Source organism: Tenrec ecaudatus, chromosome 7, assembly GCF_050624435.1.
Source record: "Tenrec ecaudatus isolate mTenEca1 chromosome 7, mTenEca1.hap1, whole genome shotgun sequence".
Taxonomy (NCBI): Eukaryota; Metazoa; Chordata; class Mammalia; order Afrosoricida; family Tenrecidae; genus Tenrec; species Tenrec ecaudatus.
Genome location: NC_134536.1, coordinates 163,703,169 through 163,775,016, shown reverse-complemented (window position 1 = coordinate 163,775,016; position 71,848 = coordinate 163,703,169). Strand labels below are relative to the sequence as shown.

At 44.2% G+C, this 71,848-nt stretch overlaps 2 protein-coding genes across 2 annotated transcripts in view; one reads left to right on the top strand and one right to left on the bottom strand.

The window, feature by feature from the left end:
• Positions 1 to 14,816: 14,816 nt before the first annotated feature.
• Positions 14,817 to 21,674, top strand: LOC142452593 (HLA class II histocompatibility antigen, DO beta chain-like). Its single transcript, XM_075553843.1, has 4 exons — positions 14,817 to 14,907; positions 19,848 to 20,117; positions 20,548 to 20,829; positions 21,484 to 21,674. The coding sequence occupies exons 1-4, from the start codon at positions 14,817 to 14,819 to the stop codon at positions 21,672 to 21,674; spliced, it is 834 nt and encodes a 277-aa protein (XP_075409958.1).
• Positions 21,675 to 62,478: 40,804 nt separating this feature from the next.
• Positions 62,479 to 71,848, bottom strand: part of LOC142453051 (antigen peptide transporter 2-like) — a 15,410-nt gene continuing 6,040 nt past the window's right edge. The window contains exons 3-11 of the mRNA XM_075554177.1: positions 71,844 to 71,848; positions 71,385 to 71,590; positions 67,938 to 68,135; positions 67,653 to 67,781; positions 64,680 to 64,868; positions 64,357 to 64,530; positions 64,021 to 64,180; positions 63,522 to 63,658; positions 62,479 to 62,734 (exon numbers count right to left, since the gene is read on the bottom strand). The exon at positions 71,844 to 71,848 is cut by the window's right edge and continues 126 nt beyond it. Coding sequence (XP_075410292.1) covers positions 62,564 to 62,734; positions 63,522 to 63,658; positions 64,021 to 64,180; positions 64,357 to 64,530; positions 64,680 to 64,868; positions 67,653 to 67,781; positions 67,938 to 68,135; positions 71,385 to 71,590; positions 71,844 to 71,848 — 1,369 coding nt within the window. The 3' untranslated portion in view covers positions 62,479 to 62,563. The remainder of the gene's footprint in view (positions 62,735 to 63,521; positions 63,659 to 64,020; positions 64,181 to 64,356; positions 64,531 to 64,679; positions 64,869 to 67,652; positions 67,782 to 67,937; positions 68,136 to 71,384; positions 71,591 to 71,843) is intronic.

Here is a 71,848-nt window from a genome sequence, read left to right as displayed (position 1 = left end):
CAAGATGGAGGACTGTGAAATACTAGAGAGGCCACAGTAATCCCTCACGACACCACACACACGATTCAGCAGTATCACAAATATGCATGAGGTTGCCTGTCTGATCTGTTCTCCCATCCTACCGGGGCCTGATATTATTGAGGATGGAACACAGTTCTCCAGTGATCATTGTTAATACTTAATATGTTGATACAATGTATAGCATTTTAACACGTGTAGATCTATGCTGAGCCTTTTAATGGATTGTCACTTTTATTCCTTATCCACAACCCTATGAAATGGACTCATAATGACCTTATATAGGGTTTCTGAAGCCGTACATCTTAACTGGAGCACAGCGCCTCATCTTTCTCCTGGTGGGTTTGAAACAGTCCTGTGCTTACCTGACAGCGCCCCCTGTTGGCATCAACTATGAGCTTTCCCCACTTCATTGTTTTTATTCCTTGCTAGACTACAACCTTCTTGGTCCAGGGCCCATTTCAGAGCAGAAAAATCAAACATCTGTTGGACAAATGAATAAATCTCTCTGCTCCAATTCTCCCTCTGTACATACCAAGGACTGAAAATCCAAGGTTATACACAGCGCCACTTCTTGGGAGGGACTTAACCTTGGCAGGTTCTTGTTAGAGGAAAGAGAAACTTTCACATTCCCAGAAAGAGCAGGTACTTTCCAGAACTGCTGCTGCTCTGGATTTTTTCCCCATGCTTGGCAACTGTTGCTAGATGAGAAAAGGGAGTTTCCCTTGCAGATAAACAAGCCTTTCATTTAGCCCTGTTGCCACCCTGCTGCTCCATCCCATCCACCTCCCAAACTTCTCTGCGGGCGAAATGTGCATTGGCAGAGAGAGAAGAGATCCTCCTTCCTCTGTTTATAAAATGGGAATAGTAATTCTCATCCCTACCAACCTTATAGAGTTTGTAGCAGCCCTACCGGGGAGCCTCTGCGTAATTCAAATAGCATGCTTGATGGCTAACCAAAGGTTGAAGGTTTGTGTCTACCAAGAGGTATCTTAGAAGAAAGGCCTGGAAATCCATTTCCCCAAATCAACCGGTGGCAAGCCCCTGGCTCACAGTTCTCTGACACACGTGGGTCACCATGCGTGGGCATCTATTCCATGGCAACAGGTTTAGCTCTCATGGAAAATGACCTATGAAAATGCTTTGTTTGACAATAGACAGGCCTAGAGAGGAACAACAGCACTAGTGAGATGGGCCCAGCTTAGAGCAATCCACCCTTTGAGATCAAAAGAGCAGTATTCACCCAAGGGCAAAGTTCGGCAGTGTTAGGAAAGAAAGAAGAAGGGCAACAGGAAATAGGGAGGAAATGGGATAAGAGATGTTACCTTGAGGTCATTGCAGTGAAACAAAATGTATGTGAGTCATTGAATATACATCTGATGCTCCTTATAAACCTTCACCCAATCCACAATGCAAAGGTTTACCAATACAGACAAATGTTTTGCTCGGGTATCCTCCCTGGAGACTCACAATATGCAAAACTCAAAACCTAAGACACACACTACGCACCGTGTTACTTGACTTCCAGTTGAAGCTAGCTCCCGTGAGCCCTATGTCGGAGTTCTGGGGCTGTGCATCTTTACTGGAGCAGTGAGCCTCATCTTGCTCCCCAGCAGTGGCTGCTGGCTTTGAACCACCAACCTTGCCCAACATCCTCACCAGGGCTCTTCTATAAGGTAGCAGTCAAGTCTTATTGTACGCATAGGAAAACCAGCCGGAAACGACAGAGCTATTCGACAGTAGAGTGGGATCCAAAACTTGGACATTCTGATGGGGAATATAAGAAGATTTAACTGACCTTATAATCTTAAGATGTGCCAAAGATTTCTTGGCTCAGGAAACAGACACAGAAAAATGTGCTCTCACAGTCAAAGTATGTAACCCGTAGAGACAAACTCCTAAAAACGAGACTCTGCTTGTAACCACAGTTATCAAGGTAAGTAAAAATGCACATATGTCTATATATTGCTCCTGGGTTTCCAGTTTGTGCTACATAGTGTCCAGTGACAACTAGTGACACTCATCTATGTGTAGGAAAGAACTTTATATCAAGAAGTAATTGCACATCAAGAAGGCATCCTAGAGAGCAGGCCATGTCTGGCTTGGACCCAGCATCCTTTCCCGAGTGCTGTGGGAATCGATCTCAAGAGAGGGGTGCCGCCAAGATACCCAGCTTTTCAAAACTTCTCCCCAAGAGCTTCCAGCCCCTCCAGGAGCACTTTCAGGTTTAGTGTGTTTCCTTTTTGCTTGAGTTCTAGAGCAGGCCTTGCCAGGCCTAGCCCTTCCCTTTATGAAGGTCCTCCAGGATGTCCCAGTGGTGGACCCTCCCTCTCCAACTCCGCCCACAGTCACACCTGCCAGTACCACCCTAGCCACAGCCGGAGGCTTGTGATGCCTGGGGCCCACCCCGGGGTGGTTTTCTACCCCAGCCAGCAGTTTGCATGATGTTCTTGAACAGAAATCCAAGTTGAAGATGGAAAAATAAAAATAAAAAGCATCCTAGTCCAGGCCAATTCAAGTTCAATGTCTGATGCTCGTCCTTAAGTGCCTCTTCAGACGCACATAGCTGCAGGTTGATGAAGCAAACAAAGGAAGCAAGAAAACAACACCCCAGTGGGTGCATAGTCATGTACATCCATGTCAGTAGAAACATCACGGGCGCTGACAGACTCTGGAGGCAGACACAGAGTTCCAGCAAGGATGAAGGGGGAGGGTGAGAGCGAGAGCAAGAGCGAGAGCAAGAGTGAGAGCGAGAGCGAGAGAGAGCGCAAGAGTGAGAGCGAGAGCGAGAGAGAGCTCTAGTTGTTTCTCTTAGAAGGTCACACCCTCAGGAGGCATCATCAGGCTGTGACAGGATTGACAGGTTGGACTCCATGCATGCACTTTCATAAAAAACTCAGGTTGACATGAAACCGTCTAAGTACCACACATGGGTTCCTTTCAAACACATTGTGTCCAAACATTTCTCTGAGGTCAGTGGATGACTGCCGAAAGTTCTCTCCGAAATATGCCCGTCTTTGTTTAATTGCTCAAACCTGCCATCAGGTTGACTGCCACTCAGAGACCCCAGAGGACAGAGTAGAGCTGCCTCTCCGGGTGTTTGAGGCCTTAACTCTTTATGGGAGCAGCCAGCCTCATCCTTCTCTCCCTGAGACACTGGAAACTTCAAGGGAGGCGCCTTGTAATTACCAGCCCATCACGTGCTCAACTGAACCACAGGGCTCTTTCCTCTGTGAGAGTGGCTTCAGCAAAAGGTCCCATCAAAACAGTGGCTTCAAAGTTGTTGGGTTTTTTTGTGTGTGTGGTGGTGGGGATCATAAAGGAATGATTTCGATAGATGTATTGGAAGGATATTGAGTGACCAGGAGGGCTTAATGGGAAGACACTTCAAGAACATGGAAAATGACATTGGTGAGAACAAGTCCCCAGGGAGGAATTTTCCCCAGTAATGACCATGATTCTTCCACAGTGGCGAGATCTGACCGATGAGAATATTGTTCATTGGGAAACCTTATTCCATCCAACCGACAGCCTGGATCTTGCCCCTTCAGACTTCGTTTTGTCCCCTAAACTCAAAGAACATTGAAAGGAACACACGTTGGGTCCTCTGAGTATCTCAAAACGGCCATTTGATGTGTTGCCAATTGAAGAGCACAACATCTTCCAAAGAAGGGTTAGAGAAATGGAGAGACCACCTTCTGAAGTGAGTAGGCCTAAAGTGGAGCACAGTCCAACAGGCGACCCCTGTGAACACAGGAGAGTGGTTCTCAACCTGGGGGTTACGACCCTTTTGAGGGTCAAACGACTGTTTCACAGGGGTCACATAAGACCATTGGAAAACACATATTTCCAATGGTCTTAGGAACCGAGACACCGCTCCTCAATCTGTCTCCAAGAGGATCTGCCCACATGCTGATACGTCCACAAACAAATACAGGTGTATGTCACAGGGTTGCTGCCATAATGTACTTATGCAGACCAGCCACATGTGTGGAAAGCAGCTACTGTGCAGAAAGCAGCTGCTATGTTGAAAGCAGCTATTCTGTGAAAAGCAGCTATTGTGTGGAAAGCAGCAGTATTGGAGGTAAAAAGAAATTTCATGAATTACAATTACTGAGTAAATGTAAAATCATGTACTGTAAAATCATCTACTGCAAAAAAACCCAAAAAATCTGTACCATGGGAAATTACTCTGGATGCTGATGTGCCTTTTTATATTCAGCTGTGGTTGATATGAATACTGCTCCCTTGTGACAGTAACAGGTATGTAAAAACAGACAACACAGAGACTGGTAAATCATAGGGAACTTTAAAGAACTGTATTGACTGAAATATGACTGTGTTGTGTCTTCTTCTTCCATTTCCAACAACATATCTTTGTGAAACAGGGTTTGCGAGTCTGTTGGTTTTTCAGAAAGTCTAAATACAGAAGTAGACTTGTTGTGCAAGATGATCTTTGTTGTGCTCTTGCAAAGACTGCCCTGAGAATTTATGATCTGATGAGAAAGATCATAAATCTTTGCACTGATGCTGGCTTTTTATGCATACTGTCACAAAATGTAGCAATGTAGTTTACTGCTGTAAAGACTGTTACCCATGCTATACCACACTTCAAGACAAAAATTTCATTTATTTGTAATTAAAAATAAATATTTAACTATATATAATTATATATTGCTTTTGTGATCAATCACTATGGTTTAATTATGTTCAATTTATAACAATGAAAATACATCCTGCATATAAAAATATTTACATTATGATTCATAACTAGTAAAATTACAGTTATGAAGTAGCAACGATAATAATTTTATGGTTGGGGGTCACCACACCATGAGGAACTGTCTTAAAGGGTCAGGGCATTAGGAAAGTTGAGAGCTACTGGTCTAGAACAAGAGGCTCACATTTTAATATTTTTATGTAATAAATGTTTCAGTTATTTTGTAGCAATATTTTTTGACTTGCACTCATATCAGGAATTCTGAATTTCTCATCCGTCCCTTTCATTCAGCTTAATTCCTGGTCACCAATTGCATCTTCCTGCCCGGTATGTTCCCCTGCTCCTCAGTATGGTTAGAAGCTAACCCAGGCCTTTTTTCACTCTGCAAAGGAGGATGCCAAGGAAGGAGAGTTTAGGAGCCACTCATACTGGTAGTTTTCTTTAGCTCCTCGAACAACTCTCATCTTGCCTGTCCTGCCCAATGTGCATTTAAATCTTTTGTTCCCCAGTGTAGTGGAATAGCCACTGAGCGCCCACATTACATCAAGAGTAGAGTTATCAAAATTTTTTGGCAGGATTAAGCAAGAAATAAGAAAAAAAATCCTTTCCATCTTTTGGTGCTGAGAGATATTGTTTGTGTCTTGTGCTATCTGGTGGTCTTAGGAAACATTTGGGTTTGAAATGAAGTTATAGGAATCTTAAAAAACAATAAAAATCAAACTCACTGTCATTGAGGTGATGCTGCCACATAGTGACCTTGTAGAACAAGGTAAAACTACCCTGTGAGTTTCCAAGACTAACTTTCTTAAAAAATATAAGTCATTTTATTGGGGCTCTTACAGCTCTTATAAGAATCCATACATCAATTGTATCAAGCACATTTGTGCATACATTGCCATTATCATTTAATGGCAGGATGGTAAACAAAGGAGGGGGCAGGAGCTGCAACTGCAGGGGCTTAAGCCATCTCCATCCACGAATTTCTGAGGTAGGGTGGTGTCTTGATCGTTCTGCCTGATACTGTGGAGATGGCTCATTGTCCTGGAGCCATTTTGAAGCTAGCCTTCTCGGTCTGATAAGGGCAGGTCAGGCTGTTCCTACTGCCCCTGCACCGGTGCCTGATCCAACAGTAATCATAGTGACCTAGTAGTGCAGTTGTCAGAGACATAAAGTGGGTGACTTTAACAAACAGAAACTTATTTTTTTCTACGAGGTTGGAAGTCTGAATCCAGAGGACTTGTTTGGGGAGCATTTTTCTCTCTGTGGCTGGCTGAGGAAAGCCCTTTCCCTTTATTGCATCTGCTCCTTGATGTCTCGATGACGGTCATGTAACCTGGCATCTATCTTCCTGCCCTGTGCCTGTTGGGCTTGGATTGTATCTCAGAGGTGTTTGGTTTAAGACCCACCTTACCCTGGTATGACTTCATTACCACAATGAAGAAAACTCTACTCTCAAATTGGATTAAATCTATAAGTAGAGGAGATATGACTCAGCATCCCTCCTCAAAACAAGCCTTGAAAATCCCAATCCTTATGTGTATATAAACTTTTTATTGTGAATTAGATGAGGTTTTCAGAGCAGATCATTAGTTTTGCATTAAAAAAAACCTATTCTGGCGTTGTTTCAACTCATTCATTACAATCCACTCAATGTACCCTGACCCCATTTCTTCTCCCTGATTCCTGGCTCCAATGCTTCTTTTTATTTCCCGTAATCCTGTGAACTTTCACTTTGAATACATGTTGTCTTTTGCGGGTCATAAATGGTTGATTATTGTAACACAGGTGAGAGGTGGGAGACAGAGTCAGGGAAAGAACTCCTTGGAGGGAAGGGAGAGAAGAGAAAGGGATGGGGGCATCTTGAGCCCCTGGGCAGGCCCCTGGGCAGGCTCTGAGACCCAATGAGTTAGGTCAAGGAAATCCCACCTGGTAGTGAGGCAGTGGGACATATACAGGGCTTGAGTCAAGGATGTATGTACTGATAAGGGAAAAGAAGGCCTTCTGGGGCTGCAGTTGCTGGGTGTGGAGCAGGATGTGGTCTGTGAGTAAATCGTCCTGGAACACTGAGGGAAGGGGCTGTACAGACCCAGCCAGGAGAGAGAAGTTCCTTGGGATGCTGGAGGCAGGGACTGCACAGTCCAGCTCTGGGCCTTGAGAGGCTGGGGGAAGGGACTGCACAGTCCAGCAGGCTATCTTTCGGGAGAGCTGGGGGAAGCGGCTGCACGGTCGGGACCCGGCCTAAACAACAGGGATGAGATCAGTTCCAGACCTGCAAGGTGACTGGCTGCCATAGTCTTGGGGGTCCCACCAGACTCTATCCAACCAGTTAACCTGGGCTCTTTTATCATTTTGAGTATTGTTCCATATTTACTTACTACTTTATCAGGACCTTCTAATGTGATCCTTTTCAGAGAAATTGGTAATAGTAGCTGGGAATCAGTTGGCTCTTCTGGTCGCAGGGTTCTGAAGACAAATATTGGATGACTGGCAATTTCTCTTCCCCCATAAATTCAAATACCAAAGCCAACCAAAGCAAAAAAGACACCCCTAACAAACTTCACTGCCCTTGGGGCAATGCTGACTCATCATGAGTCGGTTGGTGGAGTAGGACTGCCCTTGTGCATTTCCCAGTCTGCAAATCGTTACGGGAGCAGGCAATCTCATCTTTGGCCCATAGTGCAGCTCGCAGGTTCAAATTGCTATCTTTGTGGTTAACAGATCAACACATAGCCCACTATGCCGCCAAGAAACCCCAAACTCACTGTCCTCGAGTCAATTCTGACTCGGAGGGACTCTAGGGAACATGGTAGTGTTAGAACGGGAGTCAAAGGAAAGTGGGTTTTCACGAACAGGTTTGTTTAGAGTTAACGACCTGCCCGGGGTTTTTAGATTGGAAGGAAAGTCAAGGGGGGCAGGGTGAGAGGAGATTGGAAGAGTGAAGAGAACAACCGAAAGTAAGCCAAGGAGAGCTAGAGAGAGGAAATGACAGAGGGAGGGATGTGTGGCCACATGAGAAGGTGAAGAAAGAGAGCGTGAACAAAGGATTCCCATATGAATAAACTTTTGTGACAGAAATAATCATATCTAAAAGGAGCCCGCGCTTCCCCCCATAGGCTGTGGCACCAGCAGAATGCTGAAGAGTGGGGGAAGGTTTTCTGTGAGACCGTCTTGAGGAGGCGAGGTGTCACCTAGGAACCGTGGAGGATGGAAAGGCTGGCTATGCCTGAGAACTGCAGCATGACTGCAGGACCCTTTAGGAAGAACTGCCCCTGTGGTGTTTCCAGACTATACGTTTTTAATATGGAAATAGAAAACCTGGTTTTTCTTCTTTGGTGTGGCTGGTGGTTTTAAACTTCCGAACTTATGGTTAGTGGCCAAACACGTAAACACTATTCTGCCAGGCCTCCTTAATTCAAATACAAGTCTCCCCTTTTAACCTATAGTCTCTAGACTCCCTCTTTTTTTGCCTTTCCTCATGGCCTTTCCTTTATTTGTGGGAGAAGCTGCAGAATTTTCATGGCATTGCCTACAGAACCCTTCCCCACAAAACACAAAAACAAAAAACCAAATCCCAAAGCCACCCAAAGCACCAATAAAAAACCCATCCACACAAAAACCAAAATGAAAAGTTCTAACAATATAAAGCCCATTGTCATTGAGTTAATTTGAACTCACAGTTGCTGGGGCAGGTACTGGTAGGAACAGCCTAACCTGTCCTTACCAGACCAAGACTGCTAACTTCATAGGGCTCCAGGACAATGAGCCATCTCCTCAGTATCAGGGGAAACCTCAGAATTTCATGGGTGGAGACAGCTTAAAGGCCCTGCAGCTGCAACATCTACCCCCTTCCCGCTTGTTTAGCCACCTGTAGCTTCTACCACCTCCCTGTCTTGTTTAACCTCCTCACCAGCTTAAAAATTGCTCTCCACCACAGAGAGGTGCGACTTTTCGGGTCCCTGCTGGGGGCCTGTGGAGCTCACTTGGAGTTCAGGGCTCTCATCTCTCTCTGCTCTCCTCCCACCTCCCGGGCAGCGAGACTTCACTGACTCTTTGTGGGAGGCCGCGAATCTTGCCCAGAAGTGCAGAATAAACTTCTCCTTTTCCTTCTCACTGGCCTGGCCTCAGTTTATCTCTGCGGCGAACCTAATAATAGTGGCCCCTGTATATCTTTATGGGAGCAGGTGACCTCCTTTTTTCTTCTCAGAGCCGTTGGTGGGTTTGAACTGTTGATTATGCCTCTTCTGTTTTCACATACCTTTACTGTTCCTGCAAATGTGGAGATCACTTCATTTCATAGCCTCAGATAGGATATTTTTTCCATTTCCAAACGAGATGAAAAATATGTTAAAAAAAGTGTTAAAAAAGTGTTAAAGAAGTGGGTAGAAGGAGGAAGTTAAAACTCATTGGTTTCAGCTCTCTTCCTTTTTTATTTTGTTTTACTTCTTCCAAATCATTTTATTAGGACCTCATCCAGACATCATACCATTACATAGTTCATTCACATCAGGCATTAATATACAATTATTACCAAAATAATAATTGAACTTGCTTCTTAAACTCCTTGCTATCAGCTCCCCCTTAATCCTCCCCCTCCTCCTGCCCCGGGATTCCTTATTATGGTTGTTGTCTCTATATTATAGGCTCATCTATCCTGAGTTTCCTATACTGGAAAGCCCATAACATAGATCCAAGGCATCTTCCCACAATGCCAAAAATACAACAGAGATAAAATATTAAAAACCAGATCAAGCCCTAAGTGTCTCAGAGGGGAAATCAAGTGACAAGGTTTTAACTGTCTGAGTCAGGCTTATCCTTTGAATCTACTATAGTCATCTCTACTACTCACTGTCTGATAACCAGGTTCTTCTCATCCCCCAATTGCAGTTAGACTTGGAAATCACAAGAGGCTTATTCCTTGTGTTGATCTGTTAGGTTTCTCAGGTGGGAAATACCCGGGTTCTTGCTTCACACGAGAAAGAATTCACGCCAAAGCCTGGTTTGTGATCCAAGTGAGTTTTTATAAAGGACAGAAGTCTCAGATTTACGGGCAACTCATGGGACTGCACACCAGCACGTGGTGGCCTGAGACCAGAGAGAGAGGCGGGGCATGGCCAAATGGAAAGCAGAGAAGGGCGGTGGTCTGGAGGTTCCAGCCTCTAGGGCCTTCAGCTGGTCGGCATGGTCAATGGTACTGGTTGACCCCATTGGCTGAATTAAGCCCACCTGGCCTAGTTTGGGCCCACCAGGTGTACCACTTACCTAATTAGGGCCTGAATTTGAAGCAAGTCTAGTTAGTCTTTAAGGCTTCCAACCTTCTGTGGTGGTGGCTTCTGGGCATGGAGAGGGACACCCTGGTCCCTGTCTCTAGTTACCTAACAGATCCTGCAAATGTATTTTGGACTTCCGCTGTCTATCATCTATATCATTTCGCACACAATTTAATAGGCTCTCGCTGCTTACGAGTTTCTTACTCAGCCCCGCACCTATTCCCCCCCCCCCAACATATATTCCACAGATATCTAGAGTCTACCACTTTCTTGTCTGTGGTCATGCTCCTAGTTCATGAATCTTCAAAGCTACTTGTGTGATGTGGGGACGGGGGACGGTCCCACGCTCTTGTTCTCTGTTTGTGAGATTAAATTAAGCCAGGCTAAAGAAACTCCAGTTCACAATTACCTGAAGTTATTTCTCATTTGTACAGAACGTACTGTAGGTCTGGGTGATCCTCTAGGGCAGCTGTCCTTCATAATAACTTAGATGATAAGAACTGCCGTTATCACGCTGTTTCATCAATGTAACACCAGATCCTCTTGGTGGCCTTGGTGGGGGAGAGAGGACCATTGCACACTGGTGTCCTGTTTCCCCGAAAGGAAGACATCCCCCCAAAATAAGACCAACTTACAGTTTTGCCTCTTGCTGAAATAGAAAGCACCCCCGAAAATAAGACCTCCCTGAAAATAAGGCCCCCAAAGCTACTGTAACTCTGGACTCTGGACTGTAGTGGGCGCCACCGCACAGCTCACTGTTGGCCGCAGTGCAGCCAGAGAAGACAGGAAGTGCGAGGTCTCTTTTAATAAAACAATAAACAATAAATGTGTACCATATTCTTGTTCATGGAAAAAAAAAGCCATCCCCTGAAAATAGACCTAGTGCATCTTTGGGAGCAAAATTCATATAAGACACTGTCTTATTTTTGGAGCAAGAGGGTAGTTAAATGCTTAGATGAGAAGCTTTTTGTTCACATTGGTCAGAATCAGGTCACATAGTCCCAGGGGACTAGGAAGTCTTGTTTTTAAGTGCCATTGAGGTGGCTTCTAATCATGGCAACTCTTTGTTCAACAGAATGAAACACTGCGCTTGCTCCTGCCCATCCTCACAGTCGCTGTTTGAGCCCATTGCTGCAGCCACAGTGTCAATCCATTCATCTTCTGGAGGGGCTTCCTCTTTTTGGCTGCCGTTCTACTTTACCAAGCATGATGTCCTTTCCCAAGGACAGGTCTCACCTTATAACACGTCCAAAGTACTGGCCGTCCTCACGGACATTGAGCTTCTCCATTATCACTTCACACAGATGTGTTGAATTTGATTTCTGTTTATTCCAATTGGAGAAGTTCATATATATAGTTACTGTTTATGCTGTTGAAAAAATGCATTTGCAATGAAGAAGTTGTCTTGCAAACTTGTATCATGCCAGCTCCAGCTTCGTTTCTATCACCAAGGGTGTATTTTCTAACTACTGTTCCTTTTTCCTTGCTTCCAACTTTTGCATTCCAATTGCTAATAATTGTTAATGCATGTTGATGGTATGCTTGATTAATTTCAGACAGAAGAAGTTGGTAGACTTCTTTGATTTCTTCATCACTAGCTTTAGTGATTGGTGTTAAATGTGGATAATAGTTGTATTGACTGGATTTCCTTGTATCTGTATTGGTATTATCCTATCCCAGGCAGCACTGTACTTCAATACCGAGCTGGAAGTGCCTGTCTGGGTGACGACTGCAATACCATGCCCCTTGAATTTGTCTTTCCTGGCCTAGTAGATCACAAGATTGTCTGATTCAAAATAGTTAAAACCAGTCCATTTCAGTTCCCCAATACGTTGGGGAATCTATCTTTATGTGTTTTATTTAATTTTGGATGACTTCCAATTTTTCTAGATTCATACATTGTGCATTCCATGTTGTATTTATTAATGCAATGGTTTCTTTTCATTTTGAGTCATGCTCCATCAGAAAATGAAATTCCCGACAGGTTTATTCAATCCACATCATTATAATTGACTCTACGTTGAGAGAGCAGTTCTCTCTCTTAAACAGTTTAATTGGTACTTCATCCACATGCCATACAGCTCCATAAATCAATCACATCAAGAAGGGCTGTACACTCATCATCAAAGTCAGTTCTGGAACACACTCTTCTTCCTTGTTATTCGTGCAATTATTTTTTAAACTGTGGCAAAAACATGCACAACAAAACACCCTCCATTTCACTCATAGTAACCATGGGTCAAGTTTGATTTATTTTTTTCAATAGTTAAAAAAATCATTTTATTGGGGGCTCACACAGCTCTTATCACAATCCATACAGACATCCATTGTGTGGAGCACATTTGTACATTCGTTGCCATCATCATTCTCAAAACATTTTCTTTCTGCTTGAGCCCCTGGTAACAGCTCTTCATTATAAAACAACGACCACATAATGTTCACATTTCAGACACTTCCAAAGTTAAATCACATTTAAAAAGAGTGGTATATGCGTCATCACAATCAGTTCTAATTCCCCTCCCACCCCCACGTTCATTGTTGAGAACAGCTCTCCCTTAGTCATGTTCTGAATGCCTTCCAACTTGAGGGGTGAATCTTTCCCCATGATATCTGCAATGTTCTGCCACTATTCTGCAATGTTCTGCAATGTTATGCCACAAGGTTTTCAGTGGCCAATTCCTTTGACATGGAAAACTTATTCCTCCTTCATAGTCTGGAAACTCTGATGAAACCTGTTCACCTTGGATACCCTGCTGTTATTGGAAATACCAGTGAGACAGCTTCCAGCATGACAGCAACACCCAAGCCAACGCAGTGTGATAAACCGACAGACAAGAAGTCTAGTCAGTGCTGAAGAAATGGAGGATGCTGGTGAATTCTGATGATGTCTTCCACATCGCGGCACCTTTTTCTTTATGTGGTGTGCTCTTCCAGGGGAGAGGAATTCTTTTTCTGATGGGTCAGATTCCAGATCTTGCATGCCACCTTAATTAACTAGGGGTAGGATTCAGGGTGTGTTCAAAGGTTATACAGTTAGAATATTTTCATCAAAGATTCTGTAGAAGAATACTGATGAAAAGTGCAGAATTTAAAATTTTCAGACACTCCAAAGTTTCCATACTTATGCCAGACATTCTCTCTTATTCTTTGGATTCTGTTTCATTCAGTATTTCTCCTTTCGCCTCTTTATTATCTTCAAAGTTTTCTGCCCACAGATGCCTCCCACTTAACATTTTCTCTATTTTGAATATATTTTTCCATTTTTGTTGCTTTTTGTCTCAAGTGAGAATCTCATTTTTCATTGCTTTTACTTCCTAAATTCTTAAAAGACTGTTTAAGAATTTAAACACCTCTGCCTTCATTTTCTCATTCCCAATATAGCCTTTACTTCTTTGAAATAAGGTGTCCACCTTTAACATGGCTATCTCATTGAAAATCATCAGTGTCCCACTAGTTACAAAACAGAACATTTTCTTATATTGTATACTCTCAAAGATTTTAGTAGCTGTGATAATTAGGTTTATTTTTTTGTGCCAACATGGCACCTATAGGAACATGTGGGCAAAGTTAAGCCTGTCAATCAGACCACAGCTCGATTAGAGGGCAACCTGATATAAATGGCTCTCTGGGCTCTCTGGAGGTAGGCCACTCTCCCTCTCTGTTTTTATCTTCCTGCTGGACAGCCACACTGAGAGCTGAGAACCCTGTGATGCAGCCACCCCCTTAGGATCTACAAGAGTTTGCAACGACCAGCCTATGATCTTCCTGCATTCTGCATTGTTGCATGTGGCTGCGTGAGCCTGAAGAGGGACTGAAGACTAGAATCGCACTTATGGACTAATTAATATTGGACTTATGGACTTGATCTGGACAGGGCTGGGCTGTTTGCTCGATATATAATTAGTTCTTTTTTCCCCCATTATTAATCCAGTTAATTCAGAGTGACGACATTGTACATTGCTATAGCTGTCTTAAGTATCAGCAATTAAATTCCTTTGAATTAAGATTGGGATAAAAAAATGACCAACTCTTTGTGAATATTGGTGTCTTTTCTTTTGAAGATGTGTATTTCATCCACTCAACAGAGATTGTCCATAAGTCTTACTTGATAAGCTCTCTCTTGGATTTGTTTCTCTAGTGAACCCGGCCTAACACAGTAACACTTTATTTTTTTATAACCTTACTCTATGTATGGTGCGCGTGTGTGTGTGTTTGTGTGTGTATGTGTGTGTATGTGTGTGTGTGTTAAACTCTCCCAGGTTACAGGGAGTTTCATTCTTCTGGTTAGTCTCTCTCTCTCCTACTTCTACTATTTCCTTTACCAACCCACATTAAGGCGTGTACACAGAACCATCCTTCTTAATCGCATACATTTCATTGGCAGTGCCATTCATGCCATAGGGAAGAGACCCTGTTGGTCAGAACAGGGCAGGAACAGTACTAAAGAGGATGGAAACAATACACAATAAAAACTGTCAGATTCTCCTAGGACCGCCCTCTTATGGAACGCATTTTAAATTTCTTCTCCCTCCAGTCAATTTTCCTTACACCTGAACTCTCGCCAGTGCCTCTGTAGGTAAACAGATCTTGAGTTATTTCATGACTCTCTGAAAGGACTCTACCCAGCACCTGGTGATGCAAAACACTGTCATCTTGATTGGTGCTGGACCTGAGCAGCTTCCAATGCTGAAGAGACTAGGAAGATATCTATATTCTTCTTAATGCATACATTTTGACCGAGTTGTGTGTGGGCAAGCTCCATTCTCAGGAGGTTAACCTGTTTTGACGGTTTTGTTTTTTTCTGTGACAGAATGGGCTCTGGGTGGGTTTCCCTGGTGGTGGCTCTATTAGTGATTCTGATCAGGCTGGATTCCTCTGTGACTCAAGGTAGAGACTCTCCAGGTAAGAACATAGCAATTTCTTTCTCCCTCCCTCTCTCCCTCCCTTTCCTCCCTTCAGCTTTCTTCTTCTTGCGCTCTCTCTCTCTCTCTCTCTCTCTCTCTCTCTCTCTCTCTCTCTCTCTCTCTCTCTCACTCTCTCTCTCTCTCTCTCTCTCTCACTTCTTTTTGGTTCATATATTTGGTTGGTGGGGGTGGGGACAGTCTGCCTTTCTCTGTAGTTCTGGGTCACAGACCGGACTGGAATGTCTGCTGGCTTCAAAGAGCAATGTTCTTTGACAGAAACCCACCCTCCTCTCGTCTTCTCTCATGCAATGGGCAGCTGAGACAGAAAGATTTCTGGGTCCAAGCCACAGATTCCAGGCGCAGGGAGGCAGGAAGAAGGGAAACAGTTTTTTTCTGCTCAGAACCCTCTACAGCGTCGTTCTCAGTCACCGAGGAGGATACCATCTGGAGTCAGTCTGAGAGGAGTTGCCCTTCTACAGTCAGGGGTTTTCTCTAATTGTTATTGTTTCTGGATGCATTCAGTTGGGGTACCCAACTGGGCACGAAAGAAATTGAACACAAAGGTTATTTCTTCTGGCATTTATTAAGTCTCTATGATATGGTCAGAATCCTACTAAGCAGCGTGGAGAAGTTGGCTACCTGATCCCTTTCCTCAGGTTACTGGTACGTGTTTTTTCCTCATTCTTTTTCCCGCTGAGAAGACAAGCTATACCAATAGGACGCATTCTTAGACCACGAACACCCATCTTTATCAGCAGAAAACAGGATGTGATGTGCTAACAGCAGAACCCACTTTGAATGTCAAAGTCTTAAAGTGACAAAAGAGGAACAGACCTAGTGGGAGATGAGAATTACAATTAGAGAATAGAAACCACTCTGAGCTTATAGTGTCCATTAAACAATACATTTGGGGAAAAAAACGTCACGAACGATGTCTAAACATTCGGAACTTTCCCCCCTTCTTCTCCTGATTGAGAATGTGAGAGGAAATAGAGGAGACTAGAAATGGCGAGGAGCTGGAAATTGTAGCTTCATCTGAAATTAGCTACTCGGAGAGCGATGAGTAGAGCGAACCCAGGAAGCATGCCCCTGACTTTGCCTCTGCTCAGTAATCTGTGCAGTTAGAAATGAAAGTCAATCACATCTCCAGATCAGTGGCAATTATCCTTCAAGTCTCAAGTGCCATTTCTTTCCAAAGCTCTTCACTGAATAACCTGCACTAGTAACTCAGCGTGAATGTACCTTCATGGTTTTTGTTGTTTTGAATTGAATAGGAACTGAATTAATCTTACCCGGTGAGCCTAGTGAGTTCACGGCACCTTCTAGTCACCGGTCTGAGTAAGGACGCTTCTATAAAGTCTCCATTCTCATTCTTTCCCCTGCCAGTGACATCCATTCGAATGAGTCTGGTATGCCAAGTTGGTAGTATTGTTTTTCTCTTTGCATATTAAAACTTTAATAAATGTCTTGCGCTTTAGATTATCTTCTGTGTCTCTTTGCACTTACGGCTATGCTTTTTGACATGGATATGTGGATGTTTGTGGCATTGGCAACTCGGAAAGCTTGATGCTCTTGGATGTAAAGTCAAACTCATTTTTATCCATGGGGTCAAGCAGGTTCAGGGAGGGGAAGTGTCATGTCTGGGTAAAATGACTTGACATAGCATTTGATATAGTCAAGTTGGTTCTAGCTCATCGAAACCCTGTGAACAAAAGAACAAAACACTGTCTGATCCTGCACCAGCCTCACAATTGTTCTTATATTTGAGCCCATTGCTGCAGCTGAGTAAGCACTAGAACTTAAACAAGTAACCCGTTTTTCTCTCTTAAGAAAAAGAGACTAGTTCTTCAAATCTAATACAAGTACTATTTCCTATAGATATAAAAGGGAGCCCCAGTGGCATAGTGGTTCCTTGTTGGGTTGCTAACTGTAAGGTCGACAGTTTGAAACCACCAGCTGCTCCAAGGGAGAAAGACGAGGCCTTCTACTCCCATAAAGAATTCCAGTCTCGGAAACGCACAGGGGAGGTTCTACCTTGTTCTTCACTATGAGCTGGTGGCCATGAGTTGCTTTCGCAGCGAGGGAGTGATAGAAATAAGAATCATCCTTATTCGTATGAAAAGTGAAAATTAGTAAAAATGCCTTGGAAAGCTGAGTAACTCTTGGAAACAGGAGCGAATTAGAAATGCGGCACCGTATATGGAATCCAGTACTTCGTTTAAACTAATCAGTATCAAGATCAGTAAGGTGATTTACAAGCAAAATCATAATGGGAGGTAGAATTGAATCTTTGTTTCTACCATTTTTAGTGATGGCGTCTGCTAGCAAAATCCTAGGAGGTTTAAAGTAACCTCATAGATCTGGTTCTTAGCATCATGCTATTGCGAGTACTGGAATGAAGCGTATGGAGGATCACAATGGTGATGCTAATAGTAATAATAGCAATCATAATGGAAGGTATTTCAGACTGGGGGTTGATGTTAGCTTTTTTTCAGGATCAGTAGAAGTAATGGTTAGAGCCAATGGGTAGGCTGAGGTATCTAAGTAAGAGACCCCACAGCAAAATTCTGGGAGAAAATTCAGTGAGTGGAAGGTAGCAGGGAAGTTTAATTTTTACACTTTCTTGCCCCTATTTTTTGTTTCTTTACCTCTTTCCCATCCCCTCCCCCTATTTTTTTTTTTTTGCAGAATGAATTTATCGAACGATTTTTCTTGAGTTATTTCTATGTGGGAATGCATCTTCTTGACTTTGTAACAAAGGGACTTAAAATACTAGCCTTCTGAAAGCTTGCCCGGGAGAACCCTAGCACGGTGTCTGGCCTAAATCACACCAACCTGACAGCCATGGGGTCAAGGCTGACTCACAGCGACAGCCTGTGGGTTTCTGAGACTGGAACTGTTTATGGAAGTAGGAAGCCCCAGTCTGTACTCCTGTGGAGCTGCTGTTGGTTTCGAACTGCTGGTCATGCAGATCCCAGCCCAACACATAACCACTCTACCACCAGTGCTAAGTGTCTGGCATAGTCAATAAATATTTGTTAGCTAAACAGATGAATGAACGCTTTTGTCTCCCGAGACTTTCTCTTTGGCTTGCCTCTTTAACGTGCCTCCTGGTTGGCTGTTCTGGTAGGATGGGCCTCGGCGTCTTTGCATCATGAATATCAGTTTGCTAAGAGGAATCAGGGTGGGATCTATGCGGAGAAGCACCTACTTTAGAAAATTTATATATTTATTAATTATCTTATTGGGAGCTTCTACAGCTAGTATAACAATCCATAATTTAGTTAGATTAAGCATAATCTTACAAGTGCTGCCACCATCAGTTTCAAAGCATTTTCTTTCTTCTTGAACTCTGTGATATCAGTTCCATTTCCTAATCTTACTCCCTGGGAAACTTTATTATTATATTTTATTATTATTATTTGCTGTATCTCACACCATCCAATGTATCCATTCACCTGTAATTCTGTTATTCGGTCCCCTCGAGTGGGGTTATACCGCCATCATTGCTATCAGCTCCCCCCCCCCCCACCTCTCCCTGTAACCCTCAGGAAATCATTACTCCTAGTACTGTTTCTGTAATATTATCTATCTTGGCTTTCATGCATCAAACATTATTAATTATACAAATAAACCTATGGAGGTCTAACAAGATTAATGAAGCAAAACAAAGACTGTTATAGTAAGGGTAGGAAATATTAAAGAAATACAGGATAGTTATGTGTTTCATCAGTGCTATATCACTCCCTGGATATACCATCCCTTCCATGTGGCCTTTCTGTGAGGGACTGTCCAATTATCTTACAGGTGGGTTTGGGGTCTACGCTTTGCCCACATCCCTTCACACCGATTTGGTTGCTTGTTTTTGAACTTCTGATACCTTTTCCCAGCAACACTTCATGATGACAGAGGCTGGTGTGCTTCTTTCATGTGGGCTTTGTTGCTTCCCTGCTAGATGATCGCTTATTTAACTTCAATCCTTTAAGACCCAAGACACTATATCTTTTGATAGCCAGGCACCATCAGTTTTCGTCACCTCATTTACTTATGCACCCATTTGTCTTCAGTGATTGTGTAGGGAAGTATCATACAGTGCCACATTATTAGAATAAACCATTCTTGTACTTAGGTAAGCTTTTAGCAGAGGCCCAAAGTCCATCTACTTCCTTGTTTTATTTACATATATATACACATACATAGACAAATATACCTATCTTTATATATTTACATATATATATTTAAACCTCTACATATATAATTTTTACTTTTTTCTTCTTTCCTCCTGCCCCACTACCATGCTTACCCATTGTTCACCTCTCAGTAATTCCTCTTGGGATGCTACACTCTCCTCACCATCAGTTTTAGAACCCTTGCTGTTCCCCTGTCTCTGTTGTTATTGACTCTCCATTCACCTCTCCATCCCAACCTCCTCCCCTCCCAACCCCCGCCCCCACCTCTTCCCCAACCATGGTTCCCTTCTCTCTTCGCTGTGGAATTGCTTATCCTACCTATCTTATATAGATAGACACCAAACAAACAAACAAACAAACAAACATGAATAGTTCCCAGCCTAACAGTGTTCCGACCCAGAGTCAATGTGTATCTCTTGGTTCAATAATGAGTAGGCCATTATAATTCATCAGACCAGTCCCCTTTTCTCTCAGGGTTCCATATCCCAGGACCTGCTAACCTACCAGCACTTAGACCCCTGTAGTGCTCAGCATTGGTGACTGAGAGGCTCACCTCCTACAATTCCCCACTGTTCTTCCTGCAGCCTGGGATGGAGCAGTCTATTGCCCCCCACCCCACTCCAAGACACCGTTAGACTTTCAAAAGACTGCCTCTCAAATCCTTGTGCTCTGGTCCCGTTTACTAGACATGAATGTTCTAAAGGTGAAGGCTGGTTCATGGTTCTTTTCTGTTCGGTTTTGTTTTCAGAAGATTTTGTGATCCAGGCAAAGGCTGACTGTTACTTCACCAACGGGACAGAGAAGGTGCATTTTGTTGTTAGATTCATCTTTAACCTGGAGGAGTATGCACATTTCGACAGTGACGTGGGGATGTTTGTGGCATTGACGGAGCTGGGGAAACCTGATGCGGAGCTATGGAACAACCGGACGGATATATTGGAGAGGAGCAGAGCCTCTGTGGACACACTCTGCAGACACAACTATAAACTGGGAGCTCCCTTCACAGTAGGGAGAAAAGGTGAGGGGGAAGATGGGATCTGGTGGGGCTCGAGGAAACCTCTCTGGTAAATCTGGTCATGATCCATCTTCCTCACTTAGGAAATTGCTTTAGGATAGAAGGCTATCAGTAGGATGATCAGTATGTAAGTTCCATTCTCAAAAGTGACCCATTCATTAATCTCCTAGGTCAAGTTACTGGGGGCTGGGTCCTAGACCTGTAAAGCCCTCAGGGATTTAAAGACTGTGTATTCTCATCGAAGAGAGAATTATGGAATGGTGTAAAGTCCTTCTTGGGCCATTGGCACATCCAATTCCTGAGTCTTGGGGCTGGGATTTCCCGACTCTTCCTGCTTTTACTGGTGTCTGGGATGGGATTAGGGACAGAGATTCATTTCTAAAGAAACTTAGTGGCTTCCCCTCACAATGTTTACCTTTCTTTCCCCTCCCAGTGACCCCAGAAGTGATGGTGTATCCAGAGAAGCCCCCGTCTCTGCAGCACCCCAACTTGCTGCTCTGCTCTGTGACAGATTTCTATCCAGGGGACATCGACATCAGGTGGTTTCGGAATGGGCAGGAAGAGAGAGCTGGAGTCGTGTCGACTGGCCTTATCCGAAATGGAGATTGGACTTTTCAGACTATGGTGATGCTGGAAATGACCCCTGAACTTGGAGATGTCTACACCTGCCTTGTTAACCACTCCAGCCTGCTGATCCCTGTTTCTGTGGAGTGGAGTGAGAGTCAGCTTCTTGTACTCTTTGGGCCTGACTCAGGATCAAATCGACTCCATTGGCGGGGGTGGGGGGCTCTGTCACCTCTGCACCTTTCTTGTTCACAACACCCTCTCCCCCTTGCTCCCAACCTGGGGTAGTGGCAGAGAGCTGGAGGCCCTGGGCTAGCGTGGAAGTAGGCATAACAGATGCTTATCCTGTACCTTTGAAAGGTGCAAAGCTTTGGCAAGTGTCCTTGGGGAAAAGGTGTGGTAGTCTTAGTATTTAGGGGCCATTCTTATAGATTATAAGGAGCCGTAACAGACAGAAGAACACTTCATGTGTGCACACCTGAGACTCATGGAGCCATTTCTAAGTCCATTCCTTCTCTATGTAGCATTGAACTTGGCACCCAGCGCAGGTTCTGGAGGAACCCTGGTGGGGCAGTGGTTAAGGGCTAGCCAGATGGCTGGTGGTTCTCTGTGGGAGGAAGATGCAGCAGCCTTGGGAACCGTACGGGGCCCTTCTTCTCCTTCCTTCAGGGTTGCTGTGGGTCAGAACCCAGGACATGGCAGTGGTTGGTTTGTTTCGAAGGCAGGAAGATGCATCAGAGAGTGGGAGGTTTTTTCCTCCCCTCCCCCCCCCCCCCCCCCTGACTTTAGAATCCGTTTCCTTTAGGAGCTCAATCTGAATATTCTTGGAGGAAAATCCTAAGCGGAGTTGGAGCCTTCCTGTTTGGGATCATCTTCCTTCTCTTGGGGATCTGCATTCACCTCAAGGCTCACAAAGGTAACCAGGCTCTGCGAAGTACCTGCTATGTGCCACCTGACTTCCCCTACCCCCGACCTGCTCTAATGCCCAAGGTCTAAGAAGGGTAACCACCCAGGTTTCACTCCAGCCAAAAATCCAACTCACTGCCATCAAGTGAGTTCCAATCCGCATTGACCTAGTCTTTTCAACGTCAGAGACATTGGAGGGTGCACATAGTTATGGAATTCAGATATTACAGACCATCCTTCATAATGATACTTCTTTGGTCCTAACTGGGTCACTTCTCTCTTTTTTTCCCTCCAGGACATGTGGAGACTCCGTCGCTTCATGATGAGGTAATGTATTTTATTTCTGGCCTGTGACTGGCAGATCCTCTTCTTGGTCTTTGGCCAAGCTGACATCAGTGTGATGATAAGATACAGGGTGACTTGGGCTCTGGTTTCATTGCCATCCATTCCACGCTGACTCGGAGACCTTACAGGATAGAGTCAAACTGCTCCTGTGAGTTTCAGAGACTTTCAGTCTTTGTGGAAGTAGAAAACCTCATCTTTCTTCTCTAGAGCATCCGGTGGCTTCAAACTGCTCATCTTGTGGTTAGCAGCCCAACGCTAACCCACCACACCGCCCAGGCTCCTGGGTCCCTGAAAAGGAAGGGTGGGTGCCTCATGAGACTTTTGTCATTTCTCCTGCAGGTCTCAAGAAGTTTTCTCCCACGCAGTCATGCCAACTGAAGTTTCTCCTGGGATCCTGATGTGGTGCGAAGTGGCGTAGGCATTAGACTAGGTAAAAGACTTTCATAGCGTCAGTGTTCTGGGGGTGAATAATTTTTACAATCCCTAAGGAAAGCCTGGACTGATTCTACAAATGACGCTTTCTGACATCACCCATCTCCCACTCTTCTGCCCTTCTTCCTACAACTTGCATATTTTATTAAGTTTTTGATTCCAAGGGAATTGTCAAGACCCCTCGCACTGTCCACTTTCCTTTCAGTCCCAAATGGTTTACTTTTTGGTGGCCCTATATATTGTAACCCCCCCCTCCCAAATGTTTTCCTTTTGCAATTGCAGCCCCCAGAGTTTTCAGAGGACAAATGCTCAGTTGTTTCTTTGTTTTCATTTTACACCTTTTAAAAAACTATCGAATAAAAGACATACAGATAACAGCATAAAGTATATATTTTAACGAGTCACTTAAGGCAAAACCCCTATCATTACCACTCAGGTCAAGGAATCAAACTTTGGTGACATCCCAGAAACATCTTATGTAAATCAAACCTCTCCCTCTCTCTCTTCCCCAAACTTAGGGTATGCTGAGTTTTGTAGTCGCCTCTTTCTTGTGTTTCTTTATCTGTGGACACTATAGCTTAGTTGTGCCAAGATGAATAAAAATTTTTTTTTCTTGTGGAGTGCATGAAGGTCTATAGAGTCTATAGAGCATAAAGTTTTCCACTAACAACCACACACATTTGTTTCATCTCATTGATCGCAATTCCCACAATTACATGTTTCCATTCCTATTTATTTCCTAACCCTTCTGAACTTTTTCCTTGGGTAATTGCATCCCGTTTGGTCTTAAATGGTTGGTTATTTTAAGGTGTGTATACCTCACTAGCGTTGCTACTACCCTTTTGGTTATTTATGATCATACCTCTTTGGTGTTATTGTTCCCTTTGTAATCTGTCTATTATTTGGTGGATAGTTGAGCCATGGAGGTGAGTTAATATCCAGACTTGAAGGGAATCACTGAAGGCCATGGCCTTGGAGTTTTACCAGTCTCAATCTGACTAGTAAGCTTAGTTTCTTTTATTTTGAGTTTTGTTCCACTTTTTTCTCCCACTTTATCCAGGCCCTTCTTATTGGCAAGTAATTTACATATCATATAATTCAATAGTTTAATAAATTCAATCATATCTTGTTGGCAAGTAATTTACATTTTCTTATTGGCAAGTAATTTACATATCATATAATTCAATAGTTTAATCATTCAATCATATGACGGGGAATTGTACAGTCACCTCACATCAATTTTAGAGTATCCCTTCTCCCCGATCGTTAAATCTCTGTATGATGATTCATGTAATCACAACCTGTTCTAGTGCTCCCACCGCCCCCCATCTTCATTAGTTACTTCCTAGGTCTCCTTTTCCCTCCCTGTTTCCCTCCTCCCCCTGTATTCCCTCTACCCCCTTGTATCCGTTATTATCCTTATGCATCCACTCCTCCTGTGCTTCACAGCTGGGAGACCCAGTGGAAAACAAAATCGCTCCATGGTGTTGACCACGGGATCACAGCCCAACCTACACCACCAGGGTTCCTGTCCAAGGCCTTTTAATAGGGCCCCCTTCAGAACAGCTGGTCGTGTAGATGGTCATCATTTAGTTTTTCTGGTCTCAGCACTGTGGATACTTGTCCTCTAGCCCATCGGACTAATTGTTTCCAGGTATCGTCAATCAATTTCCATTGTTCTCGTTCCTTCATATAGGCAGTGACCAATAGTTGTATCAGTGGTGGGATCCCACCGGTTTGCACTGGTTGGGCAGAACCAACCAGTTTTGTTGTTGTTGAGTTTGGCTGACTGGTTGTTAAAAACGGCACTTGTAACCAGGGTTCTCTCTAAGTTGGGCTGCTGGGCAGCTGCCCGGTGTGGAAATCACACGTTTACATTCCCGACTCTTTTGTAATGTTCACTGCGCAATCGTGCATGGTAAGCACCTGTAGGTATAAACATATCGTCCATCGGCATAAGAAATGAGACAGGACCATGTTTGTAATACTGATTTATTTCATAAAACTCATCACACTTTTGATGAAACCCTACATTTTTAGTCCCTCGTGTCTGTCACATCAGGAAGCAAACGTAGGACATCAATAGAAAGAAGTGCCAAACATCGGGAGGGCGACAGGCTGCCATTCACCTCGGCTTTGCACCACACCCCAAATTTCCAGGAGATACCAGAGTGAGAGATGCAAGTCCCAAAAGTGTTCCACGAGCTCAAAGCTGTTAGAACAATTGCTGTAAGTTCAGCCAAAGTGGCAAACGTTTTTTCAAAGAGGAACATAACACATTCAGAGAAGAGAAGCCACCTGTTGGTGTGATAGCAAACACAATACAGTGAAAGATGGTTAAGGACAAATCACACAGCCGATGGGGCTCCAATCAAGGTGAAGACTATTGCCATGAAGAAGCAATATGGAAATATCTTAAATAACAGCTTTATTGCTTTTGTCAGGTATTATTCAGTATTTTCTCATTAATATTTCAAAGCACTCTTGCAATCTAGTCTAGTTTTATGTACCTTTTTATTGTTCTTATTTAAGTATTAATGGTTATTGGTATTTGAAAAATACTTAAGACAGTCACTAGGGCAGTGAACCAGTTGCTAAATTATTTGAATCCCACTTTTGGTTGTACTGTAGATTGCCACTCACTCATGTTTTTTTTTTCTCCCAACATTATTATTGGCATATAATTCACATACAATCGCATTAAGAAGAGTTGCATAGTCATGACCACTGCCAGGTTAAAAATACTTTCTTCATTCATGACCCTAGACCTCAGCTCAGCTGCTACTTACCGAAGTAGGATAACTTTCACCTAAACTTGGCTTACTCTCGAGTCTTTCACCTGGCCTAGCCTCTCCCAATTTGCCACCCCTTTCCTGTTGGCATGAGTTCCCAGTCTTTCAGTAGGAGATCAAGTCTTGGGGAAGCTCAATATACATCTAGCCACCCATGGCACATTTTCAAGGTGGAGGGGTTTCAAGTGGGCACATTGGCAGAATCAGCAGCTCTAATTGGCAAAAGTGAGGTAGTTCAGTAGACTATACACTCCAAATGGTGGTTCTTCGAGATGACGCAACATCAGCAACAAAATATTCTTGTTGTGCAGTCCTGGAACTGCTGCCAATTAATCCCAGAGATTGCTCATGTACCTGGGAACATTCCTGAGTACAGGAATGATGTCCTTAAGATTAAATAGAAAAATATGAAAACTCAGAATATTTGTATTAAGATAAAAAAAAGCTAAAATGCACAAGATGCATCCTTTGCACATAGCTAATGAAGTTGGCATTCTGAAGAAAGTGGGACCCAAGATGTAGTAATCTATGGGAGCAAATGCATTGAACCACAGTGGCTCAGAATGGGGTGGTGAGGAATTTAGGAGCACCAGGTCTGCAGCAGACCTTCAACCAGCCCTTTGGCACACCATCGCAACCCGCTGTTTGCGACAGTGTCTAGCACCATTTTCCAAGGGTAGGTTATGGGCAGACAAGATCTGGAAAACCTCTGCCCTACCCCAAAGAGATCCCCTCCCACAGAATGTAGTAGATTTTGGTTGTGACCATCTTTAAGAAGAAAGTTCCCTATGCAGGCCGCTTTCAAAAACCAGGGATTCTGAGATGGGAGCCAAAGACAACGCTGGCAGATGCTGGGACTTTCTCCTAAAAGCCCTCAGTTGCATTTGGATTCAGTCTAGTTGGAGTTCCTTTGCTTCACATCTAACCCCCGGCCCCCATCAGAAGGGAAGAGACGGTGATGCTGTGGCAGCCTGAGATACAAGGCAATGCTACCTGCCGCCTACCCACCCTACCCCCTTTGCTCCACTCTGCTGATTAATGCCTGCTCCTTGAATTGCCTGATAGTGGAATGATAACTTTCACCCCCTGGGGCTCAGTTCTGGGCCTCTAGAGCAGGCCTGGGCTGTAAATCTCTTCTGGCTGAAAGTAGGCTGACTTCCCCATGAGCTGGGGGCCTGCAGGACCTTCAGTGGGCATGGGGCTACTTCCTGGCTGATGCTTTGGCGGAAGTGACACTTCTTAGGCTGGGTTATCCATTTGCATGTGTGAGTATGACAGTCTAGAGCTCCACAGTTGTATCACTTGTCTCCTGACTTGCACTAATACTCGTTCTTTGCTGTTGGTGCTCTCTCATTCCCAATATAGAACGCCCCGCCAAATCCCCTGACTTGCATTGCTTCCAGACCCTTAGCAGACTTCTTAAAGGGGAACTCCACTGCTCCCCCCTCCTTCGGGTTCCAGAAGTCTTCCACGTGCAGCTTGCTCTGGTGCACAAAGGCATCCAGTGAGGTGGGGGTGAGGGGAGGGGAGTGAGGTGTGTGTGTGTGAGTGCAACCCTGGCGGGTGTGGTTATGGACAGGAAGCCAGACGTTGAACCACTTCCTAGATGCAAGCACAGTGCCCCAGCTGCAGTTCCTCTACTGGGAGAGGCCCCCCCACGCCCTACGCCCCCCCCTCCTGTGTCGCGGCCATCTGCAAACTGCTACTTGGACCTGGAAGCCGTGTGCCTTGGCTGAGTCTGCAGGCCAGGTCCTTGCCCCTGAGAAGCCCAGAAGCAAAGCAGTGGCTTGGAGCAGAGCTGCTCCGTTTTCCCTGGCAGGATCGCATGATGTTCTCAGGGACTGGTGCCCAAAAGTGAGAGGGGGTCTGCCACCGGCTCTTGTAAGGCGCATCCTCCCAGGACAGATGCACTTGTTTTTTTGGGTGACCCAGGCAACTTCAATATTCTTTGCCGACATCCCAATTCAGATGCATCGCTCCTTCTTGGGTCCTTTCTATTCATCACCCAGCTTTCCTATGTCCACGAACTCATTGAAAATACCCTGGCTTAGAGCAAATGGTTTTTTAAAATGCTTTTAAGTGGTTGAGGAGTTTCCCTTTTATTCTTATTTGGTGAGTACTTTTATCAGGGATCGTTATTGGCTTCTGTCAAATGTGTTTTTTGGTGTCCATTGATGTGATCATATAGCTCTTTTCCTATTGTTATTTTTTAAAATTTGGCGGAATAGATTGATTTGTTTTCTAATGTTGAATTATCTTTTCATGCATACCAAACCCCAAAAACTCACTGGCATCAAGTTGATTTCAACTCATGGTAACTCCGTAGGGTAGGCTGGAGCTGCCGCTTTGGGTTTCGAGACTGTAAATCTTTACAGGAGGAGATAGCCTGACCTGTCCCCTGCACAGCAGCTGGTAGGTTCAAACCAGTGACCTATGGTCAATGGCTTAATCCACAACCCTGACATCACTACCGTATGAACCTCACTCGGTCATGATGTGTTATGTTTTTGCTATGTGTCGGCTTCTATTGGCTAGCATTTTGTTGGAAATGTTTGCGTCTATGTTCATGAGGGATATTGGTCTGTAATTTTCTTGTTTAGTGATGTCTTTGCCTAGTTTTTACATCAGGGTTCTGCTTCCTTCACAACCTGAATGTGGGAGTAGTTCATACTTTTCTACAGTCTGTAATAATTTGATTAGTATTGGTGTCAGCATTTCTCTGCTTGCTTGGTAGAATTTGCCAGTGAAACCATCTGAGCTTATATTTCTTTTTGTTGGGAGTTTTTCAATGACCTGATCAATTTCTTCTTTTGTATGAACCTGTTCACATGTTCTACTTCAGTCAGGGCTAGTTTAGGTAAGTTGTGAGTTTCAAGAAAATTTCCCATTTTGCACTATTCATGAGAGCAAGAAGATGGAAGTAGCCTAAATATCCCCCTGTGGAAGAACGGATAAATGCGTTTTGGTACATACACATAGTGGAACACACCACTAAGACTGAGGATGAAACTGTGAAACCCTTCATGGCGTGGATGGATTTGGAGGACATTACGTGGCATGAAGTTAGTCAATCACAGAAGGACGAATGCCCTTGAAGACCACAGTTAAAAAAGAAAAGATCAAAAGAAAGGTTCCATGTCTTGAACAAACAAAAGATTCACCACCATCAAGTTAATTCCAACTCACAGCTACCCTCAAGGACAGGGTAGAAGTCCCCCATGGATTTTCAGGACTGTCGCTGTCTACATCAGAAAGCCTCTTCTCTCCTTTGGAGCAGCTAGTAGCTTTGAACTGCCCAAGATCAGGCCAATAGCACTTAGGATCCAGGTAGAGGGTAGACTGGTGTTAACTTGGATGAAGAGGAACATAATAATTCTATAGGAGGGAGAAGGAACAAAAGTGGGGTGGGGGACAGGGCAAGCTATTGGGAGGTTGACTAAGTTGTTTATGTTGTTGAATAAAGAAATGATTATCTCAATTGTAAACCCCCACCCAATTCGTAATAAAAAGTTAAAAAACTTGTCCATTTCTTCTAGGTGTTCAAATTTGTTGACGTATGGTTCTTCATCGTATTCTGTTATTCTTCTTATTTGTATTGGTCCTGTTGTGAAGTCACCCATTTCATTAATTATTCATGTTATTTACATCTTTTACTTCTTTTCCCATGTTAGATTTCTATTGGTCCTCCATTTCTCCTCCAATAATTTTATTGATATAAAATTCATATATCATACACTTCCATAGTTAAGTTGCTTTTAAAAACAGTTGTATATCTATCATCACAATCAATTTTAGTGCACCCTTCTCCTTCCTGTATTCATTATTTGCTCCCCATTTCCCCTCAACCTCCCCTCCGATCCCAGTAAGCTATTTCATCAATTATTGCCTTTATGCATCTGCTACTTCTGTGTTTCATAAACTGGGAAACATACAGAAACAATAAAAAACAAGAAACAAAACAAAAAAAAGAAGAAAGAAAAGGCCTCCAGCAATATTAAAATAAGTCAGAGAAAAATCTTCTATTGTGGAACAAGTGAGAAATATTTAAGCCTAGAGCAAATTCAAGATCAGTGAAGAAGGAGGTCAACTGACCAGATATCATGTCATACTGTAGTTCCATCATCAAGTTTACAATAATCTCTGTCTGAGAGAAAGGCTGTTCTCATCCCTCAACTGTGGCCAGAGGGGGTCTGTCAGAGGTTTAATTTGAATATGTACTCTGCAGATGGATTTTGGGCTCCCACTGTCCTCCATAGCCTTCTACAAATTGGGTGTTCATAGGTTAAGTTCTGATACTGTCCCTTCATCCTATTTGGATTTTGTTATTTGTCATCTTTGAATCACCCAAGCTGGTGTGCTTCTTCCATGTGGACTTAGTTGACTCACTTAGATGGCTGCTTGTTTGAATACAACCCGTTAAGACCCTAGACATGATTCCAATTTATAGCCAGAGACTGTTAGTCTGGTAGGCTAGAGAAACAAATCCATAGAAACTCATATGCATATAAGAAAGAGGTTTATATACAAGAGGAATTGAACAATGATAAAACATCCCAACCCAGTCCAGTCCAATCTTATAAGTCCGAAATCAGCCCTTATGTCCAATACCAATCTATAAAGTCCTCTTCAGATTCACGAACCACATGCCATGATGCCGAATGCAGGATGATCACAGACCAGTGAGTAGAAAGTCTTTGGATCCAGTGGCATTGTAAACATCTCAGTGCTGGCAGGGGTATCTACGTGACTTCTCCAGCACCCAGGGCTGCATCAGAGTAGGTCCATGTGGCTTCTGCAGGTCAGGGCACTAGCATAGTTCCATGTGTCTTGTCAGCTGCCTTGTCTCCCAGTGAGTGAGCAGAGAGAGAGAAGTATCTTCCACCTCCAAGGAGGAAATATAGGATTTCCCAGAATTCTTAGGAGAAGGCCATGCCCACACAGAGACCTCATTGGCTATGATCTGATTGACAGACCAGATTCCACCCCTTTACTTGTAATCCTCTCAAATTGACACCAGATTATGCAACTCCCACCGGCACCATCTGCTTTCTTCAGCACACTTTGCTGCAGCACTCATATCTTCAGTGACCACTTCATGAAGGCAATGTCATCAAAACGAACTATTCTTGGATTGAGCCTAGAATTAAGTGGCAACCCAAGAATCCATCTGCTCATCCACAGGTTATGCATGACTTTGGTTTACTTTAGCAATGTTATTATCATTTTATGACAGCAAACAACCAATAAAAACACGAACAATTATTCCCCTAGAGGTTTAAATTTATTCAATTGCTAACATCAATAATTTATCAAACAGCATAGAATTCAAGATACCGTTGAGAAAATGAAATTACGCAAGTCTAGCTGCGAACCGCAGCTATGGATTGCCGCCCATGAGTTGTAGCTTTGGACATTTGATTCTTACATGATTGAGCTCTGTTTACATTGACCATGGGGTGGGTGCCAGGGGAGAATTTCCTGCAATATTTCTTATCAGGACAGATCCTTGCCTATCAGATAAATACAAGTCATATTAATGTACGCAGAGCATTGAGATAGTAAATATATGGTGGTTCTGGTTCCCTTTCACTGGGCTTGCTTTTGTTAGATCCTAACCAAGGTCCAACAATGGCCAATTTCACAGTCTTGGGGTGGCCCTTACTTGTTTCTTCTCTCATCGGGATATTTCAGTCTTAAGTTCAAGAGTTGTAGGTGGTTTTGAGATATGGCTCAGTATTTTTCAGTGGGGCTGCCATGTCACGTCCTTCTGGTGTGGCCTATGGGGATGTCATGTTCCACACAAGGCCAGAGATCAAGGTAGACCATGGGAAGGTTCACTGAGGATTGGGTAGAAACTATTTCAAAAGGGTTTAACCTGGAACATAGCTGGGTTTATTCTTCCCTTGAGTTCTCTATAATTATTGTAGGGCATTCCTTCCTGATCTGAGGCCACCTCTCCCCATTTACCCACCAACAGAAGTATAAATACTTCCTCTGAAGTCTAGATGTGCCCCTCCCTTGGTCTTAACTTGATGTTCCAGTAAGGTTCCCTTCTCATTCCTGTGGAGTGTCTGTTGATTTGTCAGAACCTTGTCTCAGTGTTGGGTGGCATCAAGTGGCTGGTTTTCTACCTTTTCTCCCTTCTTGAACGAGTAACCCAACCTGATGTGAAGTCTCCTCTTTGGAGGTGGTTCTTATGAAGGGCACTCAAGGGGGTGATGCATGGTTCATGGCTGGTAGGCAGGCTTCCCCCACTTTGTTTGGAAATGGGTCTCTAAGAGGTGTTTAATTGGTGTTTCTCCTTATAGTAGTAGACTCATACAGTATCCTTTTGTGATTGTCTAATTTCACTCAGCATAGTGGCTACCAGGTCCTTCCACGTCATGCAGTGTTCCAGACTTTCATCCCTGATTTTTAGGGATGCGTAGTATTCCATTGTGTGTATGCATGTTCATTTTTTGGATCCATTCTTCTACATTTGGGCATTTGAGCTGCTCCTAGCTCCTTGCTACTGTGAGAGCATCCTGGGAGAGCATACATCCACTCGTGTTGTGCCTCTTATTTCTTTGGGGTCTACGAGAATGCCCAACAGTAGTAGTGCCGGATTGTATGGAATTGCAATTCCAGTGGTTGTAAGTATGGCCATATCGCTTACATAGTGGTTGTATGCATTTGCTAGTCCACCAACAGTGTATATGAGTTCTATTCTCTTTACAACCTCTCCAGAATTTGTTGTTTTCTGTTTTTTAATTGAGCTAGCCTCGTGGGTGTAAGGTGGTTTCTCACTGTGGTTTTAATTTGCGTCTCCCAGATAGCTAGAGATTATGAGCATTTTTTCACGTGTAAGCCACTTTTGGTGACTAGATAATTCACCATGTCTTTTGCCCACTTCTTAACTGCATCATTTGTAACTTTCTTATGGAGCTGTTGTAGAGTTTTGTAGATTTTGGTAATTAGACCTTTGCCCGATGTGACCTTGGTAAGAATTTTTCCTCCCAGCTGTGGGCTCTCGTTTTACTCTTGATGAAGTCTTTTGATGGGCATACATGATTTATTGTCCATATATTCCAGTCATATATTCTGCCTTCCACTGTGTGCTTCATTTATTATATTTGGTTGTCTCTGAATTCCCTTCAAAAGAGCTCTTTAGTTTGTTCCAGTTTTCTCATTGATGATCCTGATTACTCTGGGGTTTACATTTAGGTCTTAAACAAAAACATTAAAAAAAATCATTTTATTGGGGGTTCTTACAGCTCTTAGAATAATCCATACATCAATTGTTTCAAGAGCATTTGTACATATGTTGCCATCATCATTTCCAAAACATTTTCTTTCTACTTGAGCCCTTGGTATCAACTCCTCTTTCCCCTCTCCCTTCCCCACCCCCACCCTCATGAACCTTGATAATTTACAAATTATTTTTTTAAATTTTCATATTTTACACTGCTGTCTCCCTTCATCCACAATTTCATTGTTCACCCTCCTGGGGGTGGGCTGTACATCAACCATTGTGGTTGGTTCCCTCTTTCTCCTCTTTGTCACCCCACCTTCCCCTGACCCTCATGATAACACTACTCTCATTAGTGGTCTTGTGGGGTTTGTCTGTCCAGAATCTCTCTGTTGAGAGCTCTTATTTGTACCAGTGTACTTGCTCTGGTCTAGCCAGATTTGTAAGAGAACTGGGGTCATGATAGTGGGGGCAGGAAGCGTTAAAGAAGTAGAGGAATGTTATGTGCTTCGTCGGTGCTGTAATGCACCCTGGCTAGCGTGTTACATTTAGGTCTTTAATCTATCTTGAGCTTATTTTTGTGCATGGGGAGAGACATGGATCTTGATTAATTCTTAAGGCTCATGCCAACCCAGTTTTCTCAACACCATTTGCTGATGAAGCTGTCCTTGTCCCATTTGGTCGCTTTGGGTCCTTTGCTTAAGATGAGATGCCTGTAGGCTCATGCATTTACATAGGGTTTTCTGTGCTAGTGGTCTATGTTTCTCTCCTCTTGCCAATTATGGTTTGTTGATTTTATTAACCTTTTCAAACCACCAACTTGTTGGTTCTTTCTATTGTGTTTGCTTCATTTCTTTCTGCTCTGATTTTTCTTCTTCTTCTTTCCCTCCTGGTGACCTTAGGCTTATTTTGTTTCTCCTATTCTAATTGCTGTAGGTGTTTGGTTAAGGCGTTGATTTTGGTTCTTTCTTCTATTTTTAATCTTTGTGTTTGTTGCTACAAATTTCACTGTGACTACTGATTTGGTTCTGTCCCAAAGTTTAGGTATGTTGGGCTTTAAATTCCTGCTTGATTCAAATGATTTTTCATTTCATTTTTTAAATTCTTGTGCATTCTTCTGCGCTGATGAGGCAGAATTCACGTATCTCCAGGTGTGGGGGTGGTACGTCAGTGCCTGATCCATCAACGTGTGGCTGTAATCTTGGACAGGGCAAGGCCCGCATAGAGGGTGCCACTGGTGGCTGGGTTGGTGCGGGTGGTGGCTAGCTGTGATTTGGATCACCAGAAAGGCGTAAGGAACAAGAGAAGGATCTCACCTTTTTGAATGACAGGCACTAGAGTGGGTAAGTGTGCTGTCAGGCCACCACCCTGATGGAAGGCTGCTTGTGAATGTCCAAGATGCCTACATTGTGTCAGGGCAGATGACTTCACATAGTCTTCTGTTCCTTTCCCTGATATTTCTGTTCAGCTTCTTCTCAGTATTCAATATTTTTTTCTTTTAGAAAAATTAATTTTTAAAATAAAAAATCAATTTATTGGGGGCTTATACAACTCTTATCACAATGCATCCATCCATCCATTGTGTCAAGCACATCTATACATCTGTTGCCATCAACATTCTCAAAACATTTGTGTCTACTTGATCCCTTGGTATCAGCTCCTTATTTTTTCCCTTCCCTCTATGCTCCCTACTTCCTCATGAACCCTTGATAATTTATAAATTATTATTATTTTGTCATATCTTACACTGTCCGATGTCTCCCTTCACCCACTTTTTTGTTGTCCACCCCCCAGGGAGGAGGTTATATGTAGATCCCTGTAATCAGTTCCCCGCCTCAACTCCACTCTCCCTCCACCCTCTCGGTATCACCACTCTCGGCACTAGTCCTGAAGGGATCATCTGTCCTGGATTTCCTGTGTTTCCAGTTCCTATCTGTAGTAGTGTACATCCTCTGGTCTACCTGGATTTGTAAGGTAGAATTTGGATCATGATAGTGGGGGTGGGGGAGGAGGAAGCATTTAGGAACTAAAGGAAAGTTGTATGTTTCATCGTTGCTACACACACCCTGACTGGCTCGTCTCCTCCCTGAGACCCTTCTGTAAGGAGATGTCCAGCTGCCTACAGATGGGTTTGGGTCCCCAATCTGCACCCCCCCTTCATTCACACTGATTTGATTTTTTTGTTCTTTGATATCTGATCCCTTCGGCACCTCGGGATCACACAGGCTGATGTGCTTCTTTCATGTGGGCTTTGTTGCTTCTGAGCTAGATGGCTGTATATTTACCTTTAAGTCTTTAAGACCCTAGATGCTGTATCTTTTGATAGCCAGGCTCCATCAGCTTTCTTCACCACATTTGCTTATGCACCTGCTTTGTCTTCAGCGATGGTGTCGGGAAGGTGAGCATCATGGAATCCAGTTTAATATAACAAAGTTCAATATTTTTTCTCAATCCTTTCCTTACTGGTTGTGGTGAGAGAAATGAAGCTAGAGATCACATGATAGAACTTTGCAAGACCAATGACTTTCATTAGGAATGTATTTTTTTAAATGACATAAGTGTTGATTATACACATGCACTTTACATTTGGAAATACACAGGAATCTGATTGACTCCGTTTATGGGAATAGAAAATTTCAAAGGGCAGTTCCATAAAACCAAGTAAAATATTATAATGAAATATGCAAAGACACAGAGTTAAAGAAAACAAAAGAGGAAAGGCGTGCTCAGCATATCTTAAACTGAAAGAACTCAAGAAAAAACTCAAGCTTAGAATTAAAATATTGAAAGATTCTGCGGGAAAAATATCGAAGGATTCAGGAAGCACCAAAAGAATATACAAGATCACTGTACACACACACACACACACACACACACACACACATCACATTGACATTCTGCAATTTATGGAGGTAGCATATGACCAAGAACCAATTGTACCAAAGGAAGAAATTCAAGCTACACTAAAATCATTAGCCAAAAACAAGGATCCAAGAATTGATAGAATGCCAATTGAAATGTTTGAACAAGCAGATGAAGCACTGGAAGGACTTACTTGTCTATGCCAGGTATTTACAAGACAGCTATTTGGCTTATGGACTAGAAGAGATCCATATTTGTACCCATTCAAAAGAAAATTACCTCAGCAGGATTCTCTAATTATATAGAACAATATCATTGGGATCACATACCAGTAAAATTTGGCTCAATATCACGCAACAATGGTTGCAGCAGTACATTGACAAGGAACCTCCAGAAGCTCAGGTTGGATTCAGAAGAGGAGATACCATAAGGAACATCACTGCTGATGTCAGATGGACCTTGGCTGAAAGCAGAGAATACCAGAAAGATAATTACTTGTGTTTTACTGACTGTGTGAAGGTATTCGATTGTGTGGACCGTAACAAAGTATAGACAGCCTTGGGAAGAATGAGGATTCCAGAGGACTTTATTGTGCTCACGTGGAGCTCTGACATAGGTCAAGAAGCAGTTCTGTGAACAGAACAAGAGAATACTACATGGTTCGAAATCATGAACTGCGTGGATCAGGGTTATAACCTCTCAGAAAATTTATTCAATCTGTATGTTGAGCAAAAATCTGAGACACTGGATTATATGAAGAAGAAGGAGACACCAGGACTGGAGGAAGGCTTATTAATTAATATCTTGCTTGCTGAAAGTGAGGAGGACTTTGGGCACTTGCTGATGATCAATGATTACAATATTCCATATGGATCACAACTCAATGTAAAGAAAAGAAGGGAGGGAGGGGAAAATGAAGAACTGTTACCAAGGGCTCAAGTAGAAAGAAAAGAAATTGGAAATAATAATGGCAAACTATGTACAAATGTGCTTGATACAATTTGAAGACCTGTAAGAGTCCCCAGTAAAATGATTTATTACAATAAAAAAAGAGAAAAATCCTCATAGCTGGACCAATAGGTAACATCATGATAAATGAATTGAAGTTGTCAAGGACTTCATCTTGATTAGAACTACAATCAGTGCTCATGGAAGCAGCTGTCAAGAGTTCCAGAGGTGCGTTGCATTGGGTAAAGATGCCGAACAAGACCTCTTTTAAAGTATTGAAGAGCAAGGACATTACTTTGAGGACTAAGGTGCACTGGACCCAAGACATGGTATTTTCAACCACCTCGTATGCATGTGAAAGTTGGACAATTAATATAGAGAAGGGTCAATAAATTCAAATTATGGTGCAGGTGATGAATATTGAAAATATCATGAACTACTAGAAGAACAAACACATCTGTCTTGAAAGAAACACAGCCACAATGCTTCTTAGAAGTGAGGATGGCCAGACCCTGTACGTAGGGTGGCTTTGAGTTGGAACCAACTCAGTGGCATCTAACAATCCTTCCTAGTCCCTGGGGCTTATGACTAATTATGACAAATGTGGACAAAAAGATTCTCATCTGAGCATTTAAGTACCAGTGTGTGACTGCTCTCTATTCTCCCATCAAGACCACCAAGAGGATCTTGTATTACAATATTGAAACCACTTGGTAAAATCATCTTATCAGCTCAATTATTATTATGGAAGGCAGCTGATAAGGTTAGGGAACCACCCAGACCTATAGTAGATTCTGTAAAAATGAGAAATAACTTTAGTTGATTAAGCATTGAAGTTTATTTAGCTTGGTTTAACTTAATTTAGCCAGTAGAGGTCAAGTACAGGAATACTGACCCTCCTCCTCGGCAGCTCACCAGTAGATTTGAAGAGTCATGGATTAGAAGCCCGATCACAGACAAGAAGTTGGTAGACTCTAGATATCCTTGGAATATATGTTAGGAAGGGTATGTGTGGAACTTGGTAAGAAGCTGGTAATCAGAGAGAGCATAAACCAATGAGTTTTAACCTACTCCTTCTTTCTGCCCATACCTACCCAATTTTTTTTTCTTTCTAATCTCATTTGGAAATGGAGAAAACATCCTATCTGAGGCTAAGGAAGGAAGTAGTCATCTGTACATTATCAGGAACAGTAATATCATGTGAAGACTGAAGAGGCATCAACCCAAGCAGCAGTTCAAACCCACCAACAGCTCTTTACAGGCTGTCTGCTCCTGTAAAGATTTACAGCCGGGAAGCCAATAGAGGCAGTTCTACTCTATCCTGTGGGATCACTATGACCCAGAATTTCCCCGCTGGCAGTTAGTATGGTTTGGGGGCCTTTTCTTGTTTTTCATTTTATATTTGAGTTTAGGGGAGAAAGGCAGGAGTTATTAGTTATTTAACAGCAGTCTCCACAGCACTGAGACCAGAAGAACCAAATGGTGTCCAGTTAACACTACCCACTTCTCTTAAAAGGGTGACATTTAAGGTCCTGAATAGAGTGAGAGGGAAATATGGAACAGTATCTCAAACCATAAAAGAGACCCGGTTTGTTCGCTGGATAGAGACGGGTGGGGTCCTCAAGTCTATGGCCATTAGTCACCCTTTGGGTTTGGAACTCAACACCCCCATGCTACAATAATCAAACCTGTATAATAAAAATGTCAGTGTTTACTTAACGTCAACGTTCAGAGAGTTAAGGAAAAAAGAAGGAATGGGCCCAGGAAACATAGGGGTTGGGGGGGGCGGGGGGGGGGCGCGGGGCGGGGAAGTGATGCTGGATTGAGTTGATTGTAATGGAAGAGTTGAAACAAAATGTGTGTTAATTGTTGAACATTAAACTGATGACCTGCTCTGAAAGCCTCATCTGATTTACAACAAAAAGTTTCTATACATATCTAGGGTTAAGATTTTTCAATGAAAGCTCAAATGTGTGTGTGCATGTGAGTGTATGTGTGAAATGACTGAATGGCAGTAAATATGCTTTGGTTATGCTTGTGGATTATGTTAGGCTGGGCTGACTAGAGAAACAAATCCAGGGGCATTCATATGTGTATAATAAAGAGCTTTATATCAAAGAGTAATTATATATCAAGAAAACATCCCATTCCAGTCTAGATTAAGTTCACAAATCTGATATTGGCCCATAAATCCAATGCTAGTCCATAAATCACTCTTCAGACTCATGCAACACATGCAATGATGCAAAATGCAGGAAGATCATAGGCTAGTGGGTGCAAAGTCAGGAGGATCCAGTGACACGTCTCCAGGGCTCTGGCTGTCATCCATTTGGCTCCATGTGGCTTGTCAACAGGAAGGTGAAGCAGAAAGAGAGAGGCCATGGTCCTCTTCCAGGGAGAGAGGACATTCCCAGGATCCTCATGAGAAGGTCACACCCCTTCCCCCAGGAGGCATCATCAGGCTGTGACCTGATTAACAGGTTAAACGCCACCCTTTCATTCTATTTATCAAGTTGACATCAAATTATGTAACTACCACATAGATATAATCCAATTTGGCTAATAGGTTTCTTTCCACCCAGCATTGTGTTAATGAAGTCATACTATGTAAGTTGAGTCATAAGCCAACCACTTCTGAGATATAAATTTCTGTTTGTTAAAGTCACTCACTTGTGGAATTTCTGTGATAGCCACACAAGGTAACTCTCTCACAGCCATCAAGTTGATGGAGACCCAGCAACCTTCTAGGACAGGGTAGACCTGCCCCTGTGGGTTTGAGATGATAACTGTTTATTGAGTAGAGCACCCCATCTTTCTTCTGTGGAGCCGAACTGCGGACCTTCCAGGTTGAAGCCCAACGTGCAACCAGGACACCACCAGGGCTCCTCCTGTATAACAATCCTTTTCTGTCTCTCCCTTTTACAGATGAAGTGATGAAGAAATGAGCCAATGGTCATCTAGCTAGTAATGCCACAGATCGGCTCTTTCCATTGTCCTCCATCACTTACAAGGGGACCCAGGAGCGCTTTTACCCAATACCTTTAACATCTCTGTAATGAGAAGATGCAACGAGAGAAAAAATAATTACAGAACCTTATTATAGCCACTTGTGTCAGGACAGATTTCTGTTAGGAAATCAACCTACCTGCCAAAAGGAATCGTGCCTCACAGACAAGGGAAGGCATGGAGTCTGGCTAATAGGCTCCACTTACCAACCTAGGAATCTCCCAAGTCAATGGGCCCTGCAATATCTTCAATTTAGAGAGAAGCGCCTGATTCTTTCAGTTATAATCTTTCTCTTGTAATCATTTTTAGTGCCTACTGTCGAGGATGCCAATAGACAGGCCAGGGCCCATCATAAAACCCAGGCAGTTTGGGAACCCATCTAAAAAGGGACAGGTCTTGGCCTACTTCCCTTCTTCCACTTTTAAAATTTTGACTTCTGCTTGTATGAGCTTGAACATTACAGTGGAATCTTTTGATCTTTCTTCTAACGACCAAATATAGTTAGTTATTAGCATAGCTCTGGACCATAGCCATTAAGGAAGTCACATTAAAATTTCTGTGCTCTTGTGCCTGGAAAGGCTATGTTTGCACTCTACTGTAGTCTATTAAGTGTGTAATCAAATGATGAAGAAGTTTGAATTATTGTGAGTTATGTGACACAGAGACAGGAAGTGAGTATGTGTTCAGAAAATGGTGCCAGTAGACTTGATAGACCCAATGTTGCCACAAACCTGCAATTTGAAATCAACCAAACAAACAAACAACCTTTGTGAAACCTAACAAGGCAAAGCACAGTGAAATAGGGAGTGCCTGCATGGATTTTTCTTGTTTAAGTTCATTTTTCGAATCCCACTTCCTCTTTCTCTCCTTATTCTCTGAGGAAATGAGAAAAGCAGGGTGTTGATGTATATGGTCCTTGTGTGTGTGTTTTAAGATTAATATAAAATCATCATTCTCCTATAGATTGGCACAAAGAATCCTTCAATGGCTATTTTTATGATTTAAACATTGAAATGTTCCTTCCTATCATTTCTAAATTGATCTTCGAAATATGTTTCTCTCTTAACTCCCACCCATCACCAGAAACAATCCAAACTCGTTTGTGTTACCCTGGAATAGTTAATGATGACTGAGCTCTTTCACAGATGGTTAAAGCATTGCATATGAGAATTCTGCGTTAACTTGCAGTTTAAATGCAGGGATTTAACAAGGCCAGTGATTCTCAACCTTCCTAATACCATGATCCTTTAATAGAGTTCCTCATGTGGTGGTAATCCCCCCCGCCCCCATAAAATTACTTTCATTGCTACTTCATAACTGTCATTTTGTTATTTGCCATCTACAGCACAGACCCAGAACCTACTCAACTGCAACTGTACCCAGAAGGTCACAGGCTCACTCAAAGCTCCCTTAGGAGCCTACTTCTGATGCAATGGGACCCTAACAAAGTGCCTCAACACCTCCAGCCGCACCCCTTGCCTCCCAGTCACTGTAGTCCCCCAACTCAAAATGTACAGCCAGGAGGAATTCTGATGCTTATCGGATCTATATGCATGCTCTGACTCTCACACCAAATGAGGAGTTTTCCTACCAGTACTAGTAGGACTCAGCTTCACCTCCTCCTTAACCATAGCCGGCACGTCCGGAGGAGCAATAGCACAAACCATTATTCAGGCTCAAACCTTTAATGAGAAGATACAGTTCATGATGGGTTCCACTTCTAACTCACTTGTCTCCCTCCAAAAGCAATTAACATCCTTAGCCCAAGTCACCCTGCAAAACCGCCGAGTCCTTGACTTGCTAACAGCAGATAAAGGGGGGAACATGTATGTTTCTAAATGAATAATGTCATTATTATATTAATGAATCAGGTATAATTGAACAAAACATTAAAGCACTCTGCACCATGGCCAATGAAATCAGAAAACGTCAGTGGAGTACCAACAGCTCCTTCACATGGTTTCAAAGTCCTGTCATGGCCTGGATTATGCCCCTCATCAGGCCTCCAAATAGTCTGTGTACTGTTACTTTTAGCTCCTTGTGTGTTTAAATTTTTGCAGGAATGAATGAAAGACATCTCCAACCTGACCTTCAATTAACACTTTACCCTTACAATCCGCTGCCGACCAGCCTGGGCCCCTGAACCTTCCGACTCTTAATCCCTCCCCTCATCGCCCTACCTCAGCAGGAAGTAGTTAAAGAGTCCCACTAAGAGTCTGGAATGTTTGGGCCAGGTCTGGACCAGGCAGCCCCCATTTCCCAGCCTCTCAGGAAGATGGATGACCTGTTGAACTATGCAGCTCCTGCCCTCAGCATTCCAAAATGTTTATCTTTCCAGGCTGGGTTTGTGAGGCCCCTTACCCCAGCACTCCAGGGAGCAAGTTTGCAAACAACAAGATGACTTCTCACAGACCACATCCTAACTCAAGACCCCCGCAGATGCAGCAATAAAAACCTCCTTTCCTCTTTTCACCATATGCTTCTCTGGCTTGAGCCATATATATATATATATGTATATATATATATGTGTATATATATATATATATATATATATATATATATATATATATATATATATATATATATCCCACCACCTCACTGACAAACTGACTTCCCTGACCTAGCTCATTGGGTCATGGAATTTTCCCGAGAGCTTTTCTTTGCCTCGATAAAGTCTTTCTTTACTTTTCATTCCTGACTGAGCTCTATCTCCTTTCCGTGCCTCCATCTCAACCTCTCACAAGGTTGGTTGGTCAAAGCCACCAGGAACTCCTTGGGAGAAACAGGAGGCCGTATACTCCAGGAAAGATTGCTAGTTCGGAGTATGGTTCTGAGAAACCACACTCAGAAAGATGGTTCTGAGTATGGTTTGGAATTGACTAGATGTCAGAAGGTGTGGCGTGTGTTCTATGTTTAAAGTATTGAGTCTATGGGTGTCACTGTACTGATGATATCAAACAAAGCATTGCTCTCTCTTTTCTCAAAAAACTTTTTATTGTAAATTGTGTGAAGGTTTAAAGAATAGATCATCAGATTACATGCATTTGGGTCATGGCAATCCCCTGCAAGTAGCATTCCTTGTCCTATTCCCTGTTTCTATTCTTTCTTTCCTAACACTGCTGAACTTTGCTCTTGGGTTAATACTGCTCTTTTGATCTCAAAGGATTGTTCTAAGCTGGGCATATCTCACAAGTGCTGTTGTTCCCCTATAGGCCCGTCTATTGTCAAACAAAGCATTTTCATAGGTCATTTTGCATGAGAGCTAAACCTGTTACCATGGAATAGATGCCCACGCATGGTGACCCACATGTGTCAGAGAACTGTGTGCCAGGGGGTTGCCACAGGTTGACTTTTGGAAATATATTCCCAGGCCTTTCTTCCAAGATGCCTCTTGGTAGACACGAACCTTCAACCTTTGGTTAGCAATCGAGCATGCTGTTTGCGTTACCCAGAAACTCCCCGGTAGGGCTGCTACAAACTCTATAAGGTTGGTAGGCATGAGAATTACTATTCCCATTTTATAAACAGAGGAAGGGCATTTTGTGTGGAGAAGGGCTCCTCCTTCTCTCTCTGCCAATGCACATTTCACCCGCAGAGAAGTTTGGGAGGTGGATGGGATGGAGCAGCAGGGTGGCAACAGGGCAAAACAACAGGCTTGTTTACCTGCATGGGAAACTCCCTTTTCTCACCTCGAAACAGTTGTCAAAGCAGATTAAAATTCCAGAGCAGCAGCAGTTCTGGAAAGCACCTGCTATTTCTGCGAATGTGAAGTCTCTCCTAGAACAAGAACCTTCCCAAGATAAGTCCCCACACCCGCCCTTAGTAACCAGTGGTGTTTACAGCCTTGGATTTTCAGTGGTTGGTGGGTACAGGGAGGACTGAGAATGACGATGATGGAGGAAGCAGCTGTATTCCTTTATCTAACAGATGTTTGATTTTCTACTATGAATGGGTCCAGAGCGAGGTAGAAGATAAATGCTTAATAAAATGCATGGCCTTTCTCAAGAGGTTATGGTCTAGTAGGTGATAAGAACAAGAACAACAAAGAGTAGGTGCCAGGTAAGCACTGGGTTGCTTCAAATCCACCAGGAGAAAGATGAGGCTGTCCGCTTGAGAAAGCTCCCAGTGCCCCGTGGTCCACAGGCATAGCACCCTCCCCACAGTCAAAGGAAGGTCAGCTGGGCTGCAGGGGTGGTGAAGAAGGAGCCTGAGAGGAGATGAGTCAAGGTTGTGAGAGAAACCCAGGCCTGAAAAAGTGGAGATGAAGCCAAAGAGATGAAGCAGGAAAGGATAAATCTTCAGACAAACAAGTGCAAGCAGAAGGGGAACAGGGAACAAAGGGAAAATAGGCTGAAGCAGCTAATCAAGAAACTACAGGTTTATCTGCCAAAAATGAAGGAGAGTTCAGTCTCTGATGAAGTAGGAGAAAAAGAAGCCAAGTCTGATGAGTGTTTATCTACCATGTCTTATCAGTGGGCCTGTTGTCTCCCTTCTTGTACAATCCAAAGGATGATCTTCATCAACTATTTTGTAAGTGAAGTTTTTTCGTAGCTCTAAAACAGTGATTCTCAGCCTTCCTAATGCTGTGACCCTTTAATACAGTTCCTCATGAGGTGGTGTCCCAACCATAACATTATTTTCATTGCTACTTCATAACTGTAATTTTGCTACTGTTATGAATCGTCATGTAAATATCTGATATGCAGGATGTATTTGCATTGTTTCTAATTGAACATCATTAAAGCATAGTGATTAATCACAAAAATAATATATAATTATATATTGTGAAATATTTATTTCTAATTACAAATAAATGAAATTTTGTCTTGAAGCATGGTGCAGCATGGGTCACAATCTTCACGCCGGGTACTCGTCTGTGGGCATATCTGCATGTGGGTGGACCCGCCTGGAGATGGATTGAGGAGCAGTGTCTCAGTTCCTAAGACTATCTGAAAGATGTGTTTTTTGATGGTCTTAGCCAACTCCTGTTGTTGGACCCCCAAAGGGGCCGTGACCTACAAGTTGAGAACCATTGCTTTAGAACCATTTTTAAAGAGGAGGAAATCTCACTTCATCCCATTTTTTAAAAAGTGTAAATGCTTTTTAAAAAAAATGTGAAATCCTTTACTGGTTGTTTACTTTTTTTGGGTACAACCAGAAAATGGTGGGATGTTGAATTGTGGGAAGAATTGACTGTCTTGGGTGTTGACATTCCAGGGGATTGGGGGTGGTGGTACAGTTTTTGATCCTTAATTCAAAACATACTTAATGGCAGTTTGGAGTTACTGTCATGCATTTGTATGACTTGAACATTTAAAATTTGTTTCCACGTTTGGTTTTTTTCCCTTAATAGAATTATGTTTGAAAATCATTCTGTCATCCTGGCTTTCTTGTCAGAACAATGTGTGCTCTTTAACATCTTTGGCCGTGGTCGTCCAGTTATTCCGATAACATTGTTATGTGCTATGAAGGGTTGGACATTTGAGTGTGCAGTGTGTGAGACATTAAATTGTGAATGAGTAGAGTTTAGGCAGCGCATCAATATTTGACGATAATGGCACTTTAGGATGTAACAGTGCATCAGCATTTGACGATAATGGCACTTGACAACCTCTTTTAAAAATGGCCTCCAAATTGACAGCTGGAAGGTCATTGGAATTTAGAGAAGAGTTGTCTCTATATGCCATTTTAGGATTTTGGTTTATGCATTAAGGATTGTGTACAAATCATTCATAATGTCTCTGTACTAATCTCAAAACAACCAATAAAATGCCAGTTGCCCCCCAAAAAGAAAGGCAGCTTCAGACACCCAATATAGGGACGTTATGAGTTAGAATTAACCAATGGCAATGGAACTTCCTTAAAGAATGGTGAGTGAAACCATCTTGATCTGCTTCCGTCTTAAAGATTGTCGCCCAGAAAAACCTGTAGAGCAGCTCGGCTCTGTAATACACAGGGTTGCCACAAGTCCAAACCAAATCCACAGCAATGGGTTTGGTTTGCTGCTTTAAGAGTCTTTTGGTAATGCAAACAAGGGACAAACTCAGCTGAAAACTAGGAGGGTCGTGTCCATCTAGCGAGGCCTGATGATCTATTTCTGAAAATATCAGCTATTGAAAATCTTCCCCTCTAAAACCCCTCACTGCCATTTAGTCCATTCTGACTCATGGTGACCCTATAGGACAGGGTAAACTTGTCTCTGTGGATATCCAAGACTAACTTTTTTTTTTTTTATAAAAGTTTCAAATACATTTTCTCAATAATGTCATGTTTTAATGGGTACACAGTTGTTTTTACTTGAATTTATTTTAAGTTGATTTGGAAACAATTCAGTATTATACCATCAGCTGGCTTGATGATTAATCTCTCCATTCCTTTGGGGTGACTCTGTCAACAGTGAACAGATTCCATTCTATTCCAATTTGTGTTGCTGTATATGCCCATTAACTAAAATAGCATTACTGTATTTGTTATGGAAATTAGGTGCCCGTTTCTGGCGCCTTGCCCTGACATTGTTTGCCGAATGCTTCCCACCCACTTAAAGATGACTTCATGTGCTTTTGGCCAAGGGAAACATTGCGAAGAAGTTCACAGAGCTGCAGCTATTGTAGCTGCTGCTAGGAGAAATTTGTGCCCGGTACCCTTGCAGAAAGGTTTCCAAGACTAATTCTTTATGGGAGTAGAAAGCCTCGTCTTTTCCGTCAGAGCCGTTAGTGGTTTCACACTGCTGTTGTCAGTTCAAAGTATAACCATTATGCCACCGGGACTCCTTACTGAAACCCCATAGGGTATATAAATGAGCCAACAAACCCAAACTCACCGCCAAAAAGTCATTCTGCCTAACAATCAAAGCAACCCTATAAGAGGAGAGTAGAATTGCCCTTTGGGTTTAAGACTAAGTCTTACTCTAGCAGACAGTCTCATCTCTCACCCTTGGAGCAGCTAGTAGGTTTGAACTGCTGACCTTGTGTAACCCGCTATTCCACCAGGGCTCCTGGCCTATGGAGCACAACTCCACTCTCATACATGAGGCTGTCATTAGTCACAGTCTATTCCCAGGCAACAGGTTTAGAGTTTAATAAGGGCCATGAAGGAGTTAAGCCCCAGGAATGATACAGACACAAGGAAAGAGTACTTTCTGCAGACTGAAGAAGTAAGTTGTTTACTGGAAGGCCACCCCCCACCTCCCATCCCTACTGAGCAGGGGAATGAAGTATTTGAAATTCAACTCTGTTTCCACACTGGGCAGGGAAGACAAAGTGGGGAGCTGTTTGGACCTCTACAAAAACGTTGAAATGCTTTGTAAGTGTTCCCTTCTTTATTCCCATCTTCCTTTAGGAAGAGCTAGATGGGATATTCTGAAGGTAAGTCCTCAGAAGGAGACACGATGGTATTGGGGACACCACACGGGCATGGGACTGAGCCATGTCTTAGAGAACTTATGAGGAATCAAGGAAGAGTGGCATAGGGACTGGGCCAAATAAGCACCATATACAAAGGCACACAGGTATTAGGGAGAGCAGGAAGATTTTTGTGGCTCCAGCTTAATGCAGTCAAAGACCAGACTAAACCCATCCCCATGGAGACAATTATAACACCCAGTGACCCAAAAGTAGACTAGGGCTTCCGACATTGTAAATCTTTGCAGGGCCAGACAGCCTCATCTTTCTTCTCTGAATCAGTTGCTTAGTCACCAGCAACCTTGTCCTTCTGTGCCCAATACATAACCCATCACAGCTCCCTAAGGCCAGACTAACGGGCTGGAAAGCCCTTTGTTCTCTGAGAAGGGTCTGGGAATAAAGGGAGAAAGAGCAATTGAAGGATTTCAAGGAGTGACATCACCCTCTCTTTATCTATCTATCTATCTATCTATCTATCTATCTATCTATCTATCTATCTATCCATCTATCTATCTCTCTACTACATCATCCTAGTTTTAAAGAATGGCTTTATGAGTAATGGCTAACAGACGGGAACCGACAATAGGTGAATCTCTTTGGAGATGAGACAATCAAATACTATGGAAGAAGGCTATAACAGTGGGACCAAAGCAAAGATATTCAAATTGAAAAGTCATAGGGTTTTTCGCTTGACCTGACTCTGGGTCAGAGATCATGAACACAAGGTGCAATATCACGTGTTGGTTGAGAGTGTGGGGTTTTGATCTAGGCCTGGATTCCAATTCAAACTCTACCTTAAGAAAGTTATTTAATGTCACGGAGCCTGTTTTCTCAACTGCTAAATGGAGAAGACAATACCAATTTTATAAGGTTTAAGATAAGGAAGAAAATGATAATCTTCAAAAAGCACTTAGCATAGATCCTATGGATTTTAAAACACTGTAAAATTTTATCAATGTAATAATGATTAGCACTGGTAGTTGGGGATCTATGTTCTAGCCTCAGTGCTCCAGTCCCTCTAAATATCAGACACCAGAAGGAAGGGGGAACAGATACAGAAAGGCAACCTCCTGAATACTTGTTATATTGCTTTAAATGGTGGCGTAGCGTTATACATCTGGCTGCAATTCTCAAGGTCAGTTTCTAAACCACCAGCTGCTCCATGGGAGAAAAATGGGGCTTTTTATTCCCATAAAGGTTATAGTCTGGAAATCCCACAGGGGCAGCTCTGCCCTGCCCTGTGGGGATGCCATGAGTCGGAATTGACTGGATGGCAATGAGTTTGTTTGTTTATAGTTAATTATGTACTACAGCCTTTCTACTCTTTCATAGTCCTCTGTCTTGTGATGCATTATAAATTCCAACCTTTTGGAATATTGGAGTGAGTTATCTGTTATGCTCGTGAGGCATCTCTTTTGAGTCCTCACCATCACCCCACTAGACGGTATGACTCAAGTTACTACCCTTTGTGTTTCCTTGGGGGTACAGCCTGCAGATTAACCATCAACTTCCATATCTAAGTTACAAAAAAGAACCGACTTCCAATTTTAAGCATTTCCTTTAATAGACAAAATGCCAGGTGTGAATTTCGTGGGTCACAGGACTTTCTGAAACGAGACCTGGCCTGACCAAGAGGTACAGAAGTGATCAACATGCCCTCTAGAAAGCCTTTTGACCCCAGAAGGCAAAAACTACCCCTCTGTCGAATCCCTGGACTTAGGCAAGATGCCATCCTTGTGACAGTCCCCAGGTGCCCCCACACCAGAAGACTAGTGCTGAGTCACCTGGTATGCCCAGTCACAATCAGTCAGATAAGGTGCCAGATTCCACCTTAAGAAAACTGCAGACCCAGGACTCAGGTAGCCATGTTCACCTGCCATTTTGATATACACTGAGCACTTTGAAAAAGTTTGCTCTCAACAAGGAGCATAGGAAGGTAGCGGGTGCACTAGAACTGACTGTGATGATGTTTATACACTCTTTTAAAACGCGATTTAGCTATGGAAGTGTATGATATGTGAATATTATTTTATATTGGAAAATGGCTTTAAAAAATGAAAGCGAACTTGACCCATGGTGGCCGTGGGCGCGGAAGGAAGAGTTTTTGTTTCGGGGGCATTGCATTTATATTAATGGTGGTGCAATAATTTGGAAATAGTTCAGTAATGGTGTGTTAGGTTGGATTGACTAGAGCAACAAATACAGTGACAGGCATATAAGTGTAAGAAAGAGCTTTGGACTTCTGGGAAGATGGCGGACCAGGGGAGCCGCATACTCTGAGAACTCTTTCGAACAAGGTGGGTTTGGTGTCCAGGTAGCCGAGTGGTAAGAGTCTGGTGAGTTAAATACCCCCACCCCCACCCCGACAACACCCCACCCCCACCCCACGCATTTGTGCTGAGCCGGGGCTTCAGTGATTCAGGACCCGATTCGTGGGACATCTCAGTTCACTAGGCTGCCGACACCACAGCCGAGACTAGTTATAGCCCCACTCCATCCCCAGACCGGGACCCTGCGCCCAGAGTCGCTTCCCTGCTCTGCTGAGACATGCGCAGAAGAGGTGCGACCCCCTACAGAAGTTGCCCACTCGGGACCCCACTAGGAGAGAAACTTCCCTTTCCCGTGGTTCCCTTCTCCCCACATGGCAGAGATCTGCCCTTGGACCTGCGTTCCTCCCTCCATGCATTCAAGATCCGGGTAACTGACCTGCAGGCCACCAGGGCTGCCTGGTGACCCCCAAGGCAGACCATCCACCCACACCGCTGCCTGGGACCTCTCCACCAGCACCCTGCTTGCCCGGCTGCCCATCCCTATCAGCTTAGTGCCCACTCCACTCCCAGCTGGGAACCTGAGCTGTGCACTTCCCACCAGCAGAGCTGGACCAGAGCCCATCCCGCTTCTACCCCGGACATTGTGTTTCCACCTGAGCCACTTCAGGCTGCCTGCTCCACCATGGAGACATGTAGCCAGGCCCGGGACTAGACCTGCCTACTGAGGGTGCTCCTTCCAGCGCTGACAGCACCAGGCACAAGAGTGGGTGCCTCTGCCTACTGGAAGCACGAGCGACAGGACCTGGCACTTTTTCCGGAGCAGCTTTGCCCTCCTCCGTGCACTGCGGGGATTCCAGTGGCCAGCAGCTCCCTGCTCTGAGCCTGCCGTGACACATTACTCCCAGGCTGGGGGCAGGCGTCATTGCCCGCTGTTTCCTGCCAGAGCCACCTCTGTCTGATCCGGCTTGGACCACGTTGCTGAGGAGCATGTGCCAGTTACAAGGCCAGTGGCTCGAGCCTAGGACGTGGCTTTGCAGCCCCTACTGTAGCCGTCTGTGTGCTCCAGCCAGCTCTTTCCACCGTGCGGTGCCTTGCAGGGTCCCCAGCGCCAGCTTCTAAGCCTGCCCCAGCCCTTCCCAGCCGGCATAGGAGGCAGGTGCTGCGACTTGTGCCTCCCTCAGCACCCTTTGCGACCCCAGCCGTTTCCACAGGTGCAGAAGGTCCGCCCCTGTGGAGCTGCTCCCGCCCATGTAGCCTCTCCCACAGGCTCAACTCTACAGGCTTTCAGGGACCTGAGAGGGCTTGCTGATCTGAAGAGCATTTCCCCCTCCCATAGCCTGGATCTGGAGCCCAGATCAACGCCAAGTCCCATGGCAGTGAGGCCTCGCCGCCCACCTCCGCCTTCTATTAAGCATGGCTAGAACTTGGAGGGAAAAGAAGGGGAACAAGTTTATATATACATATACACATTTTTATATCGTGCTGGTTTTTCTCTTTTACTTGCTGTGTTTTCTTCTCTCTTCCTCCTCTGCCATTATTGCTAGTACTTCTCTTCTGCCCCTTTTCTATAGGTTTTCCTTCTATCTCTTTTTTCTCCTTCCACTTTCACTATTATTACTTTGTTTCTCTCCGTTTTTATAGCTTCTCCTTCTTTCTGTCTCTGCATTTTTGTTTTTCCTCCCAAAATTAAATTTAAAAAATTGTTAACTTTAAAAATGTTCCTTTTTTTTACTACTAAACAAAAAAAGGGCTGCTAAGAGTGCCCTGAAAGACCAGGTCAAAGCAGCCTGGGGGAACTCACTGGGGTTCCAGCCCCCATTTCAGCCTCTGAAACATCTCACCACTGCTGGTCACTAAGCCTTTGGGGCATTCTGCCTACACAGCACTCTGACCCATCCTTATAGTAGGTCATAGGCAGTCGCCAGAAAGAATCCTTAAAAGTAACACAGACAAGGTTCCCCTGGTCTCCTAGAAACATGGGACCTATGAAAGGATCAAGGAAAAATCAACAGACCACATCACTCCCAACAAAAAACCCAGAGAGACAAAACATACTAGCAGAGCTAATGTCTCTCATAGAAGACTCAGATACAGATATGCCACAGAAGGAAATCTTCAGAAGTCTGCTTGCAGTAATACAGGAGCTGAGGGTAGCAACCCAGATTAATGATGCAATGATAGAGATGACATCCACAATAGAGAGGATGAAGTCCACCCACCAAAGGGAACTGCAGGGGCTAACAGAGGAGGTAGCAGAAGCCACACAAAATGTCACAGAATTAACAATTAGGCTTGAGGAGGCAGAGAACTGTATCAGTGATCTCGAGGACACTCAAACAGACTTAAGCAAGAGAGAGAGAGACAGTTAGATAGGAAAATTAAAGAAACAGAAGATAACCTGAGATCAATGACAGATGCTATAAAGAGGAATAACATTCAAATAATCGGTCTACCAGAGCACAACACAGCACACAAGTCGACAACCAAGATATCAAAGGAATTTCTGGAAGAAAACTTTCCCACCCATACAAGTCAGAACCAGGCACTCATACAGGAAGCAGAAAGGATGCCAGCTAGACTAGACCCCAAGAAGAACACTCCAAGACACATAATAGTAAAAATATCCAACTTCGAGGAAAAAGAGAACATTTTACGAGCAGCAAGGGAACGGAAGACGTCACATACAAAGGAGCTTGGGTAAGAATATGCTCAGAACTATCAGCAAATACCACGAAGAGAAGGAGAGAATGGAGCAACATCTTCCAAAAGCTGAAAGCAAAATACCACCTCCCCCAGAATCCTGTACCCTGCAAAGTTATCCATTAAGATAGATGGTGATATAAGGGTCTTCCAGGACAAGGAAAGACTCAAAGAATATTCTACAAGACACCCGGCCCTGCGGAAGATACTGGCTGACTCACTATGGCCAGAGGATCAACCTCCACCAAGAACAAACAGGAGACCATCAGATAGCCCATCTCCATCTAGAAGCCAACATGCCAGCAACAATTACCAGGACAACAAGGTCTCAGATGGAAAAGAATACAAGATAGAAACTCCACTCAAACACAGCACACTGATATGAAGTGAGATAGGTAAAGAACCAAAACACAAATAGGGCATGACAACTAAGAATCCACAGATAGTGATAATAACTCTGAAATCCAATGGACTCAATTCGTACATTAAAAGAAAAAGGATTGAGGACTGGCTCAGAAAACATAATCGATCAATATGTTGCCTGCAAGAGACACATCTTAAGCGCACAGACAAGAATATGCTAAGAATAAAGGGTCGGCAGAAAGTTTACCAATCGAATGGTAACTCAAAAAAGGCAGGGGTGGCTATCTTAATCTCTGACAAAGTGGACCTCAAGGTCCAAACCATAAAAAGAGACAAAGAGGAACACTACATAATGCTCAAAGGTTCAGTAAACCAAGAACACTTAGCCTATTGAATATTAGCCTATTGAATATTTATGTTGCAAATAATGGTGTGGCGACTTTTGTCAAACAAACTATTTAAAAGATTGAAAAAGAAATAATGGAATCAACAGTCAAAGTAGATGACTTTAACACTCCGCTATCAGAGAAAGACAAATCACTGGGAAAGAAGCTCAACAAAAAGATCATAGAGCTAAGCAATGTAATTAGGCAACAGGGCCTGATAGACATTTATAGAGCTTTCCATCCAAAGGCAAAGGATTTCACATTCTTACCAAGTCCACATGGATCTTTTTCAAGAACAGACCACATGCTGGGACACAAGTGCAGCTTGAGTAAATTCAAACACATAGATATTATCCAGACATCTTTCTCAGGTCACCATGCCATAAGCTGGAGATTAATAACAGGATGTCTAGAAAAGCAAGGGCAACCAATTGGAGGATGAACAACAATCTCCTGTGACATGAATGGGTACAGGCCCAGATTAGAAAGGATATTAGGAAGTTTCTAGAAACTAATGAGGATGAGAATATCATGTAACAAAACTTATGGGACACTGCGAAGGCAGTTATCAGAGGTAGCTTGATATCATTAAACAGATATATGAAAAAACAAGAGAGGCATGTGACAGATATGTTAACACAAAACCTCCAACAACTAGAGCAGAGTCAGCAGAAAAACCCCTCCAATAGCAAGATAAAAGAAATAAATGATTAGGGCAAAGAATGTACAGATATGCTTTATACAATTGATGTATGTATATGTATGGATTGTGATAAGAGTTGTATGAGTCCCTAATAAAATGTTAAAAAAAAGAAATAATAAAAGTCAGGGCAGAGTTAAACCAGCGGGAAGACAAGAGAACAATGCAAAAGATAAATGCAGCTAAAAGCTAGTTCTACGAAAGAAATAACAAAATTGACAGTCCTCTGGAAAAGCTTACCAAGGATAGAAAGGAGCAAACATCAACAGCCAGGATGAGATATAAAACAGGGGCAATAACAACAGACCCCAATTTGATTAAAAGGATAATCACAAAGTACTATGAAGATCTGTATTCTAATGAATTCAGAAACATGGAAGACAAGGATAAATATTTGGAAAACAGTCTCCCTAGATTATCTCCTACAGAGATCAAGAACCTCAACAAACCCATAGCGAAAGAAGAAATAGAGAGGACCATCAAGAACCTACCAACAACAACAAAAAAGCCCCAGGGCCAGATGGCTTCACAGTAAAATTCTACCAAGCATTCAGGGAAGAGTTGACACTGATCCTCCACAAAGTATTCCATAACATAGAAGAAGATGGAAAACTCCCAAACTCAGTTTACAAATCCAGAATTACTTTGTTACCCAAACAGGACAAAGACCCAACAGGTATAGAGATTTACATACCAATATCTCTAGTGAACATAGATACAAAATTCCTTAACAAAATATTGGGTAAAAGGACATATCACCCATCATGACCAGGTAGGTTTCATCCCAGGGATGCAGGGATGGTTTAATATCCAAAAATCCATCAATATTATACACCACACCGAGAAGAAAAAGGATAAAACCATATGACAATATCCATAGATGCAGAAAAGGCATTTGACAACATCCAGCACCCATTCCTAATTAAGACACTCATGAAGATAGGATTGGAAGGTAAGTTCCATAAGCTGATACAAGCTATCTATGAAAGGCCAATGGCCAACATCATAGCCAATGGAGAAAAGACAAAAACAATCCCATTGAGAAAGGTACAAGACAAGGATGCCCCCTGTCCCCACTTCTATTCAATATCATTTTTGGAGGTTCTGGCTAACAACATAAGACAGCGGAAGGACATCAAAGGGATCCAAATGGGAGAGGAGGAGGTGAAACTATTGCTATTTGCAGACGACATGATGCTGTATATTGAAGACCCCCAAAATTCCACAGCTGGAGTACTCACAGTATAGAGAAATATGGAAGAGTGGCAGGATACAAGATCAATTAACAGAAGTCGGTAGGTTTTCTATACACATCGGACAGGACCATGGAAGAGGGGATTAAGAGGGAAGTACCCTTCACAGTAGCTAAGAACAATCTAAAATACCTAGGAATATATTTAACAAAAAACACTAAAGACCTATACAAGGAAAACTATAAGACCCTACTACAGGAAACTAAAAGTGACCTCCACAAATGGAAGAACATCCCCTGCTCATGGATTGGAAGGCTTAACATAGTAAAGATGACAATCCTACCTAAAGCACTTTACAAGTTCAATGCTATACCAATTCAAATACCATCAACCTTCTTCAAAGAATTGGAAAAACTGACCACCAATTTCATATGGAGAGGAAAGAAACCCAGAATTAGCAGAGAACGCCTCAAGACGAAGGAGTTGGAGGACTCGCCTTACCCAATTTTAATGCCTATTACACAGCTACAGTGCTCAAAACAGCGTGGTATTGGCACAACGACAGACACTCCGACCAGTGGGAAAGAATAGAAAGTTCAAGAATAAAACCATCAGCATATAGACAACTGATCTTCTACAAGGGTCCCCAAACCACCAAGTGGGAAGTGGATGACCTTTTAAACAAGTGGTGCTGGAAACAATGGATATCCACATGTAGAAAGATGAAACAAGACATTTACCTCACCCCATGCACAAGAATAAACTCAAGGTGGATCACAGACCTAGAAGTTAAACTCCAAACCTTCAGGACCATCAAGGAGGGATTTGGGACTAACCTCAGAGTACTGGCCCAGGGAACTCATAGGCTCACTGTAATAAGGAAAGGTACACACACAGGTGAACTCAAAATCAACAAACAGAATAAAGCATCTGTGCACCTGGAAAGACTTCACAAAGAGTGTGACAAGACAACCCACAGAGTGGGAGAGGATTTTCAGTAATGACACATCGGACAAAGGGCTCAATCTACTAAAATCTACAACAACATCAGGACCTGCAAAAAGGAGGAAAACAGTTAACCCCCTAAGGAAGTGGGCAAAAGAACTGAAAAGAAATTTCACTAGGGAGGAGACCCATATGGCCAATAAGCATATGAGACAGTGTTCCAGGTCATTAGCCATAACAGAAATGCAAATCAATACAACCATGAGATACTATGTAATACTCCTGAGGCTAGCCCAAATCAGCAAATCAGAGAGCAACAAGTGTTGGAGGGGCTGTGGTGAGGTAGGAACCCTCCTCCACTTCTGGTGGTCGTGTAGATTTTTTTCTCTTTTTTTAACATTTTATTAGGGGCTCATACAACTCTTATCACAATCCATACATATACATACATCAATTGTATAAAGCACATCTGCACATTCCCTGCCCCAGTCATTCTCAAAGCATTTGCTCTCCACTCAAGCCCTTTGTATCAGGTCCTCTTTTTTTCCCCTTCCCTCCCCGCTCCCCCTTCCCTCATGTGCCCTTGATAATTTATACATTGTTGTTTTGTCATGCCCTATCCGGAGTCTCCCTTCCCCCCTTCTCTGCCGTCCATCTCCCAGGGAGGAGGTCACATGTGGATCCTTGTAATCAGTTCCCCCCTTCCAACCCACTCGCCCTCCACTCTCCCAGCGTTGCCCCTCACACCCTTGGTCCTGAAGGTATCATCCACCCTGGATTCCCTGTGCCTCCAGCCCCCATATGTACCAGTGTACAACCTCTGCCCTATCCAGCCCTGCAAGGTAGAATTCGGATCATGGTAGTTGGGGGGAGGAAGCATCCAGGATCTGGGGGAAAGCTGTGTTCTTCATCGGTGCTACCTCGCACCATGACTGACCCATCTCCTCTCATAAATCCCTCTATGAGGGGATCTCCAGTGGCTGACACTTGGGCCTTTGGTCTACACTCCGCACTTCCCCCTTCATTCAATATGGTACACACACACACACACATATATACATATACATATATATCTATTTTTTTTGCATTATGCCTTATACCTGGTCCCTTTGGCACCTCGTGATCGCACTGGCTGGTGTGCTTCTTCCGTGTGGGCTTTTTTGCTTCTGAGCTAGATGGCCGCTTGTTCACCTTCAAACCTTTAAGACCCCAGACACTATCTCCCTTGATAGCCGGGCACCATCAGCTTTCTTCACCACATTTGCTTATACACCCATTTGTCTTCAGAGATCCTATCATGGAGGTGTGCAGTCAATGATATGATTTTTTGGTCTTTGATGCCTGATAACTGATCCCTTTGGGACCACTCGATCACACAGGCTGGTGTGTTCTTCCATGTGGACTTTGTTGCTTCTGAGCTACATGGCCGCTTGTTTATCTTCAAGCCTTTAAGACCCCAGTCACTATCTCTTTTGATAGCCGGGCACCATCAGCTTTCTTCACAACATTTACTTGTTCACCCACTTTGGCTCCAGCAGTTGTGTCGGGAGAGTGAGCATGATAGAGTTCCAATTTAATAAAAGAAAGCATTCATGCATTGAGGGAGTGTCTGAGTAGAGGCCCATGGTCCTTCCGCCACCTTAATACTTAACCTATAAATATAGACACATAGATCTATTTCCCCATCTTCCTATATATATTTGCATGTACATGTCTTTGTCTAGACCTCCATAAATGCCCTTTGACTCCTAGCTCTTTCCTCCATCTCCCTTGGTCGTGTAGATTTGTACAATAACTGTGTAAAGCAATCTGGAGATACTTAAAAAATGGAAATTGATCTACCTTATGAACCAGTCATCCCTCTACTGGGCTTATACACGGTGGAAGCAACAAATAAAACACGACCAGTCATCTGCACTCCAATGTTTATTGTGGCACAATTCACAATCGCAGACTTGGAAACAGCCTAAGATTCCATCGATAAATTAGTGGATTAGTAAACTCTGGCACATTCACACAATGGAGTGCTATGCAGCACTGAAAAGCACAGACGATCACATGAAGCATGTCGTTTCATGGGAAGATCTGGAAGGAATCATGTTAAGCGAGGTAAACCAAACTCAAAAGGACAGGTATAATATGAGTCCTCTGAGGTAAGTACAATTGGCATGCCAGGAATAGAAGAATAAACATGTATCTCACAATAAACAGGTGGAAGCAGATAGTTGGAGGGAGGGTGAGCCACACCTAGGGAGGCACATGAGAGTCCAACATAAAGAAGGGGAAGGGGGAAGGTGGAGGGAGAAGTGGGGTGGGGAGAAACCGAGTGGATGGCACAGGGGGATCAGTGCACTAACCCACCCAGGGGGAGAGTATTGGTTGTGTCCCCACAGAACTGAAACGTGCATACAGAACCCACCATGACATGCCAAACCAGGATGGCAATGTAACGCGTGGAGAAATCCACAAGGAGACTTACCAGACGCCGGCCCCAACCAGAATTAGCCTGACTCCCACCATTGAAGGGAGTACCACAGAAAGTGAAAATAGATCGTCTGGTGTGGGAAAGGAACTGACCTACCACAGCACACCCAGAAGGAAGCTGAAGCAAAGGAAGGAGGAAGAACAGAGGAGAGCACACCTGGGCCCACCAAGCTCAGAGGATGATAGCCTGGCTTGGAGGACCCAATGTACAGAGAAGACCATATAGGCGACCCCACGGTGAGATGCAACACCCTGCACTGACCCATGGCCCTACATGGGAGAGCACCGGAGACAGTGTGGGATGTGTGACTGAGCTGACCCCACCACACTGAGGCAAAACAATGGGGGTATGCAATGGAGTGGCGGGGGAAGCAGAGCAAGGAGGTCCCGAGGGAGTACAAAGGTTGGACTATGGGGACAGGACGTGGTACCCCATCAGACTCGTCCGTAAAACACTCCTAAAGGTCAACAAACAGACCTTGAACTACTAACAGGCTTTCCCCCCCCTGTCTTTTTGGTTTTCTTTTCTTCTTTTTCCCCCTCTTCTTTTAAATTTTGTGTGTCAGTGACTTTTTTGTTTGTTAGCTTGTCAGTGTTGCTGCCATCATCGCCATGTTCTTATGTGCCACTTTGGTGCTGTCAAAGCCATTCCCAATTTATGCACATATTAATATATCTGCAGGTCTACCTAGATACGATAATGTGGACAAACAATGTGAGAAGAAAATAACGGGACCAATGGTCCTGGAGGGACATGAGAGTATTGGAGGTAGGGGAAGGGAGGAGGTGTTGGCCAACCCAGGGACAAGGGAACAAAGAATGGTTCAAAATCAGTGGCAGGGAATGGATGGGAGGACTGGTAGGGAGTGACCAAGGGCAAGGTAACAGAGGAATTACTGAAACCAGAATGAAGGCTGAACATGGTAGTGGGACAGGAGGAAAGTGTAAGGAAATAGACTAAAGGAGTAGGAGGAAAAGGGCATACATAAAAGCCTAAATACAGACATGTACACATGTAAGTATATTTATGATTATGGGGGAAATAGACCTATGTGCATACCTAGTAGTAGGGTAGTAGGTGGACATTGGGCCTCCTCGCATGCATTCCCTTAATACAAGAGCACCTTGCTCAGCTAAATGGCCATTTCATGATACCCACCTTCCCGACATGATCACTGAAGACAGACGTGTGCATAAGCAAATGTGGTGAAGAAAGCTGATGGTGCCTGGCTATCAAAAGAGATAGCATCTGGAGTCTTAAAGGCTTGAAGGCATGCAAATGACCATCTAGCTCAGAAGCAACAAAACCCACAGAAAAGAAGCACACAAGCCTGTGTGAACACGAGGTGTTGAAGGGATCAGGTAGCAGAAACCATCATTGTGTGATCACCTTTCCCACATAAATGCCGAAGACGAATGTGTGCATAAGTAAGTATGGTAAAGAAGGCTGATGGTGCCCAGCTATTGGAGATATAGTGTCTGGGGTCTTAAAAGCTTGAAAGTAAACAAGCGGCATCTATTCCAGAAGCAACAAAGCCCAAATGGAAACAGCACACCAACCTGTGTGATCATGAAGGGCCGAGGGGCCCAAGTTTCAAGCACCAAAGGAGGGGGGAGGATCATATCATTGTGAATGATGGTAGCACATGATGGGGACCCAATGCCCATCTGTAGACAACTGGACATCCCTTACAGAGCTGTAGTGGGGAGGAGATGAGTCACTCAGGGTTCAGTGTAGCAATAATGAAACTCACAAATTTCCTCTAGTTCTTAAACACTTCCTCCCCCCAACTATCATGATTCCAATTCTACCTTGCAAACCTGGTTAGAACAGAGGATGCACAGCGGTACAGATGGGAACTAGAAACACAGAACAGATGAACCCCTTAGGACCAGCGGTGAGAGTGGTGATACCGGGAGGGAAGGGGGGAGTACAAAGGCAGAACCGGTCACAAGGATCTACATATAACCTCTCGGGGATGGGCAACAGAAAAGTGGGTAAAGGGAGACACCGGGCAGTGTAAGATAAGATAAAATAATAATTTATAAATTATTAAGGGTTCACGAGGGAGGGAGGAGTAGGGAGGTAGGGGGAAGGGAAAAAGGAAAATGAGGAGCTGATTCCAGGAACCCAAGCGGTAAGTGAATTTTGAGAATGACAAGGGCAGCGAATGTATAAGTGTGCTTTACACAATTGATGTATGTATGGATTGTGATAAGAGTTGTATGAGGTCTAATAAAATGATTTTAAGAAAAAGAAGTAAACATCCCAGCTCAGTCCAACTCAAGCCTGTAAGTCTGATACTAGTTCACAAGTCCCTCTTCAGACTCACACAGCCACATGCAGTGATGCAGAGTACAGGAAGATCACAGGTTAGTAGGTGCAGAGTTGTGTGGATTGAATGGCAGTGGACTCATCACGGGGCTCTGTCAGCAATCCTGGTCAGTCAGCAGGAAGATGAAGGCAGAGAAGGGGAGGTTTTCAGGGCCCTACTTCTGAGAAGGCCACACCCATAAGGAGACACCATCAGGCTGCAACCTCATTGACAGTTTGAACACAACCCTTACACGTTTATATATCTTCAAGTTGACATGAACTTATGTAAACTACCACAAATGGCTACACAACACAAAGGGTATAGGCAAAGGCACTGAATTATTCAGGTAGCAGTTGTTGAATTGGAGAATATTTTCTTGCGTATATTTTTTGCCATAATTAAAAAATTACACTAATAATAAGTACAAAGAAGAAGTACATAAAATTAATTGTGGTAACGATTGTACAACTAACTCTTCTACATATAATTGAACTATTGCATTTTATGATATGTGGAAGTGCCAAAAATGTTTTTTTAAAAGTGTGCTTTCTTGTTTTGATCCTGTTTCTGGCTTGCCTCTGCCTATCTTCTAATTCTCGAGGAGAACTAGAAGAACTAGCAGTCTACCACTGTAAGGTGGTCGAGAGGCATCAGAGACCAAATCAGTCAAATCTAAGCAAACAGGCTTTATTAGGGAGAAAAACCCAGGCTGGGCGAAGTCCCACAGTCCACAGCGTCTGGGCTAAGGGAGTCACGCTCCAGGATACAGGGGTGGTGTTTATATTGCCAAGGAACATGTGACTGGCTTCCTTGAGTCCATATAAGGTAAAGTAGTCAGGGATGGGAGATACAGGTATGTCTGGGTTTCTGGAATGTAAGGTGTCTTCCTGGTTCCAGGTGTATTTGCACTGGGTGCAGGGTGGGCCCTCAGATATAAAAAGGACTTGCAAAGTTGCTGACAAGTTACATTAGCCAGCTCTGGTGAGCTTCAGAGGTGGGTGGGGGAGATTCAAGGTCACTTGCTGCTAGTTGCTTCAGTCAGCTCTGGTCAGATCCGCATGTGGGTGGCGGGGGAGGTTCAGAAGTCACTTGCTGCGAGGAGCTGGCCTGAATTGATCCGGCCACACAACCACCTCACCTGATTCACCAACTTCCACAGCTTTGTAGGCCAACAGCCCACTTTGATATAGATGAGATTCCTCCAGATTGACATGGGAACTTAGGATTTGTGAGTTTCCAGCCTCCACAACTACATGAGACATTGCTTCAACTGCTCTGTGAGACACTACAGTTAATTCTGAGGTTTTATGAGATATGAGGGAGAGAACTGCAGGGAGGCTGGTGGGTGGTATAAGGGAGAGCAGATTGGAATGACACTTGGGACATTTTTGACTTCCAGCTCACTGGGCTAAGTCCTGTGCTAATCTTTCTAAAACAAAGGATTTTGCAATAAGTCTCAGGGAACAGATAAAAGAATGTTCTTCTTTGTGTGGTAGGAGGGGACCACCAGCTCCACCCCTCCATCATGGGTTCAATAGGCACAATTGAACAATTGAGATATATAAATATTATATTAAAGTCATCGAGAGCATGAGAGATAGCAGAGATTGAAATAATGGAGTCAGACACATTTCATGGTAGCATGCTCACCTCAGCCCCGCTTGGTGGTCCACATGGAGAGAGGGGGAGGGGAAGGAGGACAAGGGGAAAGGAACAGGCAAGTGAGGATGGGAGAGGAGAGGGGAAACTGATGAGAGGTCAAGGGAAGAGCCGAGAGGGAGCTCATTATTGCTAACCCAGGCCTATATATCTTTGGGGGGAGTGCAAGCCCACTATTTACAGATAAAGACATACGTCACAGGAAGGGGTTGCACTATAGGTTATACAGCAATGAAAGGGGGACAATCTAGGGGTATACACGCAATAGGAAGAGGAGGGATTGGGGATATCCATGTGACAAGATGGGAGGATCCTAGATTCAGGATGGCAGCCTAACTTTGGATGTAACTGAGCTGGTTTGATCTGCTCTCTGGATCTCCATAGGAACTATGATCAGTAGGGTGTAAACCCCACCTACAGGAACCAAGCTAATGGTCACAAGCCTTGAGGGGGTAGCCCATTGTCCTTAACAGCAGGGAGCAGGGCCTATCTGTCTGGCAACTGATTCCCTTCAGGGAGATGTCTCTAAGCATCTGACCTCCCACCACATGCTAGCAAAAAGCCTCTAATGTTTGCCATATCTTGGCGGGGTGGTGGGGGATGGGGTGTGTGTGTGTGTGGGGGGGGGCAAGTACAAAGCTGGGGAAAAATCTCTTTCTATTGCCACATTTTTGGACTTTTCTGTAGTTTCTAAATTTGCTATATGAATGTGTATGGTTGATGTAATACTTTTTAAAAAGCATTTAACATTTATTTTGCCACAATACTCAGCAACAGGCAGCATTCTGTTCAACAAGAAAATAAGGCGGTCTCCCACCTCCCCAACCCCACATCTTTAGAAAGCACACCTGCCCAAACCTCCATCATGCTCGCCCCAGGGAAACTCAAAGCAGGTGCTATCCCGGGGTGTGCAGACGACCGGGAAACATGCCCAGTGTCCTTGGAGTCTCAGTCCAGGCCCAGCAGACTGGCGTAGGTGTCCTGCTCCTTTATGAGCTGGGTGTGGTCCTGCAGCTCGCCCTTCTTGAGCACCAGGATCTGGTCTGCACCCTGAACTGTCTTCAGCCTGTGAGCAATCACCAACACCGTCCGGTTCCCGCGGGATTTCCAGTCCTGCAGCTGAAGAGGGGAGACTATGATGGGTCAGAAGGACAGGAAACAGACACCACGGGGCGCTGAGCACTGTCTCTTGTGCCTCAGGGTAACCAGCACCCTTACAGCTCACCCCGACTCAGGAGCTAAATGTCTGGGTGAGGAGAATTGTGCTCCATGGGGATTTTGAAGGCTGGCCTTTAGCAGTAGACCACCAGAATGTAATGCCAAGGCGCTGCTAGATGGACTTGCCTCCTCGCCCTGCCAGCTAGGAGCCAAGGGCGTGAACGGATGCACCACGCAGGCAAAGGCCCTCGCTCTCGATTGCCTGCAAGTCCATTCCAACTCGAGGCGACCCCCTGTGTGTGAGAGCAGAACTGGGCCCACAGGGCTTTCAGTGGCTGGTTTTGGGAAGGACATCACCCGGCCTTTCTTAGTAGGGGTGTCTGGGTCGTCAGTAAACACAAAGGCTTTGGGGAGCAACTGAGTGCATGTACTCTCCAGAGACTCCAGCTTAGGGTCAGGGAGGTAGGAATGTGTGACGGGAGGGACGAGCAGTACATCAAGGTCTGCCCTGCCATTCTGTCTGCCCTGGACCCCTGCAACTGGAGACACCAGAGATGCCCCCGTGCCCACTGGCTTCTCAATTCAACCCCCATCCTCAGGCCACAGTCCTCATAAGGCCTGATCTGTCCACTAGTGGCGCCTTCCTCCTCCTGCTGCCCAAGTGCACACACAGTGACCCTTCAGGTCTCAGCCCCCCCCCATCACCCCTCCCCCCTTGACTGCAGAGTCAGGTGGCCGCAGTACTCACCGCCTGCTCACAGTCAGCATCCAGGGCACTGGTGGCCTCATCCAGGATCAGGACCTGGGGGTCTCGCACAAGGGCCCGGGCAATGGCCAGACATTGCTTCTGCCCCACAGCCAACTGGCTCCCTTTCTCCCCTACTTCTGGGGAGATCAGAGAGACACCCTTCGTTAGACACAAGTGGCCACCATGACATGCCTCACCACAAGGATGGCCAACGCACAATGGATGTTTCCACAAGAACCAGCAAGGAGAGGTGAGCTAAAGGAGGGCGGCCGGGCAGGGAGCTAATGGGGCTGCGCAGATGGAGAGAGCACGGCTGTGCGCCGCTCTCTGGGAAGAAAGACTCCCATAGAAGAAAGAGGCTGAAGAAGCCATGGTGTTGGGGAGGAGGGAGCAGGAGGACAAGGATGGAGTTACGGAAAGGATGGCTCGGGAGTTACCACACTCGCCCACGGAGTAGGTGCCCTATTGTCATGTGACTGAGAAAATCTGCAAGAGCTACCTGTGTGCATCCCGTGCTCCATCTTCGCTATGAATTGGTCTGCGTTGGCGTCCCTGGCAGCTGCCAGCACCTCCTCGTCCCTGCAGTTCTCCAGGCCATAAGCAATGTTGTCTCTCACCGAGCCGGAGAAGAGGACTGGCTCCTGCCCAACCAACACCACCTGCACAAGGTGGACACGCCCAGAGGGCTGTGTGGGAGGTCTCTGGGACAGAGGCCCTCCCACCTCCGCCTGAAGAAGCCCTCTGTGTTGCTTCTCAGGGCCCACCCACCCCACCCCATTGCCTGTGCGCATGCTCCTGTTCTCTTCCGCCCATCCCTCCGCCCCGCCCCGCCCACCTCTCTGTGCAGGTAGTGGTGCTCATACTGCGAGAGGGGCTCCCCATCCAGCAGCACCTGGCCCCCGCTGGGCTGGTACAGGTTCTGCAGCAGGGCGGCCACTGTGCTCTTCCCAGACCCATTGGGCCCAACCAGCGCAGTCACCTCGCCAGGACGAAGAGTGAACGTCAGCCCCTAGAGAAGCCAGGGGCGGGTTAGGGCCTAGCTCTTCTTCCTCCCAGCCCCTTCCCTTTCCCACCAGAGGCAAGGTGAGCTCTGAGGGAAGTCATCTAGATGCTACAAGGCAGCAGCGCCAGGTCTCTCCCGTGGCCTCTTTCGGGCACCTTGAGCACAGGCTGGTCCGGTCGATTGGGATAAGCAAAGGAGACATCCTGGAATTCCACACGCCCCTCCAGATGGGAAGGGGCCCGTGTCCCGGACGGGGGCATGTTTGGTTGTCGGTCCAAGTAGGCAAACACCTTCTCAGCAGCTCCCACGTTGCTCAGCATATCGCCCCACATGTACACCAGGCTCTGGGAAACAGGAATGGAGGGTGAGCTATCAAACACACCTCACCAGAAATCAAGGATCAATCTAATGAGCCAATTTCCCACCCCCCCTGCCATGCTCCACCCACAGCCATGCTGCCTCCCCACCCCCACCTCCCCTTCTCCAGAAAAGACGTGCTCCCCTTCAAGAGACACTCGGGATGGAACTGATCAGTGGCAGCAATATCGCCAGCTTCCAGGTGACAGGGGAAAGGGGGGGTTGTCTCATGTTCATCCCACCACCACGTTTCTGTCCCCAGGTTGTCAATCACTGCCCTGTATTCTTGCCCAGCTCTGCCCGGCCTGACCAGACAGACAGCTGCTTACAAACAGGCCCTGTGTCCAGCTCACTGTTGCCCCACTGGACCTCCTGCTTCAGAATCATGGTCAACAACTCTGCAGGGGATCACCGAAGAATGCCCAAATAAAGCAATTAATTTTGAAAGTTGGTAAACTTTGGAAAGAATTAGGGTTTATGTGTCTCTCCTGGTTAAGCTATAACCCTGGGTCTCCCAATCGTAGATGACGGCAAGCTTGCTGAATAAATATGGTCCCACTGATAATGTAGGGAAGATGTAATCCCATGGCTTTGCTGCCTCTCATCATGTCGTTGTGCTTGGTATTGGGCAACAAAGTCTGGAAACATCACAATGCGAGGTTCAGGCTGTGTGTACTCCTAGTTGAAGAGTGTACTAACACCTAAGATATATGCTGTCTTGGAAAATATTGTTTTAAAGCACTGAAAGGCCATAATGTAACAAGCCTCTATAATTATCTAACAACTGCCTGTAACTACAGACACAAATAAAATACTAATCAATGAAAAATATTAATGAATGAGCCAAATAAAATATCAATCACAAATAAAATACCAATTAACTAGCCATAAAAGAAATAACCTCCAAGTACAAATGACAATGTTTCTTGAGCGAATAAATTGTATGAAAAACAACTGAGTTGTAGGGGTGAAGCCTTCAGAAATGTATGGAAAAATGGAGTGAAGAGATAATAGAATTTCCCACCACCTTTTTTGGATCCCCTTCGTTCATGTGCACACACATGCGGGGACTTGGTAAGTTCATGGGAAAAAAATCCATGATCTTTTTATTTGCTTTTTTCCATGAACATTTTGAATTCCCTGAAACATATATGTATTATATATATGAGTATACAGAGAGGTGAACTTAATTTAGATCACAATTCCAACAAACTATTATTCAAAAAGTTTGTGGAAACGCTTCCTTATCTTTCCCGTTCCCCCCAAGTGTTTGAAGCCCCCTGGTATATGTGTGTCGTGTGTTAAAAAAATACTGCTAAAACATCACAGAAATCGATAGCAAACAAAATACCAGAATGTGGAGGTATAATGTTTAGGCATATCCTCCATCTAGCAGTGACGTGCACTTCGGAAGGTGATGTTTCCATCTCTCACCATTTCCTGAAAACGTTCATGCTCTTCCTTTTGGACCGCATCAGAGTAGCAGTCTAGGAACTGTTGGGACACCCAAATCCCACTCCTTTTCAATGTTCTTTGAGTTTTGTGGGGGTTTTTAAATGCTTTTATTGGGGGCTCTTACATCTTTTATCCCAATCCATACCTTCCTCCAGTGTGTCAAGCACATTTGCACATATGCCGCCATTGTCATTTTGAAAGCATTCCCTTCCCATGTGAGCCCTTGGCATCAAATCAGTTCCTTATTTCTTTCTTCATTGTCCCCTGCCTTCCCTCCCTCATGAACCCTTGAGAAGTTATAGATTATTTTTTCCACATCTTACATCGTCCTCCGCAGCCTCTCACCCACTTTTTCATCATTCGTTCCCCTGGGAGGGGGTTCTATTTGATCCTTGTGATCGGGTCCCCTTGCTTTGAACTTTGTGAACAAAGAGAAGTCTGCCGGGGCAAGCCCTGCACAGCAGGGTAGATAGGATAAAGTTTTCCAATAAGAGTATCAAGCATGCCTCTTGCCACCCTTGAAGAAGGATTAGGTGCACTGTAACGATGGAAAAATATTCCTTATGCAGCACAACGCGCCTGGCCTTCATTTTCTTAAAATTGTATCCTTTGAAAAAGATCTATCAAGATTGTCCCTTTAGATAATCATGGCAAAAAATTAGCTGCCGTCACCTTCAGAGCTACACTCTCAGCCTGAATTTAAGGAGCCGTCAAATCCCCTCAGAAGCCATTGCTTTCGTTGGACCTTTTTGGGAAGACATCGTAATGAGACTAAGACAGATCGATGACTCAGAGAGCTTGTCTGCGGCATCCACTGGTCAGAGACTTGTTAAACAAGTTTTAGGTGAAGTAAACCCAAGCAGGTCTAAGCAGCACTTCTGTCGAACTCACCCTTGTCTAGTGCATTGCACCAAAGAGAAATAAGATCACTCTCTGGACATTTGATGTAGTTAAGGGGTTACTGTTGATTTTTTTTTAAGTAGTCCAAATGGTTTTGTGCTTGTATTTTCTAAAGGCGCCATGTTTCAGCCCTACATACTGAAATAGGATGGTATCTGGGCTTTCCTCCAAAATAACCTGGATGGGCAAAGTGGGCGAGACAAGGTTAGCCTTGTGTTGATCACTGCTATAGCAGATGCTACATCGCCCTATTTATCACATGATTTTTTCTCTTTTGTGGCATGTGTTTGGAAATCTCTATAGCAAAATGTTTTATTTATCTATTTAAAAAAGAGAACAAATAAAGCCCGAGACCCAGAGGCTAGAGAGGCAAGCAGAGGGAAGACAAGGGCGGCCTGCTCAGGCCCATCACTCACAAACACGTGATCCCCCATATTCTCCTGGTATAGCAGGAAGGAGAGCAGCCCGCCCTGCGTGAGCTCTCCGGCCAGGATCTGCTGCAGGCCACAGTTCAGCATCAGCAGCTGCACAGCCAGCTGCAGCAGCTGTGAGGGGAGAAGACCGAGATGGAGCTCAGACGGAGTCTGCCCGCTCTTGCTCACTCGCTACCCTGGAACAGCAAGCAGGACAGCAGAACCCACAGTCGGCTCCCCGTGCCTTCCGCAGCCCCCTCCCTGGGCTCGTCCCATTGGATGGCTCACCCTCCGCAAAAGCCTGTACAGGGCTCGTTCTGAATCTCGTTGCCACCTCAGCTTCCGACAACGTTCAAGGGCCTCCTTGTAGCGAAGGACCTCATGCTCCTCGGCCCCCAAACTCCGCACGGTCTGTAGCCCTCCGACCGCCTCCTGCACGATCTGCCCTGACTTCGCCACAGCATCCTGGATCTCCAGGAGCAACGCCTGAAAGAGTGGGGCAGGGGAGGCAGGGCCCATGAGGCGGAGGACAGCAGGTCCCTGTCTCCTTGCAGCCCTGGGGATGCTCCCCGATCGACAGTAATAGACCCCTCTTCCTTGCATGTCCTTCCATGAGGCATAATGAGCGTGACAGAGGAGGAAGCACAATTGAGCTCGCAGTGCTAGGGAGGGTCGGAGATGCCCACTGTATCTTTGTACCTTCACACGAGGTCACTCTGACCCCCTCCAGCACCTGATGAGAGATGGAGGGGTACAAAGAAATAAGAGACAGAACACACATAGACATATGCTCTCCCATGTTCATGGCAACACAGTTCAGAATGGCAAGAAGCTGGAAACAGCCCAAATTCCCATCAGTAGAACAATGGATTAAAAAAAACCCACACAACCCTTTGGTATAAGCACACAATGAAGTCTTATTAATCCCTGAAAGCCAGCAATGAAATCTTGAAACACCTCATGCCATAGAGGGATCTGGAGACAATTATGCTGAGTGAAGTTAGCCAATTACAAAAGGACAAATACTGGATAAGCCCACTAGTTTAAGGATAAATACCAAGAGGAAAGCAAGCTCCTGCTTCAAGGTCATGCAATCCGCTAACCCAGTAGAGAGCCTGACTAGAGCCCATGAAGCATACAGCACCCCTTCTATAAGTATTTCTTAAAAACCCACTGTGATAGAGGCGCTGCAGACACTTCAGCTGGAGACTGCTTTTCAAGATGAGGGGAGGGAGGTGACCGGTTAGTTGCTGTTGTATAATATTATGCTAAGATCCCCTCAAACCAACGGATACTTACTTCTATCAGAGTGATAAACAAATTTGATGGGCAATTCAGGTCAAGATGAAGGAAGGGGAGCCTGCACATCTTGAAGAACGTAAGTGCATTTCTGTTGTTAGGAAAATGAGGAGGACCAACCTCCAAATGGGGGGAAAAAAAACCCCAAACAAACTCAACAATACTTATATAGAACCCAAGGGGAGAATATGCCTGGTACTATGTTCCTAATTAGATACTCTAGGCCTAGTTTCTATCTAGTCCCTGGTGACACAGGTGATATGTTACAGACGACTGGAACTTTAGACCCTGTTTTTGAGGCGCACAACATCCTTCATAGGTCACACCAGAAGGATTCAATATGGACACCTCACTAAGTGAACTGGGCTCTATGTCAAACTTCCCTGTAGCCCTTGAACTGAAGGCCTAAACTACTTAGTGTGAGAAGCGTATGGTTGTCATTTCAAAGGTATAGACTGGCAGTTGTCAGATGACCATATACTTACTAGTTCAATGCCATTCTTGCTTTATTAAGATATGTATTAATCTGGTAGGCCTATTTCTGCCTCTGTCAATAAACGGTATTGAAAGTTTCCACTCAACACCAGCCCCCCTCTGTTTGTGTAAATAGTGTTCAAACACTTAAGAATTTAATCTGTATCAGTCAGTCATGCATGTATTGTCGTTGATAGCCAGCCTACACTTGTCTGACCTCTTATTCTCAACTGTGTTTTAATTTCCTTACCATTGACCAAATTAATGACGCTATCAATAGAATAACCTTACACCCTAGAGAGATGATTGATAATATTCTCTAACACAAAATGACAATGATGTCTCTAAGTGAACCAGAGACACATGCAAATAATAGATATATAAATGGATTTTGAGCGTACACTTAGTCATTCTAGGCCCAATCTAAGGACAATCAGTTCTTATGTCATGACCCTGCTTGACATGCACCCTCACGAAGGAGACCATTGGAGATATGGATGCTATCAGGTGTTCCCATTTTAAGCTCTGATACCATTACCTGCGTCAGATTTGAAATTATTATATTATTAATTATATTATTTGAATTATATGATCCTTGGATCACACAGGCTGGTGTGCTTCTTCCATAGGAATGTAGTGAAGAAACTAGATGGTGCCCAGCTATCAGAAAGAACAGCATCGGGGTTCTTAATGGCTTGTCTTCAAACAAGCAAGCATCTAAGTGAGGTACCGACTAAGTGAGCACCTGGTTTGCAGAAGGCTATGCATGACAGTAGGAGCCCAACATTCATTTCCAAGATTCACCCATAAGTTAAACTCCCCAGTGATTGCCCTCTGCCCACAGTTGAGGGATGGGAGCAGCCTTGTTATCAGACGGAGACTACTGTAGAGAGGGTTATAGTACATACAGCCAGGTTAAAAAGTCGCATGTGACTTGATCCCCCTTTTGACTCATTTAAAAGTTCGATCAGTGTAGTTAAAAAAAAAAAGCGAAGGGGAAATACACGTGGATTAAGCCTCCTGTGAATTCTCTCTGAACATAGACCAGGGATGAAAATTGCCTGGCTATCATACGGGGTACACTGGAAAATGTAGTATGGCGGATGGAGTTAGGTTATATCTAACATCTTATCATATGATCTCCATTTGGACCCATTTTAAAGTTGCTTTAGTTTTTAATATTTTCTGTTTTGTTTACAACTGGACTTTTTACTCTAGTTAATTTTGTTATTATTATTGTTGGCTTTTTTTTGACCCTTTGTTTCCTGTTTCTGTATGGTTTCCAGTACAAGAAATCGAGGATGTGTGAGTCTATTGAGACAGTAAGTGGATTAATGGTTCCTTGGGGGGGGGGGTACAGCAGAGGAGGTTGGGGGAAATAGGGAGCAAATAACAATGACTATAGAAAGGAGACAATGTTCTAAAATTGATTGTGGCAACTATTGTGAAACTCTTCTTTATATGAACTATTGAATTGTATGATATTTGGATTATGTCCCAATCAAACTGTTCATTAAAAAAAAAAAAACACCCCAGAACGAAGAGGAGTAGCTTGCTCAAGTAGCCACTGTGAATTAAGAGATGGTGGAACTGACCTCAGACTCAGGACCTCCTGAATGCACCTTCTACTTTCTCTACATGCATTCTAAATCCTTCTGCCAGGTAGAAGAGGGCAAACTTTCTACCCAACACATTTTTAAGTTTTTGTGGGGATGGAAATTCCATGCTCCTTGGGTAATCTAATCAAAGCTACTTTCTACCTAAGGAATGCACACACACACATGTTTGTATAGTTTCAGGGCGTCTGAAGTTCATCTGTGGACTCCCACCCCACAGCTCCCACTAGGAACTACCGCTCTAAGGACTCAGATGATCTTTGCAAGAGCTCTGAGCTATGAATCAGGGATCACCTCTCCTTTAAGTTTTCCCCTCCTCTCGGGCGGCCCTCCCACCCACACATACCTGACGGCGTGCATTGTACACCTTGTCAACTGCTAACAAGAAGGGAATGTTGAGCAGAGAGAGGAGGGTGAGTCGAGGTGACGTGCTGAGCATGAAGTGATAGAGTCCCACCACTTTCACCAGGCTCCGCAAGAGGATGTTGGCATTCAAAGGAAGCCAGCAACTCATGAAAGTGGTATCCGAGCTCAGCCTTGAATCCAGCTCACCTGAGGAAGAGAAAGCAGGTGAGAAAACCAAGTGTAGGACGCAGCTCCCAGAAATTCCATTCTAACTCTCCTCTAACACAGCGTCCTATTGTACGTCCCGCCGTGACTTACAGAGAGACGGCAGGGAAGCTGCCTCCCGACCCTCTCCTGGCTTGGCATCAACTATGAAGGCAGGAGGAGAGGCTGCTGGGAGCAGCCGACTGAGGAGCAAGGAGTGACCCAGGGAATGCCAGCCTTGGAGTCCAGGCCCCACCTGTC

What these genes read in the sequence shown, in the direction of transcription:
- LOC142452593 (XM_075553843.1), top strand. Translation starts at nt 14,817, where the DNA reads ATGGGCTCTGGGTGGGTTTCCCTGGTGGTGGCTCTATTAGTGATTCTG. An exon ending in CTTCACAGTAGGGAGAAAAG is followed by an intron (nt 20,118 to 20,547) that starts GTGAGGGGGAAG and finishes TTCCCCTCCCAG; the next exon opens with TGACCCCAGAAGTGATGGTG. An exon ending in CCCTGTTTCTGTGGAGTGGA is followed by an intron (nt 20,830 to 21,483) that starts GTGAGAGTCAGC and finishes CGTTTCCTTTAG; the next exon opens with GAGCTCAATCTGAATATTCT.